This window comes from Miscanthus floridulus, chromosome 2, assembly GCF_019320115.1.
Source record: "Miscanthus floridulus cultivar M001 chromosome 2, ASM1932011v1, whole genome shotgun sequence".
NCBI classification, from domain to species: Eukaryota; Viridiplantae; Streptophyta; class Magnoliopsida; order Poales; family Poaceae; genus Miscanthus; species Miscanthus floridulus.
In genome coordinates, this window is record NC_089581.1 from 31,348,812 (window position 1) to 31,420,900 (window position 72,089).

Below are 72,089 nucleotides of genomic sequence, written 5' to 3' on the forward strand. Positions count from 1 at the left end.
TTTTGGGGGTTCGCCTGTTCCTGCATTGCTCATAGGAGATGAAAACGAATGTTATGCATTTTAAAATTTGGGGAAATTTACCCCTTAGGTTATATGAAACCGCATATCTTCGTGGATGAGTTTTCGTTCATAATATTGGAGTATGGGGACTATCTAGTTGTTATTATATTCTGAAGGCTAGTGCGTCTGTTCCGAAGTGTAGATTGATGGACTTAACCAGCAACTGGAGTGCATCTATCTCCCGTCTATCAACTGAACTAGATTCGTTTTGAGACATTTGTACACAAAATTGCTTGAATCCTGCTGCATTTTTTTTCAGGGAACTCGTTTGCTACGATGGAAGAGGGCAGCGACTACTATGTCGTCAGGAAAGGTGATGTGGTGGCAGTTTACAAGACTCTAAGTGACTGCCAGGCTCAGATTTGCTCTTCGGTATGTATAAACAGCGTGGAACTACAAATATTTAGATGATTGTAATGTAATGTTGTTTGCATCTCATATTTTGCTGATGCTTGAAGGGTTATGTTAATTTGATTTTTCACTTCTACGAAATGAAAAAGTTCTACCGAAATACGTTGAACCTACCTTTTGGCGATGCTAATACCAAATTATTTAGGAGAACACCACATTCCCTCACTCCCTAAACTCCCTGACATGTATTACATTGTCTTTCTATACTTTGTTTCTTTTGGCTTCTTGTTTTGTCATGTCCTGAAATGGGGGATCTTAGATCTATACAAGTATGCATATCAACTTGAGTAGCCTCTTAGCTTGCCATCTCCCGTCTAAGCGAACCACTCCAATAATGTCTACAAATAAGTTATCTAAGGTTTCAGCTGTTTCTTCATGTTTATTAGGAATGACATTGTTACTAATACACTGCTAGTTCTATGAATAGAATAGATATTTCCCTGAGGCTAGGTTGGCAAGATGTTTAAGAATCCTTTATTTTAGTTTAATACACAACGATTGTCACTATCTGTGAAATCTTGCGCTAGCTATATACTCGTATAAGATTTGAAACCATAATAGCTGTTCAGTAATTAATGGTATAATTGCCACTCATAAGCTTTTTTGTTCTTTTACTAAAAGTCATTTGTTTTTATGCTCTAGCATTTTCCTGGCTACCACAAGAACTTATTTGACCTTGCACAATATCCCTTACCTTGTAATCCTAATGAAACTCCCGTCAAGTATGTGTAGTATTACATTATTTTAGCTATGTTTTGTTTTGATTTTGTGTTTGATCTGGCAAAATGTTTTAGCAGCAGACTGTCTTGCTGCTAAACTGTTCAACTGTATTTTTCTATATTCTATTTTTCTTCTATCATTCTTCAAAATTTAAACAAATACTGTGAAATCTCACTGAAGCTACATCAATGTCCCTAAGGAATTCTATAAATGCAAGTCTTGTCAATTGCATGCATTCTGTGATGGACATTATCTCCTTAGATTGCTGCTTCTCTTCTCTTAAAGGTATCTGGTCCTGCTGCAAGTGCCTACAAGGGTCACTCTTGGAGCAGAGGAAAGGAGGAATACCTGTCTTCACGGGGGCTAAGTGATGCTACTTACGTAATCAATGCAGCTAAACTTAGGGAAGATGTACTTGGTCCCCTTGTGCCGTGTAGTTTCCAGGTAAAGTGCTGAAGATTTCATTGATTGTGTAGTTCCATCACTATTTGGCACATTGGAATCTTTTAAAAAATACTGAGTTCGCGGGTTGTCTGCTAGGATATGGATATTTTCTTGTTCGTATCTTCTGCTCACTGAAGTCTCATATTTTCCAGTATCCTTTTCTTTGCAGGACATACTTGGTTCTAGTCCAAATCAACTGGCTCCAAATCATATAGGCTTCCATAATGTTATAGCATCTCAGACTGGAGCACAATATGTTGATCTGAACAATGTAAGTATTGCAAGAATTCAAATATCAGCAATAAAATCAACATCATCCTCATATTAGTGTCTAATATGATACACAATCCTCAGATGCCAACTAAAGGCAGAGTGGATATGAAAAAGAGGAAGATTAGAATTCTCTAAGAAAAAGGGGAAGATTAGAATAATCTAACACATGCATTTCCCCTTGTAATGGTATTTCACATGGCTGGCATCATAAGTTCATAAATCATAAAGCATGTACTCCCCTCATTCCAAATTATAGGACGTTTTGGCTTTTCTAGAATACATTGCTTTTACTATGTTTCTAGACATGGCGTATATCTAAGTCATAGCAAAAGCTATGTATCTAGAAAAGCCAAAACGTCTTATAATTTGGAATGGAGGGAGTATTTAATTTCCAAAGCAACTTGCCTAGCAAATCGGCATATGTCTGATGTGAAATGCATATTAACAAATGAAACTATGCATGGATTTTGTATATGTGAATCCATGCTTGTACTGATTTACACCAACTATACATGTACATAAGAAATTTAGAAATCCATGGGAGATGAACTTGACCTTTAATCTTAGGCAAGTTGTTTTTTTCCCTTGCTGGCATGGTGTCTCAAGCACTATTATCTCAATCTGCCTATTCAGTCATAAAAGTTTATTATGTACCTCTTAACTCACCACTTGTGTTAGTATTGGCATTTGCTGTATGTGTATGATGAGCTTATGCTGCAGGAAGCCAGATCTAGTTCCTTCGGGCATATGTCACCAGCAAATTTCAATCATACTGGAGCTGTTGATGCACAACCTATCTCAAAACAATACGTAAGTTCAATCATGTTTGGGTTAATTACTTTCCACCTTTACCACAATACTTGCACCTATCAGTCTCTTCAGTTTCCATGCAACTATTTTATTGAAAATATTGTCTTGATTATGCTCTGTATCAAGTAAACTAAATAGTATTGACTCAGTATGATTCTATGGTGAATACTCTTTAACTTTGTTGTGCGATAATATGAACCAGACTTTGTTGTGTAACAATATGAACCAGACAGGTCTTCAACCACATATCTATTGCCACTAAATTTGTATTTGGCAACTTAAAAAGAAAAACTCTCTGAACTTGGAATGGTAGCATTTTATATCCAAAATCAAGATGCAGTTCATGATTAAGAGAAGAATTTTTCAACCTTCTGTACTTTGCACTCCTTTAAGAAAGGTAGTTCAAAATCTAGGTTTCAGGCTTTTAGTTGATTTCCTCTTTTCTTTTACGTTTGAGGCTCTGAGTCCTGGTACTTTTCTTGTCCTCTGGAAACTTATTATTTCTTGTATATTATTTGTGCCGTGTACTTTCCACTGTCCTTAGAAAAAGGCTGGTGCATTAATAATCTATATGGGGGGAAAAAGGTCAGTACCACAAAATCGAACAGAGCAACAACTTAATGTAGAACAACAAAGCTATCAACCCTTAATATACCTTTTAAATGATATTACTTTGTGCTGTTGAGGGAAAGTGTTGCATGTGGACAAATTATGGTAATCAAACAGATTGCGAGGCTTGTTCATTTAAGTCTGCATTCTTGCATACAAAAGATTCTAACTAAAAGAGATTTATGGTAGTGCTAGAAACAAATTACAATGCAAGGCTCAAGTACTGATTTATCTTAGCTACATGTTTTTATGCACTTGCATGATTCAGATTAATGTCTTGTGATGCTTCCCAGTTCCCATCATACATGATATTTATTTTCATGCATAAGTTGATACTGGGTTTTGCACTTATCTGGTTATTCAGATGGTGGGTATTCTTCATTTTGATGGTGCTTCAAAAGGGAACCCAGGAAAAGCAGGTGCTGGAGCTGTGCTTATGACTGAAGATGGTAGAGTGGTATAATCAAATACTTAGTGCACTTAAAAAAGCTCTTGTTTGTGGTTGCTCCATCTATCACTGGGTTCACTGATGTTATCCAATAACCTTGAAGATATCTCGGCTTCGTGAGGGTCTTGGTGTCGCTACTAATAATGTTGCTGAGTATCGGGGCCTGATCTTAGGACTGAAATATGCGATTCGGCATGGATTCAAGAGAATTAAAGTACATGGGGACTCTCAACTTGTCTGCAATCAGGTATGGCTTTTTTCACTATAGTAATCAAAGCTTCATCCCTTACTTTACTTGGTTGTCTAGCTTCTCAGTTTTGTCATGATAGACATTTCATCCTGCTTAAGGAAAGAGGCAAGGGCAATTTGGAAAAAATAGAAGAAGAGCAACCTGTATAGATGTGTTTTTTCTTTACATACTATTCTACCTAAAAATAAAAATAGTGTTCCTCTTGTTTCACTCTACAGAAATACAGTAACTGAGCAAAGCTAAATAACGTTGTCAATGTTGTCTTAGCATTGTTCTCTGTGCAATTTTATATTCTGAAAGTATGGAACATGTGCACAAGAACTCTTGACTTAAGATTGTCGAATCATTTATGCCTTTTCTTGAGAACTACATTCATTGTGCAATCGATAATGTTCCTCTCCAAATGAAATATTGGACCAGAGAATTATGGTATCAAGAAAATGTTGTTGTTGCTGCTGCTTACTCTCTACCCTAAATAGGTGAATGGTGTCTGGCAAGTGAAGCAGCCGAACATGATCGAGCTGTGCAAAGAAGTGAGAAGGCTAAAGGAAAACTTTCATTCCTTTGAGATCATCCATGTTCGACGGGTATGCAGTGCATTTACAGTTTTATATAAGCTTGCAGACTCTTTGGTTTTGCATCATAGATATTGGTCAAATCAGATATTCGTCGCACCATAGTTGATGTTATTTGCAAGTACTGACCACTTGTATATGCTTTAATTAAGCAAGCTACCACAGCAATGGTTGCTTTCATCAGATTGGAAAAAAAAGCATTTGTTTCTATTGTTCTGCTAAGTGCTTTGCTGATTTTACCCCGTTCCTGCTTCTGAATGAAGGAGTGGAATGCTGAGGCGGATCGCCAGGCGAACATCGGTATCACGCTTGCAAGTACACAACATCCATCATCCCTCATTCTAGTTTTCTTTCTTGTTTCCATAAAAATCACTGGCTACACTACATTGCAGGTGGCGCCGTGTCTGAGGAGCGTGGTGACATCTGATACATCAGTTACCAACTTATGTAAAATTAGCTGGACCTTTGCCTTTCCACCTTTGTCGAGCTGCTAGCCTGCTCTATGGCAGGAGCTGAGGTGATGGCTTGGCGTCTACGTAGTAGGCACTATATCCAATTGCTTTTACACTAGTTGGACCCATTTCACCGTCGAACTGCTACGGAAGTCTGATTTTCTGTATCCAGTTGAAGGTACTGGGCCCACTTTGATGAACCCAGTAACTACTAGTGTAAGCTTCGGTCCATGGACCCTCTCTTGGCGTTTTGGTGCATCATGTAAGTTAACACTATGGGGCCACAGTTTGATGCTTACCGTAAGTCCGTAACTGTGCTTTGGAAGCTTGCCCTCAATTTGAGGTGGTTCGATAAGTTGATCTGGGAAAGGCCGTTAGATGGCTATTTAGGTAAGTTTCAATGGGAGGTTTCACGTCCAGTTTCCAAGACATGACACCAAGAATGAAACATGATGAAACAGAGCCCCTCAATGCAAATAGGCCTGTTCGTTTCTTATCAGTTGGCTTATCAGTTAAAATCTACGGTACTTTTTTCTCACAACAAAACAGTTTTAGTCGGTTTATCAGTCGGCTTTAATACCAGCTGAATAGGCACGTTTCATTTCACTGTTTCATAGGCTAGCTTTATCATTTAATTCTTATATTGTGTTGTGATCAAATGTGTTATGTGAACTATGTAGCCATTTTAGAACATGATAAAATTAGCAAATAAACATGGGTTATCATACTTAGCAGAACAATTCACCATACAGAATGACATCTCGTGGAAAAGGGAAGGCTTTCACGCCGTGTTCGCTTCTCTTATAATTCATCTTTTTTAGCTTGTTTTTTTAACCGGAACAATATTTTTCTCTCACAATAAATCAGCCGGAACATTGTTTCGGCTCGTTTTTTCAGCGAAGCGAACGGGGCCTCACACTTAAAAATGACAGCATTCACTCAAGCACTAGATAGCAGTTTCATATTACATGGAGAAAAGAAAAGGTAATTCTGGTTGAGCTCTCACTAGATGCAGCTAAAACTGAAATTGTAATGAAAATAGCAACAATGAAAAGTAATTCAGGAAACAGCACACTAAAAAAAGTGTGGCCAAAGCAGCCTATCAGAAGAGCACGCACAGATGCACCCTGGCAATAGAACATTCAGAAGTGAATACTGTAAAAGCTCATACTTATGGCACGAAAGAAATTGGGAAGAACTGAACAAGAATCCCTCTATCCAAAAATAGAAGTCATTCTCGTTTTCCGAGAAATCAACTTTTTTTTAACTTTAATCAATTATATATATAAAATATTAATATTTATAATACGTAATTAGTATCATTAGAGCGATTGTTGAATGTACTACTATAATAAACTTATTTAGAGATAAAAATGTTATACATGTTTTCTACGAATCTAATCAAAGTTAAGAAAGTTTGACTTATCCTTCTTTTTTGGGCGGATGGAGTACCAACAAGAGGACTGCACTGGAATCTTGTACGGACGAAAATTCCAATACTAAACAAGATTTCAGAAGCACCAACAGGACCACTACACTAGGATCTGGAACCGAAACACTGAATCTAGTGTAGACGAGCAAATCAGCGGCGCAGCCCACGAACTCGGCAGCGGCGCAAGCGATGACGCTGCTTTGCGGTTGCGTTGGCCACCACTGCGCCCTTTTTCCCCCTCGTCGGACCCGCGCATTTCCGCCGCCGCCGCCGCCGGAGTCGCATCCATTTGGAGACTGAGGAAACGTGTAGAGGGGAGGGGAGCAAGGAAGTACATGAGATTTCACTCGCGTTCTGCACTCTGGAAGGGGAAAGAGGAGATCGGCGCCGGAAGGAAAGGAGAGCGGCGGGAGTAGGATATATGGAAGGGAGAGGTGTGTGCGCGCAGGTGGCCGCACCCGCCGAATTTTTTTATTTTTAGCCCTTTTTTTTGAATTTTTTCACAAATATGTCGATACATGTATGATTTCAAAATCTGGACCCTTAGCTTAGCACCATCGTTGCTGGCGCCGACCGTACACGTCTCGGCGCCATGGCCGAGGTCTTGGGCTCGACGCAGACGTGGCGGTGACTTGCTAGGCAGCTCGTGCCGTTTATCTTGGCGCCAAGCTCGGTGCCGAGCTCGGCGCCATAGATCTTGGCGCTAAGCCTAGCGCTGTAGATCTTGGTACCATGGTTATTGGCGCCAAGCCTATCTTACGTATGGGCCCTCCTATCATTTCTCTCTTCCTCTCTCTCTCGCACCCAAACCAGTGCACCGCCATCGCCGCTCGCGCCCGCGCCCTTCCCCGAGCTCTGGCCCGCGCCTGCGGCATCCACCGCGCCGGACACCGCGCCCGCCCTCGCCCACCGTGTCGCCCGCATAGGAGCCCGCCATGCCGCCCATGACTACGCCCGACCTCGCCCACCGTGCCGCCCGTGCAGGTGCCCGTCGTGCCCGCGCCGCGCCGTGGCCGTGCCGCGCCCACACCGTGTCGTGCCGCCCGCGCCCGCCACGTGCCACTGCTGGCCCTGACCGCGCCATCGGCCTCACCCACGCCCACCGTCCGCTGCGAGTCCATCCTAGGACCATCGATCCCGGCGTCCGCTACGACTTCATCGATGTCCGCGACTCCATCGTCGGACACATAAAAATTGTGAATATGCAATGTAGGTACTTAGTTAGCTTTGATTGTATGTTTTGGCATTTGTTATTTACTAGTTAATGTGATGACTCAGGTAGTTTATTTAGTTAGTGATCTAGTGAGATAAATATGTAGATAGATAGAAACATAGATACATATGTATATAGATATAGTTAGATAGCTACTTAGATATGTAGTTATATATTTAGTTAACTAAATAGGATCTAGCTATGTAGTGAGTACACTGTGTGTGTGTATATATACACACACGTAGTTATTATCTTATTTACCTAGTTTGTAGTTAGAAAGTACTTATTAGGTACTATCTATCGTCTAATTTGAATTAAAGGACATGTGTTTCGTTACGTGTTTGAACTAAATGGACAATCTAGTGAACATATATCATGGAGGCACCGTGAAAAAAGATCGCTATGGATATGTTGAGTTTGTGGAGATGCAAAGCGTGCTTGTGTTATTCAATGAGAAGCCATCGTTTAGTGAGTTGGTTGCAAGGGCTTGGGAGGAGCTACATTTCCATGGAGCTAATGATGATGATGGCATCATAGTGGAGGGTGTACTTCACCTAGGTTACCCTCCCAACATTCTTAGGAAGATGATCTCAATTAGGTATGCAGACCAGTGGGAGAACTATGTGAGATCGGCTATGAAGTGTTAGTTCCAAAGTTTGAACGTGGTTGTACGTCGGGTGTTAGTTGATCCCATCCCTCATGGGTTTTCCCCACCAATGGGTCAGCAGACACACTTCGACCCTCCTGTCCCAGAACCTGATATGGATGCGGAGGTTGCACCTACGGTTCCCGATGCTCAATCTGCCCCAATATGCTAGTTGGAGATGCTTGTCAGACTCATGATGTTGTGGCAGATCCTCCTCATGACATCCCTTTGACACAGAATCATCTGAGTAAGTGTCTTATCCGCATGGTTATTGGAAGCTTACCCCATTCCGTACATCTAATTTTTTATTCTTTCCTCATTTTTGTACTTATGTTTCAGTAGACACTCTTGATAATGTGGATGTGCCCACTGTTGCTGCGCAAGTGCTTTATGGAGATGGATTCCGTGGCTCCAATAGTGTTAAAATTATGAATGATTCGGAGCCATATGAGATGGCAAGGGCTCTTGATTCTGATGATGATCATCCTATTAGAGAGCTGACAAAGAGTGATGTTGAGATGCTGAGGCGTATCTTTCCCGGCCACCGTGATTCAAGAGTTCACGAGTTCAGCGATCTTGCTCATTTCGATCAGGCATGTGCAGAAGGACATGATGATGAGCTCCTAGAAGCTCCTGAGGCCGGCCCTAACATGGTAATTGAGAATGGGAGGGTATTCAAGGACCTCCCTGCATTGAAGAGGTGGTTGCAGGCGTTTGCAATGATATAAAAGAGACCTTACAAGGTCTTGCATTCATATGCGGAGCGTCGTTACACAGTTGTATGTGATAAGGAATGCTGCCCATGGAGGGTTTGTGCAAGGAAGCAAAATGTCATCGGAAAGTGGAAGATCACAAAAATTGTCGGGCCACACAATTGTGCTGACCATGAGCTGACACTGAAGCATCGATAATTGACATCTACCCTCATTGCCAAGCAGTTGATGGGAATATTGCAGGGAGAACCCAACATGAAGATTATGACAATTATCAGGACCGTTGAGGTGTTGTATGGAGGTTATGTGATAACTTATGGTAAAGCTTGGAGGGCTAAGCATCGAGCATGGAAGATGATATATGGGGACTGGGAGGATGGGTACGAGCAGCTGCCAGTACTTTTTAATGCAATCAAAGCGGTGAATCCAGGCATGCATTATGAGTACATCCCAAAACCAAATGCATAGAATGATGGGAGGCATATATTCTTCCGTGCTTTCTGGTGCTTCCCTCAGTGTGTCGAGGCCTTTAGGAACTGTTGTTTCGTCTTCTCCATTGATGGTACGTTCTTGATTGGCAAATACTAGGGCACACTTCTTATAGCTATATCCTGTGACGTGAACAACAAATTGGTTCCTTTGGCATTTGCTTTGGTTGAGAAGGAGAACAATGCTAGTTGGGGATGGTTCTTGAGGCTAGTCCAGATACATGTGGTTGGGCCTGGCAGGGAGGTTGGTGTCATATCTGATAGGCACCAGGGCATACTTAATGCCATGCGAGAGTAGATAGAGGGGTATGCATCTTTGCACCATTGTTGGTGTACTCAGCACCTTGCTGAGAATCTACTCCGGAAGGATGATGTGAAGGATAACTTTGATCTATTCCAGAAGGCTACTCAATAGCTCGAGGACAAGTACTTTCAGAAAAAGTTGGAGCAGGTCAGAATCGCATCAAATGTAGAAGGTAGACAATGGCTCATAGGTTTGATGAGGTATTTGGAGAAATGGACAAGAGCTCACGACGCCAGTGGATGGAGGTACGAGTTTTAGTGCAGCAACATGGCGGAGTCATTCAATAAGTTGCTATTGGGGATACGTGGTATGCCCATGAATGCAATCGTTCAATTCACCTTCTACAAGCTTGTTGCCTAGTTCAACGATAGACACGCCCATGCATTGAAGTTGTGGAGTAATGGAGAGATATGGGCTCTGAAACCAAAGGCACACCTAGAGAAGGCAAATGAAAGGGCAGGTCAGAAGGTTGGAGAGCATGAGAAGAGGTGTTCCTTGGGTGTGAGGTTGGCGAGCAAGGGGCTCGCACTTCTAGAGTTATAATCTTCTGGCTCCGGCAAGAGTTCATAGAGTGCCCCGAGGAGGCAGATGAGGAGACAGTTGGGTACTACTACAGGACGTGGATCCTACACCTATTTGCCTACGTTCTCTTCCCCAATGCCATGTGTGACACTGCGTCGTGGATGTGGGTCCACTGCCTTAGTGACTGGGACTAGGTGGGTCAGTACAGCTAGGGCTCTGCAGTCTTGGGTTTTCTTTACCAACAGCTTTGCGAGGGGTGTCGTCGGACTTCGTCCATAGCGTCACTTGGTGGATGTGTGTACCTGCTTTAGTTGTGGATGTGGGCTCGTCTACCAGTTGTCCATCCCGAGGTTCTAGCTCGTCGTGAGTAGTTCCCAGGTCAGCCTCCACATCGACAGCTGACGTGGGCGTACCTTTGGGACCAGGTTAGGGTTCCGCACATGAGGTTACAGTGGGCATACCTTGAGTTCACGAACGAGCTAGACACGCTCACGACGTTTAGTGTAAGTAAAATTTATTTCCCATGCTGGTTTGAAATGGTTTAGTATACCATCTAACATCTTGTTTGGACATGTTGCAGGTGTTGTGGGAGCCATATGATAGAGAGGGGGCACTTCCTTTTCATTTGAGCAACATGTGTGGGTGCGACGATGACTTCTATAGGATGAGGTACCCTCTAATTTGTTTCTATGATGTCGAGTTCCACCTACCAAATAGAGTTGCACGCCAATTTGGAGTGAGACAGCTTTGGCCAACGGCTCTGTTCTCGACTGGCGTTGACTTAGACAAGTAAGTGTTTTGCTATTTCAAATGTCTCATGATGGTCCATTTCCATTAATATGGTGATATGTACATGGATTCAAGTAATGATGACATACATGCAGGTTGGATTGTCAGAAGAACCTAAAGATTTTTGACTGGAAGAAGCACTGCCAGTACTACATTGAGCAATGGGAGCAGATGCACGACAACATGGATGAGAACAACGAGTCGCACACAAACCGTGAGTTCAGGCGGTACCAAGCTTGGTACCAACGTGCGACACATTGCAGGCTGAGGCTACAATAGACAGAAGATGACTACGCCGACATCGAGTCCTCCGACGATGAAGACACGATGTACGACCAATCTACTTGTGTAGGAAGGCAGGTGGAGGCAGGACCAATCTTGGACAGAGTGGTAAGTCAATTGCCTTATTTTTCTACGTTAAGTTGCATACCAATACATTATGCGTTAGAGGTATCTATTTTAGTTAGTGCCACCTTCGAGCCATAGCATCCTTATAATACGTTAGATTCTTGTACAAAAGAAAACAAAACCTATTGCTATCTGTTGATCTCAGTGTTGATCCACTGCTCAAAATCACAGAGCGGTGGAGGGGTATGCAAAATGCAATTGTTACAAAACAAAAAAATCATGCAAGATGTCATATGACTCAAACATCAATTCCTCACCACCTTGTTAATGCGGCGCTGACGAAGTGTAGGCTCAAACGCAAAATTGGAACACATCCAATACCTCTGCCTATACGTGTCCTCTTCATCGGACTTGGCTACCTTGCAAGGATCGCCGCACAAGCACATGGGCACTGGAACACCACTAGGCAGAGGCAATGGGTCGAAGGCATTTTCGGTCATCCGGCCATAACTACAATTCAACCAATTTCGTTCTAAGAACCGAAAGCAATTAACATTAAACCCTAAACATAGGGTTTCCCATTTGATGCACAACAATGAACCCATAACATAACAACATGCGTTGAGGTTATCTTAGTTTGCTAGCTTTTCCACGCCTTGGCATCCTACGGTTGTATAATAAAAATATTAAAAATTGCATGAAACCCTAAGTAATGATGATTCTTAGGTTGAAAAATCCGACTAATATATACCGAATCGATGTGAAAAAAACTAGAAGGGGAGCAATGATACCTTGCTCTCGAATATCTATGGATCAAATTAAAGTTTCTAAGGTCCAATATGCCGATTCATGAGGTAGGGCGAAGTGGGGAGAGAAAAAACCCGAGAGGGAGGAGAAAGAAGAGGAAGAAGGCTCGGACAGGAAGGTTGGGGCCGGATTAAAACACCACCTCGGAGCCAAGCTCGGCACCAAGATCTACGGCGCCAAGCTCGGCGCCAGGATCTACGACACCGAGTTGTCTGCCAAGTCACCGCCACATTTATGTCGAGCCCAAGAACTTGGCGTCAGCAGCGATGGCGCCGAGATGTGTAAGCCCAGCGCCAGCAACGATGGCGCCAAGCTAAGGGTCCAGATTTTGAAATCATACCTTCAGGGGCATATTTGTGATTTTTTTTCAAAAAAAGGGCTAAAAAATAATAAATTCGGCCGCACCGGATGGGATGAAACGAAAGAATAGGCTCAGTGCAGATTTTGTCCGGTTTCCAACACATGGGATCAATGCCCACTCGTTTGGTTTGGTGGCCATGAAACGATTATTCCCTCCCTCTTTCTCGATACATACAAAATAATAATTTTTTTCCTGATATGTCACCTCATCTAATGTTCATGAAACTCTCGTGACATCCCCATTGAGACTAGCCTTAGATTTTGAATTTGAAACACTCTTTGCTCTAGTTGAAACTTGACACACATTTAATACTCTATTTCAATTTATAAAATATTTTGGTTTTCTAAATACATATTTTTGCTATGTATTTAAATATAAACTATATCTTGACTTATAATTTGGAACTGAGGACATTTTCAAATATGCCTCATCGTTTGGGTGTAGAGGGTTACGACACCGGGTGATGGTGTTGGTGCGTACCGTTAGGCGTGAAGGAGGCTATTGGTGCGCTATGTGCTTAATAAACATATTGAAAGGCTAACATTTACGTTGATCAGTTAGGGATGTTTGGCTTAAGAAATCATCATATCCTACATCTTGAATGTAGGGCTATGAGGAAAGATCACAATGGCCATACTGTTTCAAAGTTTTTTTTTATTTTTTTATGAAAGTTTCGAATAATTTGTTTCCCTCCTCGACAGATCAACTTTCAGAATGGCCGGCATTGCGAACTGCAAAATCAGCTTACAAGGCTTCAAATCCTTTGTTGACGTACATCCGCTCTCTTAAAAAAACAAATATACCCGCTCGACGTACATCCACTCATCCGCTCGACACACATCCGCTCGTGCCCACTCCGCCCTACCACACCGCCTCCTTCCCTTGTGTCGATAGAATATCGTCGGTAGTCCACCAAGGGGTATGCCCACAATGGTAGATTGTGTAGTAGAGGTGTGCGTGATCAGGAACTAGATAGTAACAGAGACATAAGACACAAGATTTATACAGGTTCAGACAGTCAAAATGACGTAAAACCCTACGTCATGTGCTCTGTTGGTTTGTATTGATGAGATAACCCTAGGCTAAGACTAGGATTTGTATCTGAATCTCGATATCTATGGCGACTAGGGGACCCCTGCCCCTCCTTATATACTCTAGAGGGGTAGAGTTACAAGGAAAGTTCTCTAGTTAGCTATATGGTAGGTTTTGGATTACAATATCTATAAGAGTCCTAATAAATCAAATCTTCTAGATGCCTTGCGGTGTACGCTGACCAGTGCCGTGCGCCGCAAGTCTTGAAGTCGTGGGCTGGACAGTCCCTGATGGTGCGGCCCATGTCCCTTGTCGTGGGTACCTAGGGTTATACCCCCACAACTCACTGCGTGCTCGTCGGCTGCTACGCCATGCTCTTCCCTCCCACCCCACGCCCTATCGCCGGTTGTGCGCATTGTCCCAGTCACCTGCGTTGCTTGTTCCCTCGCTGTTCGTCCGTCCCCCATCGCTGTCTTGCACCCTGCTGACGCCGTCATGGTCGTTGGGGTGCATGTGTCGTGGTGCCTTAGCTCTTCCTCGGCCGAGGTAAGGGCACCCATGAGCGCGGCCGATGCTGGTGGTGCTCGCGCACCGCGGCTCACTACCAGCTCCCAACCCAACATCCAGAATCGATCGACCCCGGCCTTCCGCTCCCCTATGTTGTATACGTATGTTTTAAGTGTTTCAAACGTTTCAGATGTATATTCCAAAAAATACGTTTCAGATATATGTTGCAATTGTTTTATCTTGATGTTGCAAAAGTAGACCGGAGGATGTTGCACATGTTGCTTATGTTGCAAGTGTTGTAGAGGCATATTACAATCATTTGTTCTAAATGTTTCATCTGTTTCTATACGTATGTTGCAATTGTATTTTTAGGTTTCACATATATGTTGCAATAGTTGTTCCAAATATTTCAGCTGTTTTCAGTCTTATGTTGCAACAAGTGGTTTCATGTTGCAAGTTGTAATTTGGATGTTTCATGTGTTTCACACACCTGTTGCAAGTGCATGTTTCAAATGTTTTATCTATTTTCAGACGTATGTTGCATTCAAATATTTTTCATGTTGCAATTGTTTTATGTTGTTCGACCGGGAGCGAGCCGAGGGCGAGCGGACTTGGCGCGCGCCACCGGCCCTGTTCGGCTTACCCTATATTCAGCTTGTTCGGCTTTTTTTTTTCAGCCGGAACAGTATTTTTCTCTCACAACAATTCAGCCGGAACAGTGTTTTCCAGCTAGTTTCAGCCAAGTTTCAGACCAGCGAACGAGGCTGCTGGGGGGCTGGTGGACAGGGGCACTGGGGGGTCGGCAAACAGTGGTGCTGCGGTCTGGGACGTGCTCGTCCTCAACTGGTCATTTCCGCTCCTGACTGCTGCCCGTGCGGAGAGGAGGGGGCAGGGGCGACCGGCGGCCACAGAGACGGGAGTGAAGTGCGCTCAGGGTTAGGGCGAAGGCGGACGGGGTCGGGCTATGGACGAGCGTTTCCGTCCGGACGTCTAGAGTGCTAGCACGCCCTTTCTGGAAGCTGAGTCTAATTTGGAAGGCAAGGGCAACTGGGCAAGGGCAGGCACAGTTCTGGGACTTTGTTCAATTCCTTCGAGCGTGTCAAATTTGGAAGACGAAAGCTGCAAAAAAAAACGAACTCTTTGCATGGACTGCCATGTGTCCATGTGGGACGAGATCCTCGTGACAAATAATTTGGCAATACGCTGATGGGCTCATCTAACAGCCTGTGTTCTTCGCAATGGGCCCCTTGAAACCAGGTTTACATTCATGGCTGCAATGGGAACAGACTAATTTGCCACTTTGCACTAAAGCCGTTCGAAATCGATTCGATCGCGAAATGATGGGAGGCGGCGGCAAAGTTTGCTACGCTCCTCCTTTGATTGGTATCACAATTTACATCACGTGTAATATCTGAAAGAAAAGAAATCACTGCATCTTGCCATCTTCTAAGGCCCCGTTCGCTTAGAGGAATTCTGGAGGAATCTGGAGAAATTGGTGAGAGAAAAATACTATTCCGGATGAAAAAAAGAAGTGGATCAAGTCGGGTTTAAGGGCACGCGAACGGGGCCTAAGTTCCAACGTCCGGTTGTGCGGCTGATGGTCTGCAGCCGTTAAACCGGATGCTGTTTTATTATAAGAGCAAAATACTGTACCACATCTGATAAGTTCGAGCGAAGGGGCGGGTAGACTACAGCCGTGAGAGGTGCTTGTGGGGCGTGGCCTTGCATTTATAGCTTTGTGTTCCAGTGTTTGCTTGCTTGTGCCATGGAAATGGAACTTGAACTTACGAACACAATACATGGAGGAGATCCATCAGATCCCAAGGTACAGATTGCAGTGCCATTAAAACAGGACACTGAGAAATGTCGAAGGTTTCTACAAGAGAAACTAACACCTATTACAAGCGAGTCATTCTGTGGCCTGTCTAGCTAGAGAGTGTAACATTGGAGAATCTGTCAATCTTGTGAGTCATGTGTCGGATATTCATGTCGAGGCGTTGGAGCTCAGTCGTGAGGTGCTTGATGGCCCAATACTCCAATGTGGTAGCTTGGACAGATCATCTGAACTGAGCAATCAGAAATCTCACGATAATCGCACTGTCTGACTGACCTCTTGGAGGTGCAGTAGATATGCCACTTTTGCAGCAAGGGAGCAGCAGCTTCAGCCATGAGGACAGAGGAGGCAGCATCCATCTGTGCGGACTGTGCCTTTTATATATAAAAAAAAATCTTGTGCCGTTAAGCTAGCTTGTACAAAAAGAAGAAAAGAGCCTTGCATTTCTACCGTCGACCATCATTCCATCAAGCACCACATTGGAGTATTGGACCACAGTGAATGAACCTATTTTTTTCTTTCTAAATCTAGTTAAACTTGAGATTGATTGTTGGTTGATTATTCGAAGTGCGAGATATAGACTTATCTTAGGATTGAGTACTGTTCATATGCTTATCAAGAATATAAGATGGATCAGCTTATTCCATTGTTCGAACTAAACAAAAGTATAAGGAATTAAGGACTAATGAGAAGAGAAATTTGCGTTCGCTTATGCTAAAATTTGACTTATGCTGAAGCTTAGATTGAAATGTTTTCATACCTGAAAAGTAGTGCTCAAGCGAGCAGGTCAACGAAACTGTTGTACCGTCTTGTTGGAAAATATAACCAAGAAACGCAAAAGAACAGCCAGGCCCTCTGTTCTCTTTGATTAATTGTACTGTTGCTGCATCCTTCCTCTTTCTAATCATAAACCCTGATGGCTGTTAAGCCCTACTAAGACCCGTGAGCAAAAGGTTACACTAATCGTCCAGCAAAATTGACCAGAGTACTCGATCCTCCTTCACTTGTCACCCGCGTCAACGGCGGCGGCGATGGCAGTGGTGACGACGACGGGGGAGGCCCTTAGGCGCTGGACGATGCGGCGGTGGTTGGAGTGCAGCGTCGGGCAGAAGGTCGGGCTGCTCGCCGGCCGGTACTCTGGCATCAGACCACCTTTCTTGTACCGCTGGCCACATGCGTTGCACAGCGTGCGCCTCCCATCGGGCCCCTCGCGCCACTGCGGCGTGTTCTCCGTCCCCCAGTGCTGGCACCACCGTTGCGCCACCGCCGAAGCCGGAGCCTGAAGCGCGGCGGCGCGTGCGGCGTGGTCCACGCCACCACCAGATGGGGCAGCCGCAGCCGCAGGACCGTTGTCCGCGGTCCCGCCGCCGGCCATGCAACTGACGCCAACGGATGGGACGCGAAGTCCTTGGTCGAGAGACATTTCACCTCCTCCTGGCCGATTCAACCGCTGCCCCACAGCACGCCCTTCGTCCGCGGCCGCATCGACGCCCACGCCATCGTCACCAGCGCCGGGAACGCGTCGTTGTTCGACAGCCATTCCGTCTCTTCTACCCTGATTCCGCCGCGGTCCCGCCGCCGCCTGACCCCGCGGCGCGGTGGCCTCCACGCCACCACTCGCCGGAGCCGCCGCACGCCCTTCGTCCGCGCCCCCGCCGGCGCCATCGTCTCCACTGCCGGGAACGCGTCCTTGCGCCGGAGTCCGAGGCGGTGGCGGCGGGCTCCACGCCACCCTCCGTGGCCGCTGCAAGCCCTTCGTCCGCGGCCGTTGCCCCGCCGGCGCCATCGTGTCCACCGCCAGGAACACGGACTTGTTGGACAGCCGTTCCAGCTCATGTCCGCCCTCCTTGCCGTAGCCGGCGGCGGCAAGGGAGATCTGGACCGCCTCCCGCCTGAGGCGGCGCAGCTGGACGATGCGGTGATGACGGTTGGAGTGCAGCTCCGAGGAGAAGGTGGTGTTAGCATCTTAGGACCATCGAGGTGTAGATTAGTGGGGTTTCATTGGTTTCTCTCAGAAATGGTGTGTACGGAGAAGGACAGAGAGGGAGAGGGAGAAGGAGAGGGAGAGTTAGGGTTAGGCACTGACCATCGGTAGACATTGAGGAAGCGGATCCGACCATCATAGGTTCGCCGGTGAAGATCTGCGCTAGGCAGCGACGGTCGGAGTGTTGGCGCAGTGCAATGGCGGCGGCGGTGCTTCCCGTCACTGGCTGCGCCCCTCTGTAGATCGGGTTTAGGGTTAGTAGGTGGGGCGTATGGCTCAGACGAACCTCGTGCTGAGAGCCGCCGGCCCCCACCTCTATTTAATGCGCAGTGTGACGGTGGCCCGCCAGTCATAGATGGACTGGGCGCCCCCGATCAGGGCGCGAGGTCAAGGCCCAAGTGGCCGTTGGGCCACTATGGTTGGGAGATCAAACCAACATTCTCCCCCTTGATCTCAACTCATACTTTAACTTTAAACTTTGACTTTAATCCCTTTCACTTTTATTTGTTCCATCACAGATTTGTGCATAGAGCATGCTTCATTGTCATGGTCAATCGCCGATAGACTAAACAGCTACAATACACATCTCTGTTCTGAAACAGATTATTTAACTTTTGGACTCTTTATTGTCCGGAAATCATAGGCTATACCATAAACCCATGTCGACTGTGTGTTCTCTAACCACACTGGGTGGTAAGCCTTTTGTACGCGGATCCGCAAGCACTTGCTTGTTACTTTAATACTTTTAGTATGATTCCAGACTTTCTCCTTCACAACGTATAACTTTAACGTCAATGTGTTTGGCACCACACTTGACCCGTTGTTATAGGAGCGAACTACTTAAATGGTTATTGCTGTTGTATACCATTATCAATTCTGGGTGTAAGTTCTTTTAACCATTTCGCCTGTCCTTAAGCCTCATAACAAACTATACTGTGGGTATGCATCTTTGATGACACCACAACTGTTTCTCGGGAGCTTTTCCATAATAAAACTCCAACTGCGAGTGTTAGCTACTATGTGGGTTTCACTAAACATCTCGCCAAAATTTAATATTTGTACCCATAACTATTTGAGAGTACTTATTCTTTCTTACTCGCCATAAGGCCTATAAATCTTTGCACAATTGCAAAACATTCTCAACTCCATTCCAGTGATCTATATATGAACTGGACTTCTGCCAAAACATCCCGGATACATGAACTATGTCAGGGTAAGTTCTTATTTATAAGCACTCATTAAGCTTCCAACAGCTGAAGCATATAGGACGTCCTTTCGATCTCACATTGGTTCTTGGAACACTGAAAGTTCCCAAAACTATTTCTCTTTACTATAGGAACAGGCGCAGGTTTACTCACATATATACTTTATTTCTTTAGAATTTTCTCTCACTATACACTTGAGATAGTTCTAATACCCCTTTTCTTTTTGTCTCGGTAAGTTCTAATTTCTGGAACGAATGACGCTTTACCTAGATCATTCTCATTGAAACTTGAGGACAAGAACTGCTTCTTCTCCAACAGTAGATTAACACCACTACTAGCGAGCAAGGTGCTATCCACGTGCAGGATTAGGGAAATTGATTTCCCATGTTTAAACTTTGCATAAATACAATTGTCCTCTACATTCTCTTTAAACCCAAATTTTCTTATTGTACTGTCAAACTTCATGTACCAATGTCTTGAAGCTTGCTTTAATCCATAAATGGATTTCTTTAGGCAACATCCCTTACGTTCTTTTCCTTCCACGACAAAACCTTTTGAGTTATGCCATGTAAACTTTTCCATATAAATCTCCGTTGAGGAATGTGACTTTACATCCTTCTGATGTTACTGTAAATCGTAATGTGCTACTAACACCATTATGATTCTAAAAGAATCCTTGCATGCTCATTATAATCTATTTCTTCTCTTTGTGTAAATCATTTCGCCATAAGTGGTCCTTTATAGCTTTCAATATTCCCTTTGGATATCTTTCTATATTCCCTTTGGAGTCGCCTTTGTCTTGTAGACCCATTACAGCCTACTGTTTTGGCTCAATTAGGAATTTCTTCTAAGTCACAAACATCGTTGATATTTATCGATTTCATTTCATCTTCCTTTGCTTCTTGCCATTTAGACGAGTGAATGCCACTCATGGCTTTTTTCAAATGAGGTGGAATTACCCTCTATTTGAATTTCTTTCTTAACCTTGACTCCTTAGTCACCAGAAATATCTGATTTTCTTATTCTTTGAGATCTTCTGGGGCCTCGTGGCACTTCTTTCATATGGGGCTATTGTTACTCTTCATTGCCAAAAGGCAATTGTTCTATAGCCTCCTGTATCACAAGATCCTTATTTACTTATTCATCTTCTTTAAGAGCTAACATCAGGTGTTGTATATGTCATACAACATCAACATGTATTAAGCAATTTGTTACTCTAAAACACTGTAGTGGATATGTAATCCCACTTCTATTCAAGCCTTAGGTATCTACATACCATGCTCCCCCAGATTACTCTATCTTCTGTAAAGATGGTGTATTTTCAAATTTCTTATTTTGGGTTTAATCTGCTAAAAACTCATATGGCGTGTTTAGCACCGCCTTGATAACTCTGAATACTAGCCGACTATGCTATCTTCCTATTGGAACAGTAAAAGGTCCAGGAATTTAGCTATTTCTTTACTTTAGGGGTATCGTTATTATGACCGTCTTACTCCATCAACGATCACATTTTTATAGATCACTTTTACATTCAATGCATAGTATGCATTGCATTATCTGAAGTATGGGGAAGTATCTTTCTTAATTGTCTTTCTTAATTAATCTTACATTTCTCCCCCTCAAAATGTGGTATGAACTTTTCTACCACAATTTCGAAACATTCAGAACTCTTGTGAATGAGGAAACTTTGATTACTTACTTCATTCACATGATTACATCATGCAAACAAAATTCGTATGGGAGTACATTTTCCTCATTACACTTCAAAACTCAACATAGTCTATTATTATCAATACTTCTGCAAGTCACACTTGCATATCATTCTTATCTTTTGGTTCACATGCAACTTTCTTTTGTTCTTAAACTCATTGAGTACTTAATGACCATGACACAATCAGAGTGTACGGTCAATACTAGGATAGCATAAGAGCTATCCCAAACTTCTCTCCATGTGCGGGATATTTCTTTAGAGCACATGAGTCATCACATCCTTCTCCCACCATGCGGGATGAGTACTATGCCAAAACTCTCCCGCCATGTAGGATTCGTTAACATAAGTACTATGCCAACTTTACCCCGCCATGCGGGTATTTTCTCAAACTTTTCCCGCCATGCGGGTACTACCACAAACTTTTCCTGTCATGCGAGATAATTCCCTTGAACGGACATAATTGCCAGGATTGGCTCGTGTTCAATCATCAAATTCAGAAATAAATCCAAATATTCTTTTAACACACATGTGTAATCCAATGTTAGTCAAATTAAACATGTATATGACTTTTACAACTCTCATAAGTGAAACTGAAAATAAATTCTTCTTCACAGAGAGTACATAAAATACATTTCTTAATGAAGACTCTCATTAATCTATCTCTTTTCTTGGATCAATATTCTAGAATTATTTTCTTTTGAAACCATTCTTTAAAGAGAACACAGTCCCTTAAGCAATGGCATTCTTTCATACATAACTTGCCCTTAGGCATTTCATCATCTGAGTCATAAGTACCCAGCTCATTTTTCTTACTGCCTTCAAGAATGAAAGCATGGAAGTCTTTTGTCTAAAAAAATATTCAACAATAATGCTCATGAAACTTTGAAATCTTTATGTTCTATTCTATATCACCGTTGGGCAGAAATAGAATAAAACATCATCCTTCTACATTAATTCCACATCACCGTTGGGCAGAAATGGAATTAACGTATAGAAATTCAATAATCTTGAAAACATAGAACTGCTCCTCAAAATTAAATTCTCCTGTTGGTTCGAATTTAATTAGAAGACAATCAACTTCATTACAGCGGAAACATGAAAATACATTTCTCTAGTTTAAGAGCTTTCCTTGATCTTTATCTTTTCTCTGAAAAATTGGTCACTTTGATGTAAAATTCATCAGAGATTTAAACTTTAAACATAAAACTCATAGAATTATAATATTGTTATCATCAACGTTGGTCAGAAAATAACAATACCATAATTTAACTTTAAGCTTAAACTCATAAATGAACCTATAATATTGTTATCATCAACGTTGGTCAGAAAATAACAATATTATAATTCATCTTATCTATAAACCGACTATTCCTCCAATTAATTTTTTTTCCATTGGTTCCAATTTTAACTGGAGGATAAACTTTTCATCATTTACTGAATAACTATAACTGCTCTTCAAATTAAATTCTCTCATTGGTTCGAATTTAATAAGAAGACAACAAACTTTAACTTTGCAGCGAAAACTTGACAAAATTTATTTATCTACTTTTGAGAAGCATTTTACTATATTTTTCTACTCTCTGGAAAATCTAACACGATGGTGCAATTTTACCAGAAATTTAAACCTTCAAAATTGATCAAAAAATCATTTAAATCTGCTTCTGAAAATGATAAAACAAAAAACCATGAGCTACCCTTTAATTCTATTCTTTTGGCCCACCTCAGAAAAGTGGCCTACGGCCCATTTGCGCGTGGCTTTGTCGCGGCCCAGCTCTGTAAGCGCCGCGCTCGGCCCGTGGGCTAGCAGCACAGCAGCAGCAGCGTAGACGCGGCCCGCGGCTCAGCACGCGGCGCGCAATGCTCGCTCCCCCGCGCCCAGGCCGCAACCTGGGCCTGGGCCGGGAATTCGCCGCCCCGCCTGGGCCTCATTCAGCCCGGTGAATCGTGGCCATTCAGTTTGATCGGACGGCCATGCGTGACTTCCGCGGGATCAAAACCCCGCCCGCCGGTCGCCCCTCCCTAAACCCTAGCTCATTTCATTCTTCCTCATTTTCTTTGAGCTCATCAGCAGAGCAGTGGCGGCGGCCACTGTGGCCATCGTCGCCGATGAAGTGGGGCGCCACTGGAGCTAGAGCCGGTCGGCATCCCCTTCTCTATGCTTTCTCTTCCTTTCTCTCCTTCTGCTCTTCTCACGCCACCGGTAAGCCGCCGCAAGGGAGCTCGACGTACCGGTGCTAGGAAAGAAGCGTTCGGCGGGAGAGGATGGCACCGCCGTGAGGCCCTTCGCCGGTGCACGCGTGCGGCTACGCGCGGCCCCGTCGAATGGCCTTGCGACCGACGCCCTTTGGTTCGAGTCCGCGCGCGCGCGAGCACAAGATAGTAGAGGCGCGGCTCCCTGATATGGACCGGCGGCGAGCTCGCACAGGAGATCGGCAGCGCCATCGGGCCTCTTTCTCCCCGTGCGATGGCGGTTGTGACGGCGATGAGAGAACCAGGTAGGTCCCTCCCCTCCATCCATCTCTCTGTGTTCATTTAGGGTTAGGGTTCTTGTTGAAATTTTGAATCGCCTTCTTCTCTCTTTTTGTTTCTATTTCTTTCCCTGAGATCTGGTCGCGGGTTTAGGGTTCGGATCAAGCATTCTTGAAGCCGAGCCCCTTCCAACTTCACCCAGTTAGGGTTAGAGACTGTTCTTCTTCCCCACGTGCTTCTTCATAGGGTTAGGGTTCGGTTGACCCTTCTCTGTCTAGATCCGAATGGATCTAGTCTATCTTTTCTTTTCTAATCGGTTTCTTGCCCCTGACAAGATCCACGCCTAGGGAAACCTCTCTCTGATACCAATGTTTGCATCTTAGGACCATCTAGGTGTAGATCAGTGGGGTTTCATTGGGTTTCTCGTAGAAATGGTGTGTACGGAGAAGGACAGAGAGGGAGAGGGAGAGTTAGGGTTAGGCACTGACCATCGGTAGGCATTGAGGAAGCAAATCCGGCCATCATAGTTTCGCCGATGAAGATCTACGCTAGGCAGCGATGGTCGAAGTGTTGGTGCGGTGCAGTGGTGGCGGCAGTGCTTCCCATCACTGGCTGCACCCCTCTGTCGATCGGGTTTAGGGTTAGTAGGTGGGGCGTACGGCTCAGGCGAACCTCGTGCTAAGAGCCGCCGGCCCCCACCTCTATTTAATGCGCAGTGTGACGGGGGCCCGCCAGCCATAGATGGACTGGGCGCCCCCGATCAGGGCGTGAGGTTAAGGCCCAAGTGGCCGTTGGGCCACTGTAATTGGGAGATCAAACCAACAGGTGGGGCTTTTCGCCGGTCGGTACTCCGGCAGCAGGCGGTCGGCCCTGTACTTTATTCCGCATGCGTTGCAAAGTGTGCGGTGCCCCATCGGGCCCTCACGCCACTGCGGCGTCGACTGTGTCCCGTAGTGCCGGCACTGCCGCCTCACCACCGCGCTCCACACCCCACCGACTGGGATTGCCGCACGCCTTTCGTCCACGGTCGCGCCCCCACCGAATCCATCGTCTCCACCATCGGGAACGCATCCTTGTTCGACAGCCACTTAGCTCCTCCTCGTCATCGCTGCCGCAGCCGCTCGCCTTCACCTCCAAAGCCTGCAAAAATTGACCTTGCCGTACCGTGTGGTCAAAGAGTCCAAGAGTCCAAGAACCGCAAGCCCTCGAAGAAATAAAACCCCCCGTACCGTGTGGTCAAAGAAGGCCTAGAGGTTGGCATAGCCGGTTTCGCCACCGAATAGCTCGTCCGTAGCGGCAGCCACCGAATCCCCGTGTAGCGCGTCCACCACCACCATGGCCACCGTTTGTCAGCCTGTTCGGGAGGGCGGCTGGGCTGGCTAGTGCTGGGCTTATCAGCCCAGCCATTCGGCAGCCCAACACCAGCCACACCAGCCGACTGGCCTTATACCCGTTGCTTGCTCGTGTCTCTCACTTTCTCCCTTTTCTCCCGTCGGTGGCTAGGGGTCCATGCACACGCGCCGCTCCTCGCCATCGCTCCGTGCATTTACCGGCGGTAGTCCGCGCCGCGTCAACAGGCGGCGTCGGTGGCCACCGAATTTGGGCGCGGCCGCCTCTGTACGCCGTCCTCCTCGTCGGGGCTGCGGTTATAGTGTCGTCGTCCTCTTCCCCCACCCCGCCTCCATCAACGGCACCTATGGCCAGCCAGGTAACCCGAATCCCACGCCTCCATCCTCTCACCTGGCCGCATCTGAGTAGCAGCTGGTCGTCTTGTAGTTTGACCTCCGCGTGGCTAGGGTTTCCCTCACTCTCGTTGGCCTCGGTGATAGTGGTCCTGGCCTCCATCCCCGGACCCCGCCTCCATCAACGGCGACTCCTTCCAGAACGGTAAGCCCCCCGGAACCTGACGTCGACGTAGTTTGATCCCACCGGATCTGAGATCCAAAATGTACTCAGTCTGCTCCTCTATGTGTCCGATAGAAATCCCCACATCTTATTTCTATATTACAGAAGTGCTTTACGTACATATTTTAGGACTATGTTTCTGAATACGTTCCGAATAGATCTGGCAGACGATGCTTAATGGCTTAGTTAACCTTCGAATCACCATTTGCTAACCGTTGTTTATTTGATTGTTGTATCAACGCAATTGGTCTTTGAGCTTGGCCTGTGCTTTGATATTCATACGTACTAAACAGAACTAGAGTATGAAATAGCTATATGTAGAATATGCATGGGGGTATGCCAAATAAGCAAGGAAATGTCACACTTAGATGTCAAGTATGGGTGTTTTCACTTATCTCTGCATCTTCCAAGTCCTAGACGTGGAAGATAACCCTATGCCCAAAGAAATTAAACGATTTTGTTTTGTCACATAGCTTTTTAGCGCTTTGGCATTTATGTCTCATAATGATGCCACATAGTTTCCCAGCAAGCAAAAATTGATTGTAAACCCAAACAATGGTTCTGAATCTTTGTGTACATATAGTTGATTGTTTTAGCTCATTCTTGCCTAAGTGGTGAAAAGTATAGCTTAAGGCTTCATTAGTGTCAACTTCGTGCCCAATGAATTCTCTGTTGATATTATTGTTCAGATTATGTTAGATAGTACACATGTAATGTTCTTCACCCCTTTAAATGTTCAATTTTTAGATTATGTTTGTCACCTTACACAAGTGTGCTCTATGATTGCACTGCAGACATAGAAGGGACATTTTGTCCAGTTGTGATCAACGTTGTCCAAACTGGCAGCGTCGTCGGCTTTGTCTTGCTCTCCAACTGCTGGCAGCCACTACAACCTCCGCTCAAAATGCCGCAAACGGCCACAAAAGGCAAGTTAGGGATATGATTTGTCAATTTGCTGTTTGGATTTGGGGTTTAGTTCTCTTTTGGTCATGTTACAGTGACAGTGAATAATGGTCCTTACGCACCATGGTCATTCTTGTGGTTAATTTGCTTGCTTCATTTCTTGCTTTTCACCATGAAATTTTGTATGTATGCTCAGTTTTTAGTTTCCATCAGATTCTTGCTTGCTTCTATCATATTCTAATACATTGCTCAATTTTCAGTTTCCAACATACAACAGATTCTTGCTTGTGGGGCAGTCCTTAAGACATCAAACCTTTGTGATTTTTAATTAAAAAATTGGACTTTGTGCTTCTATGTTGCCTTGGTGTGTCTTCTGTACGACAGTCAACCATCTAGTTTGTTTTCTTAATGTGTTCACAATAGACCCGCTGTCTCCCCCTTTTGCCAGTTCGCCTTTTGGTGTCCACCACTTATTATCTGAGTTGCCAACTTGATATGCAGGGAGTTCCATCCTCCATTATGTTGACATAAGCCACATGGCTGTGATTTCTCTCTCTTTTTTGTGTGTGTTGGCTCATTTTTCAGTTTCCAGCAGATTCTAATACAATGTCCTAACTGGTGATTACATTTTGGTACTGGTGCATTACTAATAGCTTTGTCGATCCTTGAATCAGATGAGCCAGGACCGTGCTTGCTGGGATGATAGAACAACCTCTTTGCTTCTTGACCTAATCATCAAGCAGAAAGACCTCTGTCACTGGACCGGTGCCCATGGTCCAACCTCACTAGGGTGGACCAATATTGTTCATGACATCAACGAAGTCATGAACCTCGGGTACAACAAGAAAGTGTGCCAGAACAAGTACAACGAGCTGAAACATTGTTACTTCAATTGGCGCGACGGACAGACCCATACTAGGCTAGGCCATGACCCGCTAACTAGAGAGGTTACAGCTGACCCCGAGTGGTACGGCACCAGCCCTAGGGTACTAACTACACGCATTTCTTTGATTTTTTTGTAGCAATTAGGTTCCTACTAACTCAGTACTAACTTCACCATCACTGGAACACGTGCAAGAAAGTAGCCAACCCGCTAGAAACAAGTTCAAACGGCCCCAATGCTATGAGCAACTGATCACGATTTTGGGACACACCCCACGTGACAGGGGCCAGTTGGTATCGGCGGGGGGGCATCGACTTGACAAGTCACCCAGTAATGGAAGCCCTCGCACTCCTCCATCCTTGTCGGACGAGCCGGTCGTTCCACCTAGTAGTCATCAGCCTCGAAGCGAGTCCATAGAGAATATTCAGTTAACAGTCCTCGCAGCAAGAAGAGTAGCCAAACTCCATCCATAGAAGAGTGCCTTGAAGACCTAGGCTAATTTCTCAGAGAGGCTAGGTCCCAGAAGGCCCATCGTAACGTCGATGCTCAGGAGTTGGCCCAAGTCCAGGACATTCAGATTCAAGATGGTATTAGCGAGGCTGATGTAGTATTCGTGCAAGCCCTAAACCTTTGCAGAGACAGGCTCCGTCGTCAGAGTTTTCTTAAAATGAAATCTAAAGAGGGTCGGCTGAACTAAATCAATGTGACGTGGGACTTTGTGTGCTCCAACAAGTCCCAGTGATCAGCACATTTCTTGTTTTTCTACTGTTTGCGGATGTCCACCATGTGCATGTTGAGTTCATTCTGTTTGTTGTTTCGTTATGTTCATTTTTTTGTATTAGCAAAGACATTATGCATGTATCACCTATCTGTTGAGTGCATGTCGTTGTCTCATGTTTTGAATAAAAAATTTGTGTACTACTGTGAGTGTTGTAAGACATTATGCATGTATCACTTTTCTCTTGTACATCCCAACCTGTTTTTCAAGGTGCTACCTAGTTCATGTATCTTCATATGTTCACTTATTTGCACATGTTTTGTTCCTAATATCTACATTACAATCTGACTGATTTCTACCCATTTGCAGGTAGCATCATGAGCAGCATGAGCAGCACTGACGAGTCGTCATACAGCGACACTTCCAGTGATGGACCGAGCACTGTGACCGTGGCAAAGACAACATTCATCCTACTGAAAGGTATTATGTCACAGCAAAGGCATGAGGTAAATCCTCCTTGTCCCATTCCTAAGCTAACTGGAGCCCAATGGATGCATCTTACCCTTGCCGACCATACCAAATGTTTAGACAATTTGCGCATGACGCGTGATGACTTCATGCATTTGCATGAAACCCTGCTACTGTTTGACCTACCACAAATAGATAAGTGCACCTTAGTAGAAGCTCTAGGCATGTACATCTGGACCTGTGCCCACCAATCGGCTAGTAGAGAGTGCAATGATAGGTTTGAAAGGTCTTTAGATACAGTTAGCAGAAAGATTACAGTAGTTGCAGAGGTCATGTATAGGTGGGCAAATACTGTCCTAGTGCCAGCAGATAGGAACTACGCGCGCGTGAGCCACAAACTTGCTGCATATGCACCATGGTTTGATGGATGTATAGGTGCTATAGATGGCACGCACATAAAGGTTGAGGTTAACCGTGAAGCAAAGGCTGATTTCTACAATAGGAAAGGGGACACAACAATTAATGTTTGTGCCATCGTGGATATGGATGGCCGTTTCACATACGTGGGGGCCGGGAAGGCGGGGGCATGCCATGACATGGCGGTGTTGAAAGACTGTCAGGACGACGATTCGTTCCCACATCCCCCAATAGGTTCGTGATGCCTTGATGTTCACATTTCGTAATTGTTTGCTTGTAGTAGATGTATTGAAGCATACATCCACCATTTGCTATGACAGTTGATGGCTGTATATTGTCTGCTTACATTTGCAATTTGATCTCTCGCTGTTTTCATCACTTGTAGGCCGGTACTATCTGGCGGACGCGGGTTACAGGGAGATGCCAGGTTACATGACCCCCTACAGAAACACAAGGTATCACATAAACGATTTTAGGGGCATAGATTTCCAGTAGTTGCAGAGGGAGGAGAAATTCAACTACATTCATGCGAAGTTGCGAAATGTAATTGAAAGAAGATTTGGGTGTTGAAAGAACGGTGGTAGATTTTGGACAGGGTGTTGTACTGTTGTAGGATGAAGCAGGCTATGATAATCATTTCATGCTTTGCTTTAGATAGTTTTTTGTGGATGCATAAGTACGACGTAGAACCACCCTCGTATGAGGTGCCGGAGTGGGTTGAGCTAAATCGGGGAACCCCTATCTCTGGAGTTAGGGAGTTAATATCTATGATTTTGTGGAGTGGTGTCTGATTTAGGTCAAGGCTATTGTTTTAGAAACCAGTAGCTGTAGGTATAATTCCATGACAGTCTTGTCGTGTGCATGTGTAAGATTTTATGGGACTGTGTTCGTTTGAAAAAAATGGTTTATGGGACTATCATATTGTGTTCATTGGTGTATGGAGAATTGTAGTGACAGAACTACAAGTGCCAAGTTTATAGTGTAATTGAGCAGAAAAGCCCACAGAAAGTGTGCACTCAGATTGGTCTCTGTGTATCTGATGGTGCCCATTCTGCCAGGTTAGCTTAGTTTATAAATTATTCTAAGTCCTGTCATAGTATCTATGAATTTTATTTTCCATGACATGTTTTATTGAACTATCATGCAACAACCGAATTGAATCTGTTGTTGAGAGACAAAATCGTGGTTCTGATCTTTTCTGTAATGCTTGTGAGATGGCTGTTGTCTGGATACAGATTCAACTCTGGGAAAACAAGACAAAAGAGCTCATTTTGAATTATGCTAATCAGGTTGGGATACTTTGTTTTGTTTGGCCAGTTTTTTTATGATTTGGAATTGTGCAGAATGTGACAACATTTCTTATTCTAATGTGCATTGCAGCTCTGTGATCGTCTCCCTAGCCCCAATGGTGAATCAACTGTTGATTGCGATCAGATCTCAAAGATGCCAAATCTTGCATTCAACATAGCAAACAAGACTTTCACCTTAACACTAGAGCAGGTAACTCCCTAGTTACATTTTATTAAGTGTTTGAATTAGTAGCGAAGCTGGGTGAAACCATCATCTCATTTTCAAAGTTCAGTTCATTTATCAGATGTTCTTTGGTGCAAACATACTTGTTCTAGTTCTCTTGAATGACTGATTGCCTTTGTGCTGCAGTACATAGTGAAGCTGGAGCAAGCAGGACAAACATCTGCATCAGCGGGTTTAAGGCATATGATGTACCACCTCCTCGTGGTCTTCTCTGGTAAGCTGAACATATATGTACATAAGTGGTAGTAATCCACACTCTAAAGTCTGTGGTTGCCTTAGCAAGAATGAAGCATGCAATCTGACCTCTGTCTTGTAAACATTCAGGAAATTGGGTGATGTTTTCATGGGTGCCTACCACACTGTTTTTTACTTCAGCATGCATTCTGACCTCTGGCATTGGGTACCTTCTTCTCACATACTGCGTGGAGAAGAGAGGCCCTATGCTCACTGCTGCCTTCAGCCTGCTCGCTCAGATCTTCGTTGTCGGCATCGACCTCTTCATCCTCCATGAACATCTCTACCTTGGAAGGTGAGGTCACAATCACAACACCATGCTGCTCATCTCATCGACGATCTGCTTTCTAACTGCAGCCTAATTATTTTCACTGAAGACTGAACATGGTGTCGTTCCTCACTGAACATTCTCCCTACCTAACTGTTGCTTTGTGTTCTTCATCTTTGCAGCGTGCTAGGATCAGTGCTGGTTATTCTCGGACTCTACCTTGTGCTGTGGGGCAAGAAAGAGGAAGCTGCTGCTGAGGCGGTGGCGAAGCCAGTTCAGGTGGCCGAGGTAGAATAGCAGGAGAAAGTATGATTCTTTTTATTACTCATCATTCATCAGTGTGACAGAGCAGTGACCATAGCTAGAAGAATCATGTGTGAGTGTGACAGAGTGCATATGATCTCCAAGGTCTTATTGTTGCTTGTATTCATCCATATTTCTCTTCATGCTGTAAATTAACTTCTCTGAAGTGTTGAGAAAGAGGTTGCCAAAGTTCAGGCTTCACTATTTCATGGTAGTTTGAAACTGTAAAATTCTCTGTCTTGTAAATTATTGGTTGAAATTCTTGGTTGAAACTGTAAGTCAGCATCATCTAGAAATGCATGGTAGTTTGAATTTAAAAGTTTGAAATCAGCATGAGCTACACTTGGTTGACGTCAATTTTTAAACTTCTGCAAACCAACTGGTGGCTGCTGGCTGGTTGGCTGGCTGGTCCAGCCCCAGCACCAGCCGGCCAATTCAGCCCTGCTGTGTGTCTCAACCTTCCCAGACACGGTATAGCAGGGGGATAAAGCGAAGCGAAAAGACAATTTTCACATTTTTCTTACCTATATCCTATAGTACTACTATATCGTACTCCGGAGTAAGTTGCAAAGGTAATCCTGATATTCAGTGATAAATGAATGAAGTCTGAATGGCAAAAAAAAAGAGAGTAAGTTGCAAAGGCAGCGATTGAAGCGCAATTTTCATAGAAATTAGTTTAATTTTATAAAAAATACAAGGATAGATTTTTTTTTTTGCTTTCCAAACATGCTGTTTGGGGTTTAGACTTTGTAATTTTTGCAAGGCTATAAATATTTTTAAGTTTAACAACACCAAAAGAAATATAAAAAGTTCTATTCCCTCCATTTCAAATTATAGATTATTTTGACTCTTCTAGATACATATATTTTTTACTATGTAATTAGATATAATATATATCCAAGTAAAGTTATGAACTAAAAAGATCAGGATGACTTACTCCCTCGTTCCCAAAATAATTGTTCATCTCGTCTCGCACTTTGAGGAGTCAACAAATTCTAAGTTTTGAATGCAATGGATATCTTTTATGATTGGCACAAACAAAGGGGTAGATCAAATAAGACGGTGTTATTGACAGGAGGTATGAGGCTCCCGGATGATTTGGAATAAGGTAATTGATGATTTTGGCTTTTGACAAGCACTAGTATACATGCACGTGTGGCACTTACGTGTTTTAAAAAATAGAGAAATTATAATTAATTTTAAGATGAATTATGGTGGAGAGACACCGTTCGCATTCAAAACTAATATTATGAATGGCATGGCATGTGAGTGAACAACCTCATTTTGTAGAATCAATTGTCATTCATGAATATAATACTTAGTAATGTCAATGATTCAACATTGCACATAGGAACTTAATATGATTGCCGACGCACGGGTTTATAAAAAAATCAGCTACCAACAATTCATATTTGTTGGATGCCAAGACTTGACCCCTTAGTAATGGAGGGATAACGAATGAGGTCGTTGTCTTCGATGTGCTTGCTGATGTACCAACAAAAATAACAATTCAGATTTTTTTATGTGATTTGCATAAACTCTCTCCAACAAATTGAATCGCTCTTGGACACCATAGAGATACATGAGCTGAGTTTCCACTGGTAATAAAGTATTTGAATGGTACATGAGTGTATATGAAGATTACATAAGTAGCAGTTTGGACACGCTTCAATTTTGTTTGCTTGAGAAATGCAGGCTTTATATTTGATCGACCAGTGTACAAAAATGAAGGATCTGCAGTGACTTGCTTGTAAGAATAAAAGAATATGACAAAAAAAAAAAAACACAAGTGCGTATGGAGAAGGTAAATACATGATGCCTAAAGAATTAAACCGACAAATTACTACTAAATGAAGAAGATAACACCAGTGTTTGCATCTTTAATTTTGTAACAAAACACACACTTTTTTGGGATCTTATTTTAACTGAATTGCTATTATGGAGGTTCTGACAAAGCATATGGTGTAAATCACAGTAGCCCTTGTTAATGCAAGAGAAGCAACTGCGATGCAGCTAGCAGCAAAATCAGTTTGGAAATAATGAAAATATACATGTAATAAGGCCACACCGTTTTCTAAGGATGGGCAAATTTTCTTGCAAATTTATGTTACTATCAACTTTAGTTTTTAGGACAATTTGCAGCTCGCACTTCATGTTAACCCCTTAACAGCAGGAGCAATTAAGAAGATTCACTGAAGTATTAAAGAGGGGTACAGGATATTAAAACTTCACCGATGAAAAATTTAGACCAAAAGTAGTATATAGTGGATTAATGTAAAAAGGTCTCAACTCTCTTATTGTGCTTGGTGCTTGGACTCTTTGGAATCACCGGAATCGTTGCATTTTTTATGGAATTACCCCCAACCTTGGACGAGCTCTCTCCCTTGCTGGAGAAGAGCGCCGGTTGTGGAGTGTAGCAGGAGCCAAGGGTCTGTCCTCCTTCAGCCCCTCTCTTTGGTAGTTAGCTTAGTGATAGTGTTTGGTCGCCTTTTGTCCTTGTCAAGTGCGAATGTTATTTGTGTGGGGTTGTGTGTGGTGTGTGTTGTAGGGCTCTAGCCCCTTTCTTTCTTCTTAATATAATGATGCGCAACTCTCATGCGTTTTCGAAAAAAAAAGTAGTATATTGAACGGAAAATAGGTTCTCAAAGGAATAGGAGACAATGATACAAAATTAAAGTTTAAGGAATTATCCTAAATGCAGGCATTTGAAGAAAAAAAAAACAAACCAAGGAGACCTGACTTTTATTCTGGTAATTCTACCTCCTTTGTCAGCTTGCCACCCAGTTGGTCTGGTATTTTTGAGAAATCTGGAGGGGCTTTCGCCCCTACAGTGAAATTTATTAATTTAAAACAGTAACAAACAGTTGGTCTGGTATTGATGCTGAAGAGCATTCGGAAGTAGAATCATGGTCTTCAGTGCCAGAAACTGCAAAATGATTTTTGGTATAGAAAAAATATAAACAATCGTACATAAATGTTGGCTAGTAAAGCACTCAGCTTGTTGCTTCTCTTAAATAGCTCACGAAATCAATATCCTTTGGATCTTGGATAATGAGACACTCCCGTTGACGTGCTGGTCCAGAGCCTGAAGGAAGAACCCAAAATGTGAAAACAACACTGATTAATCACTTAGATTGTAGTGCTTTTTTTTTAGCAAAAGATTGTACCATGCCTAGCAGCAAATCAAGCAAAGCCTTATAAAACTGGTGAAGGAGCTCCAGATCGATAGATTCCCAACTGATTACATAACTCACATCTAGAACTGGTTCAGTGGTTCTATGCTGAAGACAAAAGAATGTAGAAATTATCAGAGATGTTGTTGGCTTGCAGCATATTTCTTTTTTTGTGGGGCCGATTGAACTCTTGCTGCAAATCTTATATATTCTTGTAGGAAACGGAACATTTGAAATGATTGGTGTCAAACCAAACTGTGGTGTGTTTGATCATTACCAAAAAAAAAAACACCGCGAAGTTGCGCCACGACAGCGTGGGCGAAGCGAAGGAGCATGCAGTTGGTCACACGTTCTAGCTATGTTCATCCATGCATCCAACTTAGGTTCCACTGTTAAACTGAGTAATATGAACAGAAATGAGAACAGAAAGGAAACAAAACAGGTTGGTGGAATTAGGTTCTGTTCCGGAGAATTTGAACAACTGATCGTGCTAGTCCTAGAATTCCCAAAATAGCTTCATGACACTTTTGATCCTGACAACAATAATGGGATTATTTTATTAGCAATGGATGTCTGAAAATTAGTATTTCATCAGATTTTGGTACAAGACATATGGAACGTGGAACATACTTTTAGTAGTGAGAGGGGACATGCCAAATATTTGGAACATTGTTGAGACTAATAATGCAATCATCCTGAATAAATACTTTGACAGATCAATACAAAACACAGATAAAAATATGAATTGTGATGCTTCAAGTTCTCATACCGGAACATGGCAAAACTGGGAAAGTTTCTCTTTGACATTTTTATTCAGAGGCTGCATATCATAGCTGATAAATTAGACGGTCCAATGTACAGTAAAGGTTTAACTGAAACATGTGAACAAAAACGAAAACAGTATACTGTTGTGCTACGACAAGCCAGAAGGTTTGGCCTCAATCCAAGCTCTTGGAGGCTATGAACACTGCACTGGGTAGGTTTTGTTTTCTGCATTTTTCAGATAGAGTAACTCAGTATCATTGATCTTCAGTAAAACAAGTCATATATTGAAAACTGGCAATAAATTTAATATTCAATCATGTTCTACCTGTTCGCCAACTATATCTATAACAGGGACAAGGGCTGAATTAACCAAACAAAAATTATTATCCGCTGAAAACAAGAGGTAGTCAATTAGCCTGATCAAACTATGAGCAAATCACCAAGCCACCAAATATTCAGAGAATGTTACCAGCTCGGTATGAAAACTGGCTCAAAGCTTCCATAGTTCCATAAATGGCCTTGACTCTATATCTCCTGCACAATTAGGGATAAATTTTCGTTTTCTCAAATGAACAAACACAATAGGATCATCTAAAAACTGTGTCTGAATCCCCAAACCTATAGTCCCTCCCAACTCCACTATACAAACGTCAGGTCGCCCTTCTCTCCCATCGACAGCGACAGGGATCAAGGCGACACGTTCAATCCATTCTTGAATCGCATCCGTAATGTGGGGATGAGGCTCCTGGACGATTTGGAATAAGATAATTGATGATTTTGGCTTTTGACAAGCATTACAAAGAGACTCATTGTTTGACAAGCATTACTCCTAATAACTCTCAGAAATGGGTAAAGATGGATGGCCAATGACGAAAGGAATATTTACAACTCCAAAAGCTTGTTTTTATTGGTGGCATATATAGTGGGAAAAGTTTACATACCCTTATGCATCTTCTTCTAAGAAGAGCGCTAGGCCTGGTTATTTGTTAAAAATAATTTGGTGAAATTATAGAGAAACATCATTATTCGTGGCAAGATAATGAAGAGAAACCAAATTTCTTGTTAGCTCCTACAACATACAAAACATCATACAAGTGGAGATAGCGACTAGGGGTATGTATATGAACAATAGTATTACCAATATGATTAATATTCATACATGCACCACTTGTTGTACGAAACATGATCATCACTGCTTCTCTACCTCCCAACTAATATGATTTGTTGAACATCAAATGGACTTGAACAGTGAATTCCTCGATGGCAGCAATGGTGCATGCTGGTTAGAACATCTTGAAGAAAGGTTGTACTACGGAGCATTAGAGCATCTCCAACAGTTCCCAAAATAATAATGGGTAAATCAATGAGTTGTTTTCCAAGTGACTAAAAAATGTTGGGATCATATTTATTGACTTCTCCAACCGTTTTCAAAATCTCACTTCTAAAATATAGAAGACAATTTTGCATCAGGAATCCCAAACTATTTATAAATCACTCCAATCACTTTTGTACTTTCTTTATCTCTTGTATATTTGTATTGCGAACCATATCCTACTCCTTATTCTTTCCACGTCCTTCCACCTCTAGATTGGCGGATCGATACATACGCGTATATTTCCACAGGATTGGATTAGCTTTTCCCAAGTGCAGAAAGATTGAAAGTTGAGATAAAGAGTCATTGGAGAGCATTTTTTTTCAATCTTGCTAAAAAATTTAGATTGGGAGTGGGTTTTGGAAACTCTCGGAGATCTCTTAGTGTTGTCCATTTATGGTGTTTTCTTTTTTATTTCCGAATAATTGGAAAACAAGAAATGGATTCGAAAAAAATAAGGATGAGTGCTGACCGTGCTGGGCCAGTCAAGGCCCAACAGGACAAGCAGCCCAACCGACCAACTGCCCAACTTATCTCTAGAGGCACGGAAAAGAAAAATCTCCTAGCTGAAGAGGCACGGGAGCGCAGAGGTAGGGTGGACACCCCAAGAACGGGAGACTACAGGAGCACGTACGTCGCCGTAGCTTGCGGGGTTGTCAACATCACATGTCGATGCCGGTAGTAATTATGGCCGGCAGTGCAGTAGTTTAGTTTCTTCCAAGTTGTAGACTAGCAGTAGTATTATGAAAAAAAACAAGCAGTTCACTAATCCTATACTAGGCCTCGTTCACTTTAAAAAAAAAGTGAACCCGATGAATAGTACCACTTTCGTTTTATTTAGCAAATATTGTCCAATCATAGACCAACTAGGCTCAAAAGATTCATCTCGTGATTTCCAACTAAACTGTGTAATTAGTTATTTTTTTACCTACATTTAATACTCCATGCAAGCGGCTAAACATTGATGTGATGGAGAGAGAGTGAAAAAACTTGGAATTTGGATGGCATCTAAACAAGGCCCTATACTCGTTGCAGTGACGGATCCCGCGGTAGGGCGGATGGAGCTCTAGCCCCTAAAGGCCGCCGGACCCCCCCCTTAGTCCCTCTTATGAATTTTTCCTGGGCCCGTGGAGCCATGGAGCCCCCCTTGGACCCATGGATGCACTTTTGAGAAGACGCTGAAGCAATCTGGAGTTTGAAGATGCCCCCTAGATATTTTTCTGGATCCGTCACAAACTCGTCGTACTTAGTTTGTTTTGTTAACATCCTTTGGCATAACCCGCGCGCAAGTGCAAGGTCCATGCATTCAATTAGGGTGAAGCTGCCTATGCTGTGTGTGTGTGGGGGTGGGGGGTGGGGGTGGGGGGGGGGGGGGGGGGGCAATGCCCCCACGGCAAAAACAAAATGAAGTGCTAACAATCTCAAATTACCACACGTGCACCCCCCCTCAGCCAAGGTTCATGCACCCCCCACTGCCCAACGTGGAATACTGGAAGCGTGAAAGGGTTCTAGTAGACCAATGCCAATCCAAAGCCGTGGCATATAAGTTTACAATAACTGCTCGCTTGCTAATTGGCTCAGTTATAGGAATAGATATGAAATATATGAATAGGTGTACACTTTTGTATTGAGATTTTTTTTTCAGCTGAGACATAGATAGGCTGGATACCAATTACATATTAGATACGTAAATGAGACTCATTTTTATTATTTTGTAATTAGGAGATAGGCTTGATTTGTCAAACTATAAGGTTCTATAAGAGTTTAGTATTTAAATTTAGTTGACCCTAGTAGTATGTCATTTGAGTTACTAGTATTGTCAGATCGATATTGTAAAAATATAATTAGATAAATGAACTAGGAGCCGGTTTTTAGCTTCATCGGCTCTATCTCATCTGCGCACTCAAGCAAGGGACCATAACTGTTTAGAGCCATGCCAAATAGGGTCTAAGTAGAACTGAAGTGTTGCACTCAAGGTTTGATTTACGGGTTGAGACACAGACCGGAGGGGGCCGATAGGACAGAAAATCATGAAACCCCAAAAACTTTGATAAAAAATATAAAATTTTGGCTAGAATTTTAGAAAGTTCAACGAATATTGTCTGAATAAATCGCCATTACTCGTATGTAAATTTATTGAAGGTCATCCATAGAACCAAAAATCAACGAAATTCGGTCAAATTTCTGAACCCTTTGTGCACCCCCTCGTTGGAGCTCTAGCTTCGCCACCACTGGCATTCAACGAAATTCGGTCTTCTTCTGTTTCTACGTTCGTCACCCTCGTGCTGCGTCCTCTCTTCCTCGGTGCTCCCCCTTGTGGTCAGTGGTCAGTCACCACGCCTTCTATCTCGATCGCCTCTGCCGCCATGCATGCATGCATCCCTCCGCACGCACCAGTGCAGTGCACCACCCTCATAGTCATCCTAGCTGTAGCTACCTACTCCATCTCGTTGACCCGGCCCCTTATATATTATGTGTTCCTGGTCGATCGTCGAGGGCACACAGATCTCGGTACGGTTTCTAATGCCGTGCAAGCGTTAAAAACTGGCAACCAGTGACCCTACCTATCGATAAAATAGCTACTAGTAGTGTATTGACCAGATGACCCAGTCGGCCTCGAGGTACTATACCCATCTTTTTATTTGTGATGGCTCCATCGGTATCGATCGATCGTAGTTTCTGTCAATTTCAGGGCACGGAAGGTTGATCGATCATAGCGGTTTAGTAGTCGTACTAGATTAAGATCGTCAGAGACCAGCCTCGCATAGGTAGGTATAGCTCCTCCATGCGATGCGCACGTACGATTTTCTGTCCGTTCATGGTATGCCTCGCATAGGTAGGTATAGCCGTTCTACGCCAGCTTGGATGGTGGCAGGCGGTAGACACCTCTGGAGCGGCAACACGTCGATACGTGATGATGCACTGTCGCCATGGGCCTCGTCGAGTGACTACTGCCGCAGCAGATCAGATGGTGCGCAAGGCGGCGGACGTGGCTGTTCCCGTTGATCGCCGCTGCAGCCCCGCCCTTGGCAAAAGCGAAACCTGGAGATTGATGTAAGCTCACTGGTATTTGTTAGGAGATTGACCATCAGGGAATTACACTATTTGTCATTTGGGATACTGATGTAGGCTCTAACACTCATATGGTTGACCTCTTTTCACTAAAATTGATTATTTAACTTTCAATATGTGAAAATACTCTCTCCCTCCAAAAAAAAATCACCTAGAGTTTTATACGGATCAAACTTTCTTAAATTTGACTAGGTTTATAGAAAATATTATAATATTTGTGTATCCAAATAAGCTTAGTATGCAAATATATTCAATGATCAATCTAATGATACTTAATATGCACCATAATATTAATAATCTCTTGTGTATATATTTGGTCGAAGTTAAAAATATTTGATTTTTTCAGGAAGTGAGAATGACACTCTTTGCGGGATGAATGAGAATATTTTTTATGATAAAAATAAAACTACAAATATGTATCATTTTCATGTGCAAATCTAAATTAATTGATCTATGTATATCGCTTTTTGTTGGTCAGAGAAATTAAAATTTCTGTTGTATTCTGAAAATAACTACTCCACTTCCTCCATCCCAAAATAAGTGTACATCTTACTTCCCAAAATGTAATTTTTTTTAAGTTTGACCAAGTATTATAGAAATAATATCAATATTTGTATCTCTAAATAAATTTATTATAAAAATATATTCTATTATCACTCTAATGATACTTATTACACATCATAAGGATGAGTATTTTTAGATACATTTAGTTAAACTTAAAAAGATTTGACTTCTCGGGAAGCGAGATTTGCACTTATTATGAGACGGAGGATGTACTCAACAACGAATAGTGTATCTTATCTATGGTGCACGAAGGTGAAATTAAAGAAGCAAGGGCCAAGAATTCTTTTTTTGAAAAAAGAAGCCGGCAAGGAGAAATTGTGCAAAATGAAAAGTTGTGTAAAACACTGTTACAAAAATGGCCGGGTTCCAGCGCGCACCCATGTTGGTTTACTCACCTTGGAACTATTTTGCTTTTGCCTCAATCGCTTGGCTTCCCACATGTACCAAGTTCTTGCCTCCTCCTTGGCCTTTGCAAAATTAATTACCATTTACATACTAAGCTTGGACGTCGAAAATTCTTGAATTGTGCTCTTTCTAGATTTCCCGGGTCACAAGTATCACCGGATTGCCTTCACGTACTGGCCTCCCTGGCACATTGCAAAGGGGCAAGATAGGATAGCTAGAATCTTATCCTGTAGAACTCAATGAATTTTGCCATAGCCATGTGTAATCAGCAACATATTAAAGCTAAAAACTCAGGTGTCGTTGGCCACTTTGTCGCATCGTCGTGGCGGCGGCACTAGTCCTGGCTACCGGCCACGCCGCGCCGCCGCTTGGCCACCCGGTCAATGACCGCGTCCATCGCCAGATCGAACGCGTCCGTGAAATCGACACGCCTGGACCTCGGGTCAGCGTAAACCAACCTCGGGATGAGCCGGATCACCTCCTCCCGCATGGCCTTCACCGCGGCCGGCGAGATGTTGCTCAGCGTGTCCTCGATGCTCACGTTCCGGCCGGTCACATCGGTGTGCATGATGAGCACGGAGTAGCTGTTGGGGTCCTTGGGGAGGTGCGCCGTGTACTGCGTGTACGCCGAGCCCGGGTGGAAGAACACGGGGATACAGCCGGCCAGGATGGCGTCGAACGTGGACCGCCGCGTCAGCGTGTCCCCGCGCGGCTGCAGGCAGAAGCTCGAGCTCTCGAACACGCGCATGACGCCGCCCGGCGAGCTGCAGTTGGCGCCGGCGCCGCAGTGGAAGAGCCTGCAGCGGCTCGACGCGCCGCACTGCTGGATGATCTCCGCGCGGACGGTTTCGGTGTTCCCTGGGCGCGGCCCGCCGGCGAAGGAGAAGAGCCACTCGCGCTCCGTGCTGCGCACCTTCTCCTGCCAGGCGACCACGTCGGCCGCCGACTCGGGGTGGAAGTGCGTCGGGTAGGGGACAGCCAGATTGCGCTTCTGCTTCGGCTTCCACTGGTTGGTCTCCAGGACCAGCGCCGTCATGTTCTCGACGGCCGGGAAGTTGAGGAGCTTGTTGCCCCACTCGTGGTCGAGGTCGGAGTTCCGGCCGAAGTCCACCGCGGTCCGGCCAGCCACCAGGAAGTGGTCGCGGCCGCCCATGGTGCGCCACTCCGGGCGCCGCGCCAGCCACTCGACGAGGTCCAGGCTGAGCGCGTCCCGCATCGACGTGCTGTTCCACTGGTACCTCCCGCCGTCCAATGCGGCGTAGAACGGCACGTACACGGCGGCGGCGAGGGACGGGTCGTCGGTGAGGCACTCGTAGCCCTTCATCCGGCCGTGGAAGATGATGTCGAGCGAGAACTGGTCGGTGTCGAACCAGCCGCGCCCGGAGAAGGCGCCCCCCTCGTCGCCCATCGCCGGGCCCATGCCGCAGTTGACAATGTACGGGCACATGTCCATCCAAATCTGGAGGTTCCTGCAGTCGCGGACCAGGTCGTCGTTGAAGCGCGGCGGCAGGTCGTACATGTAGACGTACCGTCCGCGGCAACGGTCGGCCAGCACCATCGGAGGCGGTGGCGGCGGCGGGGGCGCCTGTCCGAGTCCTGCGTGCTGATGCTCGGGTCGTGGGCTCTGGCCAGAGGTGACGCTGGGCAGCAGGGGGAGGGAGAACGCTGACGGCTTGAACAGGACGGACGCCACGCCGGCGCCGCCATCGCCATTTTGGATGTAGTACAAGACCAAGGCCCAGAAGGCGGTGGAGATCATGACGATGTAGACTATCCGGGACGGCTGGAGCACGACCCAGGTGTCGGTGCCGCCGTCGGGCTTGTCAGTGCCCTCCCCGGCATTTTTCTGGTTCTGGATGTTTACTTCGAATTCGGAGGTGGTGGGCTTCATCGGTTTGCAACACTGGTAGCTGCGCTCTAGAGCGTTGTTCCAGTCGATAGGAGTACTCCACCACAAATAAGTAGCCGTTCTCAACTTCTCCCAAGGTCTACCCTAACCTCATGTTTAACCACAATAGTACCGTTGTTAGAAGAAAAACATGCATGTACGTACAGTAGTAATCCACGGCTTTTACTGCACGCTCGTCAGACACTATTGCTGGTAAAAACGGGATGTTAGAAGCTTGACTATTTCAAAGCTTTTGGTTCCATGTTCCAATTGCAATAGATCGGTAATTCAATCAATAGTGGCAAAAGTAACAAGTCAACCGGAAGGTTGCTACTCACCGCTGTCTCGACTTATAACTTCTCCCGTGGAATTAATGAACCCCAATTATCACGGAAGTTGGACAATATGCAGTGGTGCAACAAGGTTAAAATCGATCCGCACGCCTGTAAAAGTCATTACTCTCTCTGCCTCTAAATAAATCAATTCCCAAAATCTATGTCGGTCTGACTAAGTTTATAGAAAAGAGTAACAATATCTATGACATAAGTCCAGTTTCAGTGGAGGTTTCATAGCTCAGTTTCCAACATATTTATATTTTGGAAACAGTGTAGAAGAGTTTCATCCCCATGAAACTCTTTCTACTCCCATGAAACTTTCATCATCTCTCTCTTCATCAATACAATGACATGTCAACATATTTAATGCCCATGAAACTCTATAGAACTCCCATTGAGATTGACCTAAAATAAACACATTATGATAATATACTCTATGACACATCTAATGATACTAGTTTGATATCATAAATCTTGATGTTTTTTCTTTACAAATTAGGTCAAAGTTTAAAAAGTTTGAATTAAGACAACTCTAGGAATCGGAGAAGATCTTTTATTCCAAACAAGTACAAGTCTTAGAACATGTTGTTGGCTATATGTTACTCCCTCCATCCTCTCTTAAAAATCAGTTTTTCTTCTAGTTTCTAAAATCTAGATTATGAGTAAAAACTGGTGGGGTGTTTCGATCCCAGTTTTTAAGAATCTGACTTCATATATTGCTCTATGGGTCATAAGAAACTGACAAAAGATAGGTATCAATAGCTTCCTAGTTTTTAAGAATCTGGCAAAAACTGGATTCGAAGTGACAGAAGCGCTTTTGGGGGGAAAACGGTTTTGTAAGGCGTTGTAAGTTACCAAAGTGCACGTATTAACTTGTGTCCGACGGCATTCGAAATGACAGAAGAGTGCTAGTTGTATTTGGTTGATGTATTTTGCGGCGGATAAGTCGGCTGATGCTATTTTGTTGTGGGAGAAAACACTGTATCATGGCTGATAAGTTCAAGCAAATAGGGCCACAACAGGCTGCTATCGGCCTGCTTTGAGCTGCTGCCGCCCTTTGCATCGAGCCACTGCCGTCGCTTCTGTATCGACCTCTGTCGCTCGTCGATTTGTTCATATGTTCTTCCCTCTTTCACAGCTCGTGCAGCGCCGCCCATCGTCATCCCCTACGCCGTAAATCGGATCATGCCACGCCTTCCGCGGCCCTACGGAGACGCCCTCCTCTGCTCGCAGCCGCAGTCACGAACTCCGCTACTCCCGTTGGGTCCATGGCGCCAACAGCCCAGCATGGCCTCGTCCCCGGTGCAATCTACCTCAGCTGCAAGATCTGACCATAGCGGCGAGCATGCGCGATCTAGCTGCACCACCCATAGGCCTCTTCCATTGTTAGTTGAGCTTATTTAGCTCCGACGCTCATGCCTCGATCTGCCGTGGCCTTGTTGGGCTCACTCACGCCCCTTCAACTGTGGGCCGTACCTACGTCACCAGGGGTCCATGCTCGCGCTGGTAGCCCACGGCCGTCGGCGCACACACTTCACCAGTGCGAAGGCGGGGATCCATCAGCACGTGGTGCTACGCTGCTGCCGAGGACAAAGAGGGGCCGCGGGGAAGAAGGTGGACGCGCAGCGGTGGAGGTGAGCGGGCAGAACCAGGTGAAGGTTCGCGATTACCAGGGACAATGGTGAAGCAGGTAGCAGACCCGAACCAGCCCGCATCGGACGGTCTAGTCTCATTTTCGCCTGATCAAACTATAAATCACTACAAGAAATATGAAGATCTATGACAATTTTTTTGTGACGATGAGTCAATTCGTCAATAAGTCATTCTGTTTTATGACGACTTTCAGGAGGAGAATGACTTTTTGACGAAAATAATGTGTTCGTCATTAAGACACAATAAAAATCGTCATAACCTAGAGAAGTAGTTTGTTTATGATGATCTATGTTCCGTCATAACATGCTACCTTGCGGTCGTCATAAATTATTGACAATATTAGTTTGTTATAACTTTTTATATTTACATATAATAAATGAGATATTTGGTCCCAGTGTCAGTTGTATTTTAATGGGCTCTATATGTAATGCTATTTTCAGAAAATAAAAAACAAAAAATCATCTTCGTCTCACGTCATATGATATGAAAAATTATAATACTTTTTCTAAGGTAGAGGTAAAAGATTCAGAAAGTAAAAAAAATTAAGACAATGGCAAGATTTGAACCTGAGATCCTATTATTAACATCCATGATGTCTTAACCACTAGGACATCAACATGTGATTACTAACATTTGCAACTTACTGGATATATAGATGTATTCTCTGCCAGGTGAGGGTAGCCCAGGCCAACCAGACGGGCTCGTGTCCAAGCGGTGGCAGCCCAGCAGGCCTGCTACGGAGCGCTCGCACGGCGTGGGCACTGGGCAGCCCAGCTGGCCTCGGCACTCTTATTCGCAAAAAAATGCAAAACAAAACGCAACGGAGATTCGAACTTTGGACCTCTGAAACGCGAATCAGTAGCCTTAGCCACCAGACCAGAGAAGTGTTCACGTCTACGGTAGTGTTTTTATTTATTTATCTATGACACAGTATTAATGAAGAATAAATATCCCGTTCTTCCATGGGGAGTCCGTGAGTCTTCGCACATGCGCCGGCGGCTGCTCCCGATTGAACGCCGCCCGGCCGCCCAACGAATGCTCCCGTCGCCCCTCAGCTCCGCCTCAGCGCCTATGTGCTCCTCCTCCGTGGCGAGCTCCTCCTTCTCCACATCTTCTCTGTGGTTCTGATTGGGAACAGGGCGCAGCGGCACTCCGGTAGATCCATCCGCGACCGTCTGCCCCGACCCTGCTTGGCAGCTGGGCAGTGGGCGCTGCCAGGTGCACGGCCGCCAGCCAGTGCACACTGCCCCGAGCGTCTACACTGCTGCTCAGGTCCCAGCGCCCTTGCAGCCCCGCCCCTACTGCACACAGCTCACGGGAGTCACGGTGAGTATCGATTTCTGATTTTGATTTTATCATATGCAATCAATAAGAATAGTATTCATATTCATTCAAGATAATAATCATGTCAGCTTCTCATTAAATTCAGCATACCATGTGCTAAGAAAATTTACCATGTGCTCAATCAGAATAATATTTATATTAACACATGATTTTAGAGCTGCAGCTTGCTAATGTATATATACTTCAAGCTTAGTTTCTAAGTTATTTAAATGTTCTGCAGATGGACAGAAGTTGGATCAATAGTAGGCTATTTGGCAAGCCACATCTGGACGGGGTCAGTGAGTTCATGAAGCTTGTTTCAGAAAACTTTGGTGCGGATGAACAGATATTCTGTCCATGCCGTAGGTGTTTGAATCGGATTTCTGGACATAAAGGACTGGTGGAGGATCACTTATATATTTATGGAATGGCTAGCACGTACACTAGGTGGATCTATCATGGAGAACCAATGGAGGACACAATGATTGAAAATACTGGCCATCAGGATGAACAGATTGATTTCACCGCGGATGTTAATTTGAATGAGGTTGAAGAAGACGACCCTAATGATAGAATTCCTGATATGGTACGGGAGTTGTTCACATCTGAAGAAGAAGGTCGAAGGAAAAAATCAATGTTTGCTATACTATTAGAAGAGATGAAGCAAGAACTTTACCCTGGTGCAGCTTATTCAAGATTTTCTTTTGTGGTGAAATTACTTCATATCAAGTCATTTTATCGAATCAGTAATGTTGCATTTACTGCATTCGTGAAGTTGTTAGCAGATGCATTCCCACATTGCTCTATTCCTGCATCTTACGAGGAAGCAAAGAAACTTATTCGTGCTTTGGGACTTGGATATAATACAATCCATGTGTGCTTGAATAATTGTGTATTGTTTCGGAAGAATTATGCAGCACACGATGTGTGTCCAGTATGTAGCGCATCAAGATGGAAAGATAAAGATGGAAGGAAAAAAATTCCTGAGAAAGTATTGCGTCATTTTCCATTGATTCCAAGGCTGAAAAGGATGTTTGCTTCCAAAGAAATATCTGAATTGGCACAATGGCATAAGTTGAAAAGAAATGCAGTGGAGAATGAGCTCAGTCAGCCAGCTGACGGTGAGGCATGGAAAGCATTTGATACTAAATATGCTTCGTTTGCCCAAGATGCAAGAAACATTAGACTTGGCCTTGCTACAGATGGTTTTAATCCATTTGGCAAAATGAACTCCTCGTACAGTATGTGGCCTGTATTTCTTATCCCTTACAACTTTCCGCCATGGGAATGTATGGAGCAATCGAACTTCATCATGGGCTTACTCATCCCTGGTCCATTATGCCCTGGAAAGGACTTCGATGTATTTTTGGAGCCACTCATTGAAGAGTTGCTAGATCTTTGGAAAGGTGTCCCTACTTTGGATGCATTGACTGACAAATCTTTTGATCTACATGCTGCAGTTATATGGTGCATTCATGATTATCCAGCTTTGAGCACATTGTCAGGTCGAGTCACAAGAGGCTATTATGCTTGTGTCCGTTGTGACAAAGATCCTTGCTCTAGAAGAATAAGGAATAAGATATGCTATATTGGCCATCGGCGCTTCCTTCCAAGGGATCATCCATGGAGGAAAAAGAAATGGTTTGATGGAAAGGATGAAGAACGTGACAAGCCAGAAGAATTTAGCAGTGATGAGTTGAAGCAGCAATTGGAGAGGGTCATGGATGTTAGACCTGGGATGCATCCTCAGAACAAAAAGAGGAAGAGGGGAGAAAATGGTCAATGTTGGAAGCTAAGGTCATCTTTGTGGGATTTGCCATATTGGTCGAGTTTGAAGCTGCGTCATAATCTTGATGTTATGCATATCGAGAAAAACATATGTGAGTACATTCTTGGTACATTTCTCGGCATTGCTGGCAAGACAAAGGACACCATTAATGGTAGGCTTGATTTGGAAGACATGGGCATAAGGAAAAACTTGCACTTGAAGCGTGACGGAAATTCATATAGTGTTCCACATGCCCCCTATGTATTAAATAAAACACAAAAACTTGCTTTTTGTGATTTTTTGAGAAGTGTAAAATTCCCAGATGGATATGCTTCTAACTTAGCATCATGTATCAGTGTTGATGGATGCAACCTCCAAGGATTGAAAACTCACGATTGCCATATACTACTACAAAGGATTTTACCCGCTGCTGTTCGTGGAATCTTGCATAAGGACATATATGAAGCAATTAGTGAATTGGGTAACTTCTTTTAGAAATTATGTGCTAAGACTTTGAAGATAGATGTTTTGCATAGAATGAAAGATGAAATCCCAATCATTTTGTGCAAGCTGGAGAGAATATTGTACATGCTTCCTGCTGTTCCAAGGAACAATGATCAATTGTTGCATGTGTAGCAGCAGCTTATTCATGCTAATCTGGCAAGATTGTACTGCATGATGTCATTGCTGTCCAGAAACTCTCTTAATAGCACATGTAAACTTGTAGACACTACCAAACCAACCTGTACTGTAATGAGTCATCATCCCAAACTGTAGTGTAATAGTTTGTAGCATAAATGATCTCACTATATTGAATCGGGAAGAGTCATCTGTGTTATGCTCAAATATGGTAAAATATTCAGTTGGAAAAATGTTTTCGTGCTTTAAATGGCCTTTAATGTGAACCTTGATTGTACATCTGTTTTACAAAGCTTGCATTCACTTATTTGAGCAACACTACTATCAATTATGACCACCTTTCTGTTGGTCTTAAATATATTAGTCGGTAATTAATTTCAGAACTGTCTTACTTATATGTTGATGTTTTTAGGCTGAAATGGAATCAATCGCTGCTGCACCTGTAGAAGACGGCCAAGTTGTAAAGACCCCTGCTGAAGTTGTTGCTCAAGTGTTGCCGAAATAAAAATTTCTTCAAAATATTGGCCTTCAGCTAGCAGCCCCCAAGAGAAGCTCCAAAGCCATTAATGATGCACGGGTTATAGAACTTGAAGCGGAAGTTGCAGCTGGAAAGCAAGACAAAAAAGAACTAAAGGATGAGATGGAGACTTTGAAGAAGAAGGTGGAGGAATCAGAAAATGAAAGACACAGGCTGTTAGAAGAGACAGAGCAGTTGAAGAAGGCATAAGATGAGTTGAAGAAGGCACAAGACGAGACGAATGCTTTCTTTCGTCGTATGTTCAGCAAAGAGTAAGGCCATTCCGTTAACTCTGTAAGTTTGCAGATGCATATGGTTGGGCGTCTGATTTTGGAACTTGGCTACTCGGACCATATTATTTTATGCTACAAACATTTGGTAGTGCTATTATATGAGACTTGGCTGATCTAGTTCAGTTATGCTACAAACATTGGTAGTGCTGTTATTTTGAGACATGTCTGATTTGGTTCAGACCATATTAATTTCTGCTATGTATCTTGTTAGTGTTGTCTTTTTGCTATGTGAAAATGTGTTATCTGGGATTTGTAAAATTACTGATGGATGTGACCATATTTATCTATCCTTTGGAATGAGATCTGGATGATCGATGAATGTGTATGGGTTGTGATGCATCTACGGATTATATATATGAATGAGATTCTGGATGATTTGATGAATGGGTAAGGGCTTTGATTGATGAAAGTACAGATTATATATGGGCTATTATGTAATGGATGCCGAAATGGGCTATTATGTAATGGATGTCGAAATGGGTTGTTTTGTAATGGAAGTTGAAATGAGCTGATTATGTATGGATGATGAAAAGGCTGTTTTCTCTACATGTTTAAATGGGCTAGGCCTTTTCTGGCCCACTAAATAAATAGGCCGCAAAAAAAATTGGCCCAGGAATTGATGTTAACTTTACTTATAAATGGGCTTTGCAAATTATAAATTTGGCTCACAATTATATTTGGTCCAATAAAAACCTGCTTAGTACATGGGCCTAACTAGGCCTTAAGATATTTAGTGACAACTTTTTAATCGGGTCATCATAAAAAATTATGATGAAAAAATATGCAGCGTCATAGAACAAGGTTTACCACGCATGATCTATGACAAATGGTTTATCGTTATGCAGTCGTCATAAATACATCTGCTATGACAAAAATACTCGAAATAATGATGATAACAGGTCGTCATAGATCCTAAGATTTCTTGTAGTGAATGTCCATGCAGCCTGAGGCATGATGGCTCGGCACGAAGCCCGCTTTTTTAGCCCGACACGAGCACGGCCTAGCTCGGTGACGTGCGGGCCCGGGCTAGCCTGGCCCGGAACAGCAGGCCATGCTTGGGCTGTACCCCAGGCCCGTGGGCTAGCACGGCATGGCCCAACTTTTTAGGGTCAGCCCGACAGTGGCCCACCACCCCCTCTCCTCCATGGCCGAAGGCGATGGCCTAGCTCCTCTCCGCCTTCCCCTCTCCCCCATGGCCCAAGGCGATGGCCTAGCTGCTCTCTGCCTTCCCTTCATATATAAGCGGCGCCGGCTCCCTCTCCCTTCCCTCACCAAACCCTAAATCATTCAGTCATCTCATTCCCCACCCAGGCACCCACCCGCACCGCTCTATCCTCTCGAGTCACTCTCGCTCTCACCTCGCCGTCTCTGGTGACCTCCCCCGACTCCAGTGACCTTGATTCAATCTGCCTGCCGCCGTCGAGCTGCTCCCTTCTCCTCCTCCCTGATACCCTCCCTCTCCCTCTCTCCCCTCGACCCCTCTAGATCTTGGTGATTATGTGAGTTCTTGTTACTGTCTTCCCTCCACCGCCGCTCACCATCCTTGCTAATGGTGTGTCGTCTTCTCTTGGGGCCGTCGTCTTCTCCGGCACCAGGCTCTGGTTGCGTAGGTAAACCCTAACCCTAACCCTCTTCTTCTATCTTGATTTGTCTGACTATTTCTGATTCTGTTTGTTCCTCTTCCTCCTTCATCTCTTTGCGCAGGTCGGTAGCCGATGCTTCGTCCTCTAGCTGTTGTGGTAGAACCGCCTAATCTAATGTTTCCCAGGAGTACTTGTCTTCCATTAGACACTAAGTACTCGAGGGAGAACACCAAATTATGCAATTCCATCGGGCACACCCTAGGGAGAACCCAAAAATCCATATTTTTCCATCAGGATCACAAATGAGAGAATAAAGCTTACATCATTCTTAACCATTTCTTACATCACTTTTAATACAACATTAGAGTATAATATTTATTGTAAATAGCAGAATGTAATCATATTATCAGAGTTATGCATAATTTAATTGAACATCGGAATATAAACTTGTGAACAGAGTTACAACGAAAATAAATATCCATTCATGGTATGATGAAGCATTGATAAATAAACTAGGACAACAGATTATAAAACTTTCATTTATAAAAACATTTAGTAAGAGTTATAAATAAAAACTACGATCGTAGCGTAAAGGAATCCTCGCTGAGCCCACCAGGAGGAGTCCACACACAAGAGTCAGCTCTAGCTTCCGCCTGTCACCTGCAACAGGGGGAATAAAACCCTGAGTACTTAATTGTACTCAACAAGAGTTACCCGACAGGAGAAAAGAAAGGACTCTAAGGGTATGCAAGGGTATCTGGCTTGTGGGTTTCTTGCATCTGCAGGAGCATTACTAAAAGTGTGAACTTATATTTGATTTTTATTAGCAGTGCATTAGTTCATTAACTAACCATTCTATGTAAGTACCTGTACTACTTTCAAACAGGTGGTAAGCAATCAGATTTCCTTTTTCCATCTTTCATCTTTTAGTTCTTACTACGGTGCTAGACCATAGACAAGCCATACCGGATCGCCCGGCGATTCATGACTCAATGCCCCCAGCTGGGTACCCCGAAAACACACGCCCCGCTTGTACCCTAGGCACAAGCAGGACCAACCCATCACCCTCCTATCATGCGGTCAGGCCCTCATCCAAACTTGGACTCTAAGCCTGCGCTCCTAAGTCCTGGACTTAGTACAGTGCAAGGACCTCCACCATCCTCACCTCCAATCAGTCGGTCCGGAAAGAGCCGGAACCCACGACAAGAGAGCAACAAGTCTTCCTTACGCCCATACCGAAGTATGTGCTCGGGATAATAAATCTGTGACTTGCCTAGAGCCTTATGCAACGGCCGGTCCTTAACCGACACAGACAGGGAAAGCAGTGTGACCAAGCTATGCCTAGCGGCCACAGGACACAACCTCTTACACCCACCAATACCCAAACCATATCCCTGCCCGGTCACCATTTTTCCTTTCCACCATTTATATTTTCCAAGTGATAATAATACAGTAATATATTTCCTATATCTCGCGAGTGATACGCAATCACTCGACTTCTACCGGAGTTCTGTAGCATAGCATTCTACACGATCCTATCATACTAGTAAGACTCATGGGATAAAGATATATATATATATGCAAGTGGGTTTCATTCAACTCCTTAAAACTTAATGCACAATTATAATTTAAAGTGCAGCAAAATAGGGGTTATGCACCGAGGCTTGCCTGGGTAAGATTTAATCAGAAGTTAGCATTCCATCATGGCGATCGATCTCCAAAAGCACCATTTCTCCAGCAACTCCCGATGACTCCGTGATCCATTGACGTCCCTATTATGATATGCAATATGCAATGCAAGAAGTAATTAATCAACTGCAATTGTGACTCGTAGAAATACGATTTATGCCTCTCAAGTTAACGAGCTAGTTCTAACGACTAACGTACTAAGCTACGTATCCATGTTGTTGAATTAGGCGTTATTTCCCAACAAATGTTTTAGTCATGAAACCCCAAGGCATTTCTTTATCTATTTCATTCTATCGATTTAATCTTTATTCGAACTATGGCATCATTATCTATCTAGCAAACTAATTATTCTAGAGCTACAAAAATTACATTGAACAACTAATAATATTGGTAATTTACTGTAAAATTTTTAGAGTTAATACTATCACCGATTTATCACGGAAATTCCTACAAGTTCTCATTTTAACAATATTAATCATGTTAAAATAATTAGAGAAATCCTAAAAACATACCAAACCTATGCGAACAAAATACACTATTAGATAGATCATGATTTTATAAACCTAACAAAATTGGTTTCATAATTTTTAAACAACTACACCAATTTATATTGATTTTAAAAGTTTATTTCCAAAACTAATTTAGCAATCGCTTAGAAACTAAAGGCCAACGGCCATCAGAACGACCCGGTGGCCTGCAATCGTGTGCATGGCCCAACGCGGCGTGGCGGTGTCCCAGTAACGCGATGCCGCTCTTAGGGGCGCGCGTGGCCCATAGGGGAGGCCGACGACCCAAGCGGATGTGCGGCCAGCGGCCCAGCGACCGGGGGCAGCCGGCCCATAGGTGTGCAGGCAGCGGACGGCCCACCGGCGCACGTGACCAGCGGTAGGTTGGCCCAGCAAGCCGTCCCGCGGGAAAAATCTAGCGGCGGCGGTGCCAAATTTCACCGAGGCCCTCTTTCTTTTACCTAATCCACCCTAAGGACATTGGCACTATTCCGGTGAGTCACGTATTATGCGATAAGAACCCTATAGCCTTATCTATTTCAATATTCTCACATGCTCTCTCTCCCCAAAGCAGAGCACCGATTGAAGGCACCAGCTGGCGGCGACAGCCATGGTGCTATGGGGCCAGGGAGAGCACGGCGGCGGCGGACAACCCATCGGTGAGCCGCACAGGGACCAGCGTGGCCTTGGGCTGGCCGCGGCAAGAGTCGAGCTGGCCCCCGAAAGCCTGCCCACGTGAGCCATGGAGGTGGGCACACCGGCCGCGGCAGCGCCTGCTAGGCGGGTACGGCAATGGTGCTCCTACAACGGCGGCGAGCATACGTAATGGAGACGGGGATCCCGATCTTCCATCAGGTGATGGTAACTATCGTTGTGGCAGAGAATGACACACCGATCCGGCTTCAGATCGAAAGATCAAACCCTGCAATCTTAGCACCACAGCTCCTTTGGTTATCAACCAAGTCACGGACCAGGTTGACCTCACCAAGAAGGCTAATCCCTGCCTACGCAACGAAGAACAGAAGCAAGAACAAGAAAGAACACAACCAAATTGCAGATGAATGATTATCTCTCGAAGTTGGGGTCTCACAAACCGATGAACGGTGAAACTGTTCTTGATAGAATAATCTAAGTAAAACCCCAAACCCTAATGGAGGGGCGGTGGCTGTTTATGAAGAGTCTAGGGTCGTGCAAGACCCCTGGACGCGCCCCTAATGGGCCCAACTCGATACATGGTCCAACGGACCAAAAGACGGTGTCACAGCACCCTGGCAGATTCTGGATGCTGACTTGTTTCGACGATTCCCGTTGATTCCGAATAGATATTGACGTGAAACCACTTCGATTGACTTTCTTATCAAATTAGCTTTCCATCCATATGTGTATCATCGAAAACAGAGTCCGGATGTGTCCTGGGCGACCAGTTTAAGGCAGACTGGTCCTAGAGGCCGAGGCAGACTCGAATTCTTGTTGGACTGGGCCTCCGGCTTGTGTTGGACGTCCTTGCTGGTCATCATCACCTCCACCACTTCCTATAAGTCCTTCATGACCCTCTCCAATGTTCCTAAGCAAGATAACATCATTAGGTAGTAGTCTATTCTCAAAAGTATGAAAAATATCGCTTAAGAACGAGCTCACCTCTAAATTGAGTTGTCGCTTTCGAGCCCGGGTCATTGGACCTTGCATGATGGTTGGAGGATCAGCGGGTACCTCTGAAGAAGTGATGTCCTCATCATCCTCCCCCTCTTGAATTGGAGTCGTCCTCAACTCAAGCTCATCTTCTTCTCCCAAATAAGGTTTCAAATCTTCAATGTTAAAGGTGGGATTAACCCCGAACTCGGGTGGTAATTCAAGTTTGTAGGCATTATCATTTATTTTCTCAATGATCTTATAAGGACCAGCTGCTCTTGGCATTAACTTAGACTTACACAGCTCAGGAAATCTATCTTTTCTTAAATGTAACCAAACCAAATCACCATGTTCAAGTTTAATCTCTTTTCTACCTTTACTACCAGCAATTCTATACTTTTCATTCATGCTTTCAATATTTGCTTTAGTTGTTTTGTGCAACCTACGAATAAAATCAGCACGCTCTCTAGCATCACTATGAATTCTCTCAATGGTAGGTAAAGGCAAAAGATCAATAGGAGCACGGGAGTTAAAACCATACACTACCTAAAAAGGACTTACCTTGGTGGTGGAATGTTCCGCCCTGTTATATGCAAACTCCACATGCGGCAAACACTCTTCCCACATCTTTAAATTGCGCTTCAAAATGGCTCTCAACATGGTGGACAATGTTCGATTCACAACCTTAGTTTGCCCATCAGTTTGGGGATGACATGTTGTAGAAAACAGCAGCTTGGTCCCCAATTTATTCCACAACGCGCTCCAAAAATGACTCAAGAATTTTGCATCGTGATCTGAAACAATAGTAGAAGGCATACCATGCAAGCGAACGATTTCTTAAAAGAAAAGGTTAGCAATATGAACAACATCGTCGCTCTTATGACAAGGAATAAAATGTGCCCTCTTAGAAAAAAACGATCAACCACCACAAAAATACTATCCCTCCCTCTCTTAGTCCTTGGCAATCCCAACACAAAATCCATAGATATATCTGCCCAAGGAGTAGAAGGAACAGGAAGAGGCATATACAAACCATGTGGGTTCAACCGCGACTTAGCTTTTTGACATGTGGCACACCGAGCCACGTACCTCTCCACATCACGCCTCATCCTAGGCCAAAAGAAGTGTGTGGACAACACCTCCTCCGTCTTCTTGGCACCAAAATGTCCCATCAATCCGCCTCCATGTGCCTCCTACAACAACAAAAGACGAACGGAACCAACTGGAATGCATAGGCGGTTGGCTCTAAACAAAAACCCATCACTGATCATAAACTTATTCCATGTGTGTCCCTCTCTAGAATTAAGCAACACATCCTTAAAATCAGGATCAAGCGCATATTGTTCTTTAATGGATTGAAGACCAAAAATCCGGCAATCAAGTTGGGACAACAATGTATATCTTCTAGACAAAGCATCATCAATCACATTATCCTTCCCTTTCTTGTGTTTGATAATATAAGGAAAAGATTCAATAAATTCAACCCATTTAGCATGCCTACGATTCAGATTATTTTGAGAGCGAAGATACTTAAGCGATTCATGATCAGAATGAATAACAAATTCGTTAGGCCACAAATAATGACGCCACGTCTCTAAAGAACAAACAAGTGCATACAATTCTTTATCATACGTGGAATAATTAAGAACAGGACCATGTAATTTTTCACTAAAGTAAGCAACTGGTTTACCATCTTGCATCAAAACACCACCAATGCCAACTCCACTAGCATCACATTCTAGCTCAAAAGTCTTACCAAAATTTGGAAGTTGCAGCAATGGTGCATGTGTAAGCTTGTCCTTCAAAGTGTCAAAGGACTCCTCATGTGCCTTTCCCCAATGAAACACCACCCCTTTCTTCATCAACTCATGCAATGGGGCAGCAATGGTGCTGAAATCTTTGATGAAGCGGCGATAGAATCCTGCAAGACCAAGAAAACTCCTCACCTGTGTGACAGTTTGGGGAACCAGCCAGCTTTTTATGGCTTCAATTTTCATCTTGTCCACCTCAATTCCCTGTGGAGTTACAACATAGCCAAGAAAAGAGACTCGATCCGTGCAAAAGATGCACTTTTCAAGGTTACCAAATAGACGTGCATCACGTAAGGTATTAAAAATAGCACGTAAGTGATCCATATGTTCATCAAAAGACTTGCTGTAAATCAATATATCATCAAAGTAAACTACCACAAAATGTCCAATAAAAGCTCTTAAAACCTCATTCATTAAGCGTATGAAAGTGCTAGGTGCATTTGTTAAACCAAAAGGCATAACTAACCACTCATACAACCCGAATTTGGTTTTAAACGCAGTTTTCCATTCATCTCCAAGTTTCATTCTAATCTGGTGGTAGCCACTTCGCAAGTCAATCTTAGTGAAAATTATAGAACCACACAACTCATCAAGCATGTCGTCTAGCCTAGGAATAGGATGACGATACCGAATAGTAATATTATTGATGGCTCTACAATCAACACACATACGCCAACTTCCATCTTTCTTAGGAACCAAAAGTACAGGAACGACACAAGGACTAAGGCTTTCACGTACATACCCGCGGTCCAAAAGGTCTTGGACTTGTCGCTGAATTTCCTTAGTCTCCTCAGGATTGGTTCGATAGGCAGCTCGGTTGGGCAAGGTTGCTCCCAGAATCAAATCGATTTGATGCTCTATCCCTCTCATAGGTGGCAGCCCCGGGGGTATCTCAGCTAGAAAAATGTCCTCATACTCCTGCAAAAGGTTAGTGACAGCAGGAGTTACCGAGCTAACAATATCATCAAGCAAAAACATAGCTCGTTTGCATACCAAAGCATAGCAAATATCATCATCAGAAATCTCAGCAAAGTCACATTTTGTAGCAAGCATAACACCACCCTTCAATTTAATCCCCTCAGCCTTAGAAATAGATGTAGAATTATCCTTTTTAGGTGGGAAAATAGAATTAGCAACTTGCTGATTTTCAGATTGAACATCATTCAAACTAGCAGCACGTTCTCTATCAGCTTGTACAATTTGAGCAAGGGTCAAAGGTACCAAAGTAATTTTCTTTCCTTTATGCACAAAAGTGTATTTATTACTTCTACCATGGTGTGTAGCATCATTATCATGTTCCCAAGGATGACCCAATAAGAGTGAACAAGCTTGCATAGGTACCACATCACAATCAACAGAATCAGCATAAGAACTAATGGAAAATGAAACTCTGCAAGTTTGTGTTACCTTTGCTTTACCAGAATCATTTAGCCACTAAATATGGTATGGACGTGGATGTGGGCGTGTGGTCAAGCCAAGCTTCTTGACCAAATCAGAACTCACCAAGTTGTTGCAGCTACCTCCATCAATAATGACACGTGCTTGACGGTCGCTGATGACGAAGAAAATCTGGAACAAGTTATGGCGTTGTAGCTTCTCAGGTTGCTGGACTTGTGAGCTGAGCACCCGCTGTACAATGATGCTCCTATAGGACGCCGTGGCCTCGTCACCAAGGACTTCGCCGTCCTCCTCATCTGCATCTTGGTCTTCTTTATCCTCAATGTCAGAGGTGCTGATATAACCATCTTCTGTAGCAATATATGCCTGCTGACTTGGGCAGTCCTTCTGCACATGGCCAATGCCATGGCAGCGGTGGCACTGAATACCCGAAGTGCGTCCCGTCGATGCAATGGATGAGGAACTCTTGGTAGGCACCTGCAAAGAATTTTTACCTGAATTTGAAGGTCATGCGGGAGGTGCCATAGGTGTAGCGGAAACTCCAGAGGCTGCTGGTCGCTTGCTCGCTGGTGGAGGCGCTCGAAAAGTGGTTGGCTTGGTCAGCCCCGAAGATGGTGCTGAGCGTGGCGTGTATGTGCTAGTGCTGACCTTGCTCTTGCCCTGCTGTTCATGCCCCTGCAATTCCTTTTCTACAAGCATAGCAAACTAAAACAACTGGTTGATAGTGTTAAATTCTTTATAATCAATAATGTCCTGAATCTCACGCCTCAAACCCGAATAAAAACGACAAATGGCATCTTCGTTTCCCTCCACAACACTACAACGCATCAATCCCTTTTGGAGCTCACCATAGTAATCCTGTACAGATTTATCTCCTTGTTCTAAACGCATCAATTTCTTACGCAAGTCTCTATGATAATAAGGAGGAACAAAACGATCACGCATAGCTACCTTAAGTTCTTCCCACGTACCAGGTAAAGCATTCTGTGCAGCTAGCCCATTCCACCAAATAATGGCAAAATCCTTAAACTCACTAGTAGCTTGTCTAACTCTATGCTGCTCAGGTACAAGGTGGGCACTAAACTTTTGTTCTACCGTCATCTCCCAATCAAGATATCCCTCAGCATCATAATGACCCAAAAAAGATGATATTGTGAACTTAATTTTAGCATAAGGATCATCGGGCACACGGTGATTATTACCTTGATGGTGGTGGTGGACACCACCCATACCTGTCGTGTTGCGGCGAAGACGTTGTCGTAATCTCTCTTGTCAGATAGCTGCTCGACCTATATTCCCATTGGCATCATACACCATGTCTTGACCATCGGTGTTGCTGCCGGAGACGTCGTTGTTGCCCGCCACAAAGGTTTCCAACTCAGTAACCTTGTCGGTTAGCGTGGAAATTCGCTTGTCCAATCTCTCCATGCTATTGCCAATGTTGAGTTCAATGAGTGCGTCAGTGACGGCCTTCCTGACGGCCTCATTCATCCTTTTTTGGGCATCCTCTACAATAGCTTGTAGTTGCTCTTGGCTGACACACTCGTTGAAACCCTTAGGATTGTTATCTTCAGTCTGATCACCTCCTGCCATTGTAAACACAAAACAGGAACAAACGATGAAAGTTATCCCTACCAAATGACTACGTGGTTGTAGTGGTGTCACTTTTCACAGGAAGTGGAAGCGTCTTACCAAGCTCTTACAAAGTTCTTACCAACACAAGCAGTGGACGGTACAACCGGCAGCTAGTTCGTGATACCTATGAGGTAGTGGTACCGAGATTGCAAGGCCCTTTTTCTGTACTGATCTGAAGAATTTGTGGAGCTTGGAAGGCAAACAAAGAGTAATATGTATATCTGGCACACAAGTCAGTAACAGAAAGTAATGCTGAATTATAGTCTAAAGTACTTGTTCTCGTTGCTAGTCTAAAGTGTTGCAAGTACCAAGTGTGTGACAAAAATATGGTGGATAGCAAGGTGATAGGTGTGAGGAAAACAAGTATGGTGGATGGAGACAGCAACACAAACAAGGAATCAGATAACACACGCTAACACAACTCACTTTGGTCTTCTCTATGTGCTCCTCTAAATATTGTTCCTCTTTTGTCCCTCTCTTTTTTCTATTTTTTGGGCTGTCGTTGTTTTTTTGGGAAATTTCGACTTTTTTATTTTACTTTTTTGATATTTTTCCTTTACTTAGGAGCACAAAAGAAGTAACCACAGAAAATATGAGCTCAAACAAGTGAAAGACGTGGCTTGTGGAATTTTCAGAAAACTGGATCAAAATCAACAAAAACCTTATGACCACGAAAAGAGGATCTTGTGACCACTTTTTGACCAATCTAAAAACCTCCGACCTCGACAACACGAGGATGGACGGATCCAAAAAAAATTTCTGATCGATTTGCATATATGGAACGTCAAAAACAGAGTTCGTATGCGAAAACTAGACCAGTTTTAAGAATTGGCTCCGAATTAGAGGACAAAACGGGAACAATGTATGCAAAATTGGTCACAGCAACCAAGATTTGATGGAAACGATGGGAAAAAACACACGAACTAGACTCTAACATGACCTAACTAGCAACAAGACCTCGACCAGGACACAAACTCAACACGACAGACTCTGAAACTGAAATATGCAAAGGCTATAGCGCGGAAGGTTCTAGGACAGGAAAAACAAGTATGGCATTGGACTATGGGACGAATGCGAAATACTCAAACTAGGGAATAAAAGTGAACCTGACGGTATACCTTAGCTCTGATTACCACTTAATGGAGACGGAGATCCCGATCTTCCATCAGGTGATGGTAACTATCGTTGTGGCGGAGAATGACACACCGATCCGGCTTCAAATCGAAAGATTGAACCCTGCAATCTTAGCACCATAGCTCCTCTGGTTATCAACCAAGTCACGGACCAGGTTGACCTCGCCAAGAAGGCTAATCCCTGCCTGCGCAATGAAGAACACAAGCAAGAACAAGAAAGAACGCAACTAAATTGCAGATGAATGATTATCTCTCAAAGTCGGGGTCTCACAAACCGATGAACGGCGAAACTGTTCTTGATAGAATAATCTAAGCAAAATCCCAAACCCTAATGGAGGGGTGACAGCTGTTTATGAAGAGTCTAGGGTCATGCAAGACCCCTGGACGCGCCCCTAATGGGCCCAAACTCGATACATGGTCCAACGGACCAAAAGACGGTGTCGCAGCACCCTGGCAGATTCTAGACGTTGACTTGTTTCGGCGATTCCTGTTGATTCCGAATAGCTTTTGACGTGAAACCACTTGGATTGGCTTCCTTATCAAATTATCTTTCCATCCATATGTGGATCATCGAAACAGAGTCCGGATACGTCCTGGGCGACCAGTTTAAGGCAGACTAGTCCTGGAGGCCGAGGCAGACTCGAATTCTTGTTGGACTGGGCCTCCGGCTTGTGTTGGACGTCCTTGCTGGTCATCATCACCTCCACCACTTCCTCTAAGTCCTTCATGACCCTCTCCAATGTTCCTAAGCAAGATAACATCATTAGGTAGTGGTCTATTCTCAAATGTATGAAAAGTATTGCTTAAGAACGAGCTCACCTCTAAATTGAGTTGTCGCTTTCGAGCCCGGGTCATTGGACCTTGCATGATGGTTGGAGGATCAGCGGGTACCTCTGAAGAAGTGATGTCCTCATCAGTATGTGAGAAGGAAGGCGCAGCACTGGTGACCGGACGCAGCTGCGGCAGGGGAGGCGGTAACGACGGAGCTGGTGGAGGTGCTGGCTCGGTGGTGTGGAGCGGATGAGCAGCGCGCTCGAGGACTGCGGTCCCGGACGGGGAAGGAAAGGTGGCACCGGCGGGCGTACTGCAGCGCGTGACCATAGCAGGGCACAGCGATGTCGGTGTAAAGAGGCTCGAGGCGAGCGGAGCTACGTGCGACCATCCTCTGGGTGATGGCAGACTTCCTCGGTGACCCGGTGGCAGGAGACGCGCCGGCGCCGTAGCTGTGCGTGGCTCGTGGCAAATGGCCACGATGGTGAAGCCATATCGGTGTGGATGGGGAATGACGAAGCGTGAGGCCATGGTGGGCATGACGAGGCAGAGCAGGACCCGATGCGCTTGCGAGTGCGGTGGCCGGGCAGCGAACGGTGGAAGGCCACCACAGAGTGCGGCGTCCTGAGGCAAAGGCGCGGACGACGGCTTGGGCGTGCCGAGGAGCAGCGGGTCCAGCGTGGGAGCTGGGGCACGTGCGCGTGAGAGGAACAGCGCCATAGAGGAAGAGCGAGGAGGCACCGGGCTACACATGGAGGAGCTACAGGGAGCGAGGCGGCTCCGTGGGGGGGAGGAAGCAGGAGCTGGAATGGCTCCCCTCGGCAGCAGAGAAGGAAAAAGGGAGGGGGGGAGGCAGGACTAACTCAGCCTGACCCTTCCATGGCGTGATGTGACTGAGACGGATAGCAGGGGTAGGCAAAGACAAGACCACAACCACAGAAATAGAAAAGGAGGAAAACAAGAGGGTTCGACCAACTTTCATTAATGCAGGAGCAGCGTGGCTGCAGCAAGGACAAGACAAACAGTGAGGGAGGGGAAAAACAGTGCGTGGCTCGGTAGTTACAGACAGAGGCAATCAAGGCAGATAGAGAAGCAAAAGCAAAGACCAGGAAGTATGGATGCGGATGGGTGAGGAGACTTTGCACTGCCACGCCACGACGGGAGATGAGACGACGCATAGTTGCAACGCCAGGCGAGTACGTTGCACACCAGGAAAATAAATAAAGCTGCTGCACTCTCTCTTTCATTAGTTCGTGCTTTCACACCAATCACTTGAATTTATGAAGTGGCCAGACGGGCAGCTGTCGCGGGTACGTTACCAAATTATCATAGGGACTAAAATGAGTCTATACGTAAAAAAATGTCACTAGACCAAATCCTTTCAACCGAGCGTGCTTATCAAAATAGACACGTGAGCATATATATATATATATATACCTACAGATATTTCTATCAGTTTACTAATTTTGACAATTAGCAAAATTTAGGCACAAGGAGATTTTCAACAAGTTCAAATTTAAATTAGATTCAAAAGCTATATATATATTGTTCTATTTATTCATGGATTTTATTTTATTTATAAAAGTTGCTTTTCATGCTTAATCTAATAGAATAAACCGTTCGCTATCTATTGGCTAGAATTGTCGTTCGACATTCCTGAATATCTTTACGCACTAAGTAATTTGACTTGGGCGTTGATTCGAGTCCAAAAAATTAAGTCACACAGGATTCGCTTATCGCTTCGAGTATGTTCTAATTCAAAAATCCGAGAACTCATTTTGAAATTTTTTCTTAGGCCTAAATCATGGTGCTAAACAAGAGCGTAACACTAGGGTGTTACAACCAACCCCCTTGAAAAGAATCTCGTCCCGAGCTTTGAAGTAAGAACCAGAAAAGGGAAAACGTGATTACACTTCGTAGCTTAGGGATTACACAAAAGATTATACAACCTCGAATACTAAACCACATGGGGATTTAGAGATACATGGTTAAGAGCAACCTACTACAACCGAGACTTAATCCAGAAGTCGAGATAGACAAGGACAATGGAGAAACAGCAGGAAGATGATTATCCAAATCATGGCGTAGGTCCAACATATCCAAAAACAGTCGACTGAGAAGTCAAACATCATGAACCCTAAGACCGACTAAACAACAGTAGACTTGAACTTCTTCGATGAAACCAGATCCTTCCTTCTCAGATTACACCATCACCTCAAACTGATGAACCTAGCTCCACAATGATGACTGTATCTTGTAGCTCTGCTTTGGATGCGAGGGGAATGGGATGAAGGAGAAGAGCAAGGACCAAGGGTATTTTATAGTGGCGAACGGGGGTGGGGCGCAACACACCGGAAGGGGAGGCGACACGAATGGAATACACAGATGGTTCATGCTATGGGGATAGAGTCATCCATGGTGCGTTCCCTGTGCAAGCGAGCAGAGGGAAAATAAAGGAGGGGAAATGAGAGGGTTCGCCTGATGAGGCAGGCATGTGGGCGGTCATGTCCCCAAAAGAAGAAAGAAGGGAGGGGAAGGGGGGTCCGGTATAGGGATGAGGCGTGAGGTAGAGAGCCGATCGGATGCCAGAGAAAAAAAAAGGAAAAAGCGCATAGTGAACAAGGACGGCGAGTGTGGCACGATACTGCGGCCACGCGAGAACGGGGTGCTAATGGACCTGACACAGATGGCGTTCGTAGGGCACGCAGCGAAATAACCCAGCATGTGTAGCGCAGTCAACTAAACACAGGGTTTGGGACATGACATCCACTTAGGCCTTTACAATCACTCCCGACTATCCATGACTAACTTTTCCTACTACTCTTCTTTTTCTTTCCCTTCCTTACCCACCATATGTACCATCCTCTGTATGAACTGAGAGCATGACATACACGCTTCCTCCAAAACCACCTCCTCTTGTTTACCTTGAGAGAACACTTCTGTATCAACCCATTGTGGATTTCCTATTTGAACACCTGAATATTTTCAAGGAGAATATTTGTAGTAAAAGCGGTACGGCGGTGTAACTTGGTAAAGGTACTTGGTCAACAACCTCGATACTAGCGCGTGCTGAGCAGCGTCACCATGTGGTAGTTATTCCACAGGGGCCCTCGGTTTCATCGTGGCACCATAAGCTATTAACCAGGCAACTATTACCAACTTACACGCCATAAAGGCAGTGGGGTCATAGACCACACAGTAAGGGGAGTATGGCAAGAGAAGATTCAAACAACAAGGGTTCCCTTCACAACAAGGGACAAGGAATTCAAATCCAACAGCGGATTTGATTTAAAGAGATTCAAGTGTTCTGCTGGGACATCCATAATTAGTCGATACAGTGTCCAACGTTCTCCAATCATGGCTAGTTTGCTGGCATCTAAATGTCAACTTCTCTTATAACCCATTTAATATCACCCTTGAAAAGTTTAAGCACGCCTAACAAAACTTAAAGTAGATGGACGCAATAAACACAGCGAAATAAACAAAATGCATATTCCAAATGGTCTTACACGGTTACAACGTACATGCATTCAGTCTCCCAATCACGACACATCATTCACCTTCCCTACTGGCGGACGATCCCAACCACTATGGACGAAGAACAATGGCAAGAGTACAACACCGGAGGAAAACGACGAAAGCTCTACTACTATGAGCACAATATCCTAAGGCGACTAATCTACTCGGGACCACGCATCTTCATTCCTAGGCTCGGCGGATCTCTTCTACTTCCCTGGATATTGATCTGCATCACCTCTTGGCAGTGGCTGAGTGAGAGGAACCAAGGGTTCTACTTCTGACACTTCCGAGGGTGGAGGTGCTAGCGGTGCTGCAATACCGGTTCTCCTTCTTTTTGGCAGGTGGACAGGGATTCCCTCCACGATTAAGGGTTCCTGCCGTTCCACAACCAGCGTCCTCCGCTTGGCCCTGGTGACAAGATAGGCCCCACCCAGTTGATGAACATGCCGGTCTTCAGCCTGCTTCAGAGCTTCCGACATGGTAGTCTCCCGACTCTTTGCAGCTGCCGCATTGGCATACGCTTTGGCAAGCTGCATCTGGAGCATCCGGGTGAAGATCTCGGCTTTGTCGTCTCGATGGAGACACTTCCTCATCTTCAAGGCTTGCCGGTCATACTGCTCATCTAGAGCATGGAGGTACATGGTCAAGTGCACCATGATTGGGCTGTCTTCTTGCGCATCCTGTCTTTGCAAAGCCTCCATGCGAGGCCTCCATGCCTACCGATTCTTGTCCAAAGGTGGAAAGAACCTCATGGGAGTATGGGCAATGGGCTCTTTATAGATCTGGCAAAGGTACTACAAGGCTTTGCGGGCCACAACCTGGTAGGTGTCGACGAAGCGAATCTCAGTTGCGGTCACATTCCAGGCTTTGGTGAGGTCGGGGAACTCTTCACTCTTCCCAATGTAGACGATAACCTCACACCGCTCGGTGCCTTGCTCCTCAAACTCACGGCCCTCATACTCGGGATGATCTTTGACTTTGAGCTTTTGTAGGGTGGCATGCAGGATTCTAGGGAAACCCTCAACGTTCAGGCAGTAACTACTAACCCAGACTCCTGCCATTTCTAGCGGTGGTTGTGAGGAAGGCTGAGCGAAAAGCTTGCTCAAAGGAAAAGCTAGACTAGCTAAAGTGCACTGAGCGATGGTACCAACGGCTAAGCCAGGCCCTGCTTATAAAGGCAGAGCAGCCAGTGGTCCTAGCGTGGTCCACCAGGTTCCTGCGCGGGATCACTATGAATGAAGCGACCAAAATTTCGCACGTTTGAGACGAGCGATGTCCGAGGCCATTACTGACTAGTACATCTGCAGGGCAAGGGTTCAACAAGAGCATAGAAAAGGGGTACGGGGAGACGTGGGTCACGACCAGTGTGAATCATGGGCGAACACGGGGCACGAAGACACAGTGCAAAAATAACTCTGAACAGAAACGAGTTAGTCGTGCACAATACGACACGTGTGGCACCTATGGAGAGCGTATCTGCAAGCAATATGGCACTACAATGCACAAACAGGATATGCATGAATGCACATCCTATATGTCCTTCCACTGTTGCCAACATATAGGGCAACCGTTCTCAGATTTTGGCACATCGTTCTCTCCTTGTAGCTAGTTGATACTATCGGACTATGCTCGGGGTCAGCGTACCTGCAGAAAAATTGATTAAGCCTATCTAAGTCAGTAGAGTGCCATCTATCCTGGATACCTAACCATAGTACTAGGGCTACTTATATAACTTCATAGTTTAATGCCCTAACTTTTTGAAAAGAATTTATTATCAAGTTTTATTTTAGAAAATGTTTTTGAAGCTTTATTTCCTCATTTGTGCTCTTATACCACCTGTGGTAGAACCACCTAATCCAATGCCTCCCAAGAGTACTTGTCTTCCATTAGACACTAAGTACTCGAGGGAGAACACCAAATTACGCAGTTCCGTCGGGCACACCCCAGGGGAGAACAAAAAAATCCACATTTTTCCATCAGGATCACAAATGATAGAATAAAGCTTACATCATTCTTAACCATTTCTTACATCACTTTTAATACAACATCGGAGTATAATAGTTATTGTAAACAGCGGAATGTAATCATATTATCAGAGTTATGAACAATTTAATTGAACAGCGGAATATAAACTTGTGAGCAGAGTTACAACAGAAGTAAATATCCATTCATGGTATGATGAAGCATTGATAAATAAACTAGGACAACAAATTATAAAACTTTTATTTATAAAAACATTTCATAAGAGTTATAAATAAAAACTATGATCGTAGTGTAAAGAAATCCTCGCTAAGCCCACCAGGAGGAGTCCACACACAAGAGTCAGCTCTAGCATCCGCCTATCACCTGCAACAGGGGGAATAAAACCCTTCGTACTCAATTATACTCAGCAAGACTTACCCGATAGGAGAAAAGAAAAGACACCAAGGATATGCAAGGCTATCTGGCTTGTGGGTTTCTTGCATCTGCAGGAGCATTACTAAAAGTGTGTCCTTATATTCGATTTTTATTAGCAGTGCGTTAGTTCATTAACTAACCATTCTATGTAAGTAGCTGTACTACTTTCAAACAGGTGGTAAGCAATCAGATTTCCTTTTTCCATCTTTCATCTTTTAGTTCTTACTATGGTGCTAGACCGCAGACAAGCCGTACCGGATCACCCGGCGATTCGCGAATCAATGCCCCCAGCTGGTTACCCTGAAAACACACGCCCTGCTTGTACCCTAGGCACAAGCAAGATCAACCCATCACCCTCCTATCATGGGGTCTAGGTCCCCATCCAAACTTGGACTCCAAGCCCCCGCTCCTAAGTCCCGGACTTAGTGCAGTGCAAGGACCTCCACCGTCCCCGTCTCCAATCAGTCGGTCCGAAAAGAGCCGAAACCCACGACAAGAAAGCAATAAGTCTTCTCTGCACCCATACCCAAGTATGTGCTTGGGATAATAAATCTATGACTTGCCTAGAGCCTTATGCAGCGCCAGTCCTTAACCGACACAGACAGGGAAAGCAGTGTAACCAAGCTATGCCTAGCAGCCATAGGACACACCTCTTACACCCACCAATACCCAAACCATATCCCTGCCCTATCACCATTTTTCCTTTCCACCATTTATATTTTCCAAGTGATAATAATACAGTAATATATTTCCTATATCTCGCGAGTGACAGGCAATCTCTCGACTTCTACTAGAGTCCTGTAGCATAGCATTCTACACGATCCTGTTATACTAGTAAGACTCATGGGATATATATATATATATATCCCATGAGTCTATATATATATATATATATATATATATATATATATATATATATATATATATATATATATATATATATATATATATATATATGCAAGTGGGTTTCATTCAACTCCTTAAAACTTAATGCACAATTATAATTTAAAGTGCAGCAAAATAGGGGTTATGCACCGGGGCTTGCCTGGGTAAGATTTAATCAGAAGTTAGCATTCCATCATGGCGACCGATCTCCAAAAGCACCATTTCTCCAGCAACTCCCGACGACTCCGTGATCCATCGACGTCCCTATTATGATATGCAATGCAATGCAATGCAATGCAAGAAGTAATTAATCAACTGCAAATCGTGACTCGTAGAAATATGATTTACGCCTCTCAAGTTAACGAGCTAGTTCTAACGACTAACGTACTAAGCTATGTATCCATGTTGTTGAATAAGGCGTTATTTCCCTACAAATGTTTTAGTCATGAAACCCCAAGGCATTTCTTTATCTATTTTATTCTATCGATTTAATCTTTATTCGAACTATGGCATCATTATCTATCTAGCAAACTAATTATTCTAGAGCTACAAAAATTACATTGAATAGCTAATAATATTGGTAATTTACTATAAAATTTTCAGAGTTAATACTATCACCGATTTATCACGGAAATTCCTACAAGTTCTCATTTTAACAATATTAAACATGTTAAAATAATTAGAGAAATCCTAAAAACATACCAAACCTATGCGAACAAAATACACTATTAGATAGATCATGATTTTATAAACCTAACAAAATCAGTTTCATAATTTTTGGACAACCACACTAATTTATATTGATTTTACAAGTTCATGCGCATGGCCCAACGCGGCGCGGCGTTGGCCCAGCAACGTGACGCGGCCCTTAGGGGTGCACGCGGCCCACAGAGGAGGCTGGTGGCCCAAGTGGATGCGTGGCCAGGGCCCAGCGACCGGGGGCAGCCAGCCCATAGGCATGCAGGCAGCGGACGGACCATTACCACTTGTAGACACCACTTAGAGGCCATTACCACTTGTAAATTATTATGATCTAGCTTTTGGTCCTACAAATTAGTGCTTGCTTTTGGTCCTCTAAATTCTCCCCCTTTTGAATCAAACACTGAAAAGGAATACATTAGTAGCACAAGGGAGGGTCAAACTTTGTTATCCTTTGTATGTAGAGTGGAATAGGTCATAAAATTTGACTCTCACATTATATAGACTAAGCTCCCTCTAAATATATGCATACATATGGTAGAAGGCAAAACACATGCATAATTGGTAAATTGTTGCTCAAGGGAATTTAATCTATATAATGCATGGAGAAAGCATATAAATATCAAAATGAAATCAACACGATGATATCGGTTTTAGAAATACCACATGTGGAAACCAATTTGATTTCTACCACTTGCAATAGGTGGTGGATATTTGAAGTTTGATGCTTAACTCCAGGGACTCCATTTTCCTTGCAATGAGACTACTACACACATGATAAGCTTGAAAAGGTGTTAGTCTCAAAGCATCCAACTTGTAGAGTAACCTCCCCCTAAATTTGTGCACACAAGTATGGAATACTTGTAGGAAACATGCATATTGATTTTAGAATAAAAAATACCACTTGAAAGATGACATCACATGAATGTGAGAGTCATTTTTGAAGGCGATATTCGGGAGAAATTATCTACAATTTGGACTTTGGCACATATTAGATGAAAAATCAAAAGACAAGCTATGTGCCGTGCTCCTAAACAATTTTAAACCATGTAGGATTGCTCCAAGGAATAAGAATGAAACCGAGCAAGCCTACCATAAGATATACCTTGTGTATGCATAACAAAAAAGATATAAGCATGCAAATGCAAACCTAGGCATAAAAAGTAACTAGATGCTTAAAGATGCCACTAGTAGGAAATTAAATCTAGTACCACTTGCAGCAAATTGAATCTAGTTACCTAACATGGGAAGGGGAATTTGGGTCTATAGTATTTACTAACCCACTTGGCAATGATTTTGTCCATCATGATACACCCCATGAAATACATCCATACTTTGCCAAGTCTCCAAATTCCCTGAAGTCCATCGAACTTCTCACTTCCCATTCGGGATCCAAACTTTCTTGGTGCTCTTTATATTGAAAATGATTTCCTTTGGCACCCAAAAGCGTTTGACCCCATTGTTGGCTTGCTTGTTCACCTTGATGGCCACCACCTTGTCATTTTTCTTCTTCTTTAACAAGTATGGTGTGGAGGCCATCTTGTCCACCTTGTTGGTGTAAGTGTTGGAGAGCTTGCTTGTTTGCTTCTTCTCTTTCTTCTTTGCTCCTCCCCCATTCTTCACCTTGCACTCATAGGACTTGTGACCTTCCTTATGGCACATGTAGCAAACCATGGTTTGTCCTTCATCAAGCTTCTTCACTCCCTTGACGGTGTTATCTTGATGAAGTTGGGCTTGCTTCGCCTTGCCTTTCACTTGAGTTAAGTCCTTGGTGAGGCGAGCTACTTCTTGCTTGAGTTGCTCATTCTCCTTTGCAACCTCTTGTGTGCATGTATCTACAATAACTTTCTCAACACAAACTTGGTTGCACAAAGATGAGTCTAAACATAAATCATTACAAGAAGTAGATGCATCCTTTTTAGACATGTTGAAGATAGAACTTTTCTTTTTAGATGTCTTGGTGGGGGTTGTACTGATGGCTTCAAGATTAGCAACTTTAATAGTTAGATCATCACAATGTTTGCACATGGTTTCCATTTTAGCAAGCAAACTTTTATAAGCATCTTGTGATCCAACTAACTTTTCTTTTAATTTTTCATTTTTCTTTACAAGTTGCTCATCATTGATTGTGCATGCATTTGTTGTTGCACTATCCTCAAGTTGCTCAATTTTAGTAGATAGTTCAACATTGAGATTAGCAAAGTTCTCATATTGTTCAAGCAAAGTTTTGTATGTTTCTTGTGAACTATCTAGCTTTTCTTTTAATTTTTCGAGCTTCTTTTGTTGACTAGTGCAAACTTTAGCACAATTAAGATTTTGTTGCACAATTTCATCATAAGAAGGCATTTCATCATCACTATCACTCTCACTAGAGGATGAGCTTTCGTTACCTTGTGCCATAAGGCACACACGAGAAGAGCTTGATGATGAGTTCTTGCGGCCTCGCCTCTTGTGATGGTGTTCTTCTTCACTTGAAGAATCATCCCATGACCTTATTGATGTGAGGGCTTGATTCTTGCACGCCTTTTTCTTTGTCTTGGGTGTGGTCTTGTTTGGACAAACTTCCACAAAGTGCCCCAACTCACCGCATCCATAGCATCCTCTCTTTCTTTGCTCATTTCTTTGATTGGTGAAAATGAGATCTTGAATTTGGATGGGCACACCCTTGACATTGAGCCTTTGGATCATCTTCTCCACCTTGTTGATTAGTTTGATTGATTCTTCATCATGGTCGGAGGTGGAGGAGGAAGATTGATCATCATCACTTGAATCTTCATCATCATCATCATCGTCCTCATCTTCTTCTTCATCTTCACTTGAGGAGCTTGAGCTTGAGCTTGTCTCATCTTGCTTGCCCTTCATCTTCTTTTTCTCACTACATGCGAGAGCTTTGCCTTTGATTGATGAAGAGGCTTCTTCTTGACCCATCTTATGTGACATTTCAAATGCCACTATCTTGCCAATGACTATGCCTGGGGTCATGGTGCTCAAGTCCTCCATGTTGTGAAGGATGGCGATGATGCTTGCACATTTCTTTTGTGGTAGCACGGAGATGATCTTCCTTACGATGTCCGCATCATCTAGCTTTGCTAATCCTATTGAATGGAGCTCATTGACAATTAGATTCAAATGAGAATACATATCACGAACAAGCTCATCATCATTCATTGTAAAGGAATCAAAATTTTGTTTAGCTAGACAATGTTTTTGCTCATGAACATTAGATGTGCCATCATGGAGCTCTTGAAGTTTTAACCAAATTTCATGTGCCATATTTAAAGTGAACACTTGGTTAAACACATCCATGCTAAATGATTCAAACAAGCAATTCTTAGCTCTAGCATTGAATTGCATTTCCTTTTCTTGACTCTTTGTGGGTTTATTGAGATTCTTAATGGGTTTCATCCCATCACAAGTGACTCTCCAAACACCCAAATCAACCGCCTCAAGGTGACATGCCATTCTAGCTTTATAGTAAGGGAAGTTAGTGCCGTCAAAGTGCGGAGGCCTAGAGGTATCCATCCCAACCACTCTAAATAGCGTCGGCTCAATGACGGTTAAGCCAAAGGTCCAAATTGAGCCAACCGGCTCCGATACCACTTGTAGGGGACCGTGATG

At 43.9% G+C, this 72,089-nt stretch overlaps 1 protein-coding gene, 1 long non-coding RNA gene and 3 pseudogenes across 2 annotated transcripts in view; 3 read left to right on the top strand and 2 right to left on the bottom strand.

Annotated features, from left to right (window-relative positions):
* LOC136538340 (uncharacterized) overlaps nucleotides 1-5,529 on the top strand; it is a 6,084-nt gene extending 555 nt beyond the window's left edge. The window contains exons 2-10 of the mRNA XM_066530318.1: nucleotides 320-432; nucleotides 1,477-1,635; nucleotides 1,805-1,906; nucleotides 2,629-2,718; nucleotides 3,692-3,784; nucleotides 3,879-4,022; nucleotides 4,505-4,612; nucleotides 4,864-4,915; nucleotides 4,993-5,529. Of these exons, the coding sequence (XP_066386415.1) occupies nucleotides 337-432; nucleotides 1,477-1,635; nucleotides 1,805-1,906; nucleotides 2,629-2,718; nucleotides 3,692-3,784; nucleotides 3,879-4,022; nucleotides 4,505-4,612; nucleotides 4,864-4,915; nucleotides 4,993-5,027 (879 nt within the window). The 5' untranslated portion in view covers nucleotides 320-336 and the 3' untranslated portion in view covers nucleotides 5,028-5,529. The remainder of the gene's footprint in view (nucleotides 1-319; nucleotides 433-1,476; nucleotides 1,636-1,804; nucleotides 1,907-2,628; nucleotides 2,719-3,691; nucleotides 3,785-3,878; nucleotides 4,023-4,504; nucleotides 4,613-4,863; nucleotides 4,916-4,992) is intronic.
* Nucleotides 5,530-17,048: 11,519 nt separating this feature from the next.
* Nucleotides 17,049-35,659, bottom strand: LOC136536294 (uncharacterized; annotated as a pseudogene).
* LOC136538341 (uncharacterized) lies at nucleotides 29,876-30,402 on the top strand. The gene is made up of 3 exons (XR_010779310.1): nucleotides 29,876-30,000; nucleotides 30,092-30,211; nucleotides 30,371-30,402. It is a non-coding gene; the product is annotated as an uncharacterized lncRNA (long non-coding RNA).
* A 5,075-nt stretch (nucleotides 35,660-40,734) lies between the features above and the next one.
* Nucleotides 40,735-42,107, bottom strand: LOC136538342 (xyloglucan galactosyltransferase KATAMARI1 homolog; annotated as a pseudogene).
* Nucleotides 42,108-45,225: 3,118 nt separating this feature from the next.
* Nucleotides 45,226-48,003, top strand: LOC136536296 (uncharacterized; annotated as a pseudogene).
* Nucleotides 48,004-72,089: the final 24,086 nt, after the last annotated feature.